The following is a 68,601-nucleotide window of genomic DNA, read 5'->3' on the forward strand; positions in this document are numbered from 1 at the left end:
TGGCTCCTGGATCCCCACCAGTCCTGAAAGCAACAGAGTAGCATTTGCCCACTGCTATGGCTAAGATTAGGGAACTGGACAACAGCCAACCTTACCAATAGCCCACCAAAGATGTCCAACAATGGTCCCGAGAAGGAGTCCAAAAGGATGCTTCTTTCTGTGGACCCTTAAATGTGAACCCAGCCCCTGCATTAATCTGAGAACACATTTTTCAGGGGTTGGTCAGGTGGAGAGCACAGGCTACATCTCAACTCACCCTTTGGCTCCCACTTCAGCTCCCCTTCCTACTTCTGCTTCCCAGTCTCTGGTATGCCCTGTTCAAGCAGACACCACCTGATGGTGCAGGCCACCATGCCCTCCTGATTCTAATTGTTCCTAAATACTTCTCTTAGGCAAAGACAGAAACTAGTCTTGTTATTGAATGTGTCCAAAGCATCCATAATTCATCATTTATCTCTCCTACTCTATTAGTTGTGAATCCATTTTGTAGACCCCCAGTATCACCGAGCCAGGGATCGAGTCTTGATCCTGGGGAACTGGGAAAGGCAGAAATAGGAGGAAAGAGAGCATAAGCAATACAGGACTAAGATTTTCATGTTCTCATTTTAATGATGACAGACCAGATTAACACCACAGGAGGAATAAGGGTGAAGGACCATTTCCCAAACATACTGCAGATATTCTGTGAAATAAATTAACCTTCTTTTGAAAAAAAAGAAACTATTTCAATATTTAAATCAGTTGCTTGAAATTAAAAGGGAGGAGAGATTCTTGATGAACATCAGCTTTTTCCTGGAAAAGGACCAAGGAACAGATACTGTATGAAAGGATTGCTGAAGGCCTCTCTTAGCATTCATACAAAGTTGCGGGCAATGGCCAATACTTTGGAGAACTCGCCTTCTCTTCTTCGCAGTGTATACGGTATTGGTGTTTTTATTCTAGTCCCTATTGGATTTCCATTATCTTCTATGAGTACCACATTGTTGGAATCAAATCTAGGTGTCATGGTGGGGCCAGGCATCTTGTGCCCTACAATTAAAGCCTTCTTCTTTTCTCCTTTGATAGCCAGAAGGATCTTGTCTCCGACTTTGCCAACTCCAGTCTTGTTATATACATGGATACATTTTGGTGGACGGTGGTACGGCGTGTTCCCCAAGGTGCTGTTGTCCACCACTCGCACGCGGGTTAGTTTTTGTATTGCTTGGCATGCTCCAGTGATGCTACCAAAAGACAGGAGAGAGAGACAGATCTCATCAATAATCCTTGGGGAGCAAAGGCAAACCCAGCACAGAATCTTGTCATTACACAAGCCACTCAGAAAGCACCAGCAAAAAATATATACCATATGGGTGACACACTGACTGCATTCAGTGTGCTCTTTGAAAGCCAGATGCTACTCTGGGCTTTGCACTGTTTACTAAATGTCAAATATAAAATGACCTTTCTACTCCAAAACACAACTAAAGATTGCATGAAGAGTGGCTTGCATATCATGCGCTTTTTAGCAACTGCTGATGATCCAGCTTCAATCTACGAGCAAAAAAAAAAATGTGCTCACTTCTGTTTCAAACTGCCTGCAGGAAGCTAAGACTCAAGTCGGGCTCTTCCGATCTTGCACATAGTCTCCAGCACTAAGGACTTTTATGACCAACCTTCCTTTCAGTGAAGTCTGTGAGTCTCACAGCTTGTTTCGCTCTCAGTAACACCTCTGAGGTCCAGCTACAGCTGTGCTAAACTGGTTACAATCTAAGAGATCACCACCTTCCCTATGTGGAAGGAATCCAGAGCGACACAGTCTCTTCTGTATGCTTGTTTTGTGGGAGTAGGAAACAACATAAATAACCTGCACAATACTAAGCTGTTATGTCTGACTCCAAATATGCTTCGGAACATCAGGAACATACTCCCTTTACAGAAACCATTATTCTCTTCAAAGGACACCCAAACACAGACCATTGGAAAAGCAGGAAGATCTCTCTGCTGCTAAACAACTGCTTTGCAGTGAGGAACTGGAAACATGCTGGCCAGAGCTGCAGGAATGGCAACCTGCTGCCAGCTGAACTACTCAGTGACAGCATATCAAAGCAACCTAACCATTCGTCTGGATTTTAGAGCAGAAGTGTAAGAAGTCAATAGGGACCATCATCCCTTCTTGAAGAGGAAGGGTCTCTATTTGCAAAGCTACCTAAATGATGACTATGTACACCAAACGTGGTGTGAATGGACATCAGTTGAAGCAGGTATTTTTACACAGGGTGAAGAAGGCCAGTGGAGTCAGTCTGCATTAGTCCAACTGCTCCAAAGGTCAAGCACTGCCTTTCAAGATCTGTTTCCCATGGCTTTCTCAAGGCTTACTTGAGCTTTCCTCTCTCAGAAGTCACTAACTTCTGCGAGCAGCCATCCCATCCCATCCTATCCCATCCCATCCCATCCCATCCCATCCCATCCCATCCCATCCCATCCCATCCCATCCCATCCCATCCCATCCCATCCCATCCCATCCCATCCCATCCCATCCCCTGGCAGGGACTGTGGTACACTACACTCTCTCTCCTCTGCCCACCATCTGTGGCTGCACAACAGGGAAAGCAGAAGGGAGGAGGCTGAAAAAAGAGAAGTGTTGTCACAGGAAGAAGCAGGGAAAAACTCTGTGGCACCTAGTGTACAACATAGCAGCAGCAAACAGATATAAATGTAACTGACCAGGAACCACTAGACAAGAATAATTGCACTGGGAGAACTTTTCCTTTCCCTTTTTTCTTCATTTCTGCAACAGTCTTGGAGGAATACCCTTACGAAGATCTTCCCATTAAGTTTTTTGAAGTCCTGTTCACCTCTATGGACTGGACTTCACCTCCCTGTCATTGTCACTTACATATACTTTAAATGTATACTGGCCAATGCTCTCATGCAGCTCACTTACAGAGAAAGCCAGGAAGACCTGGATACCTCCTTGAGATAGCTCCCAGGACTATCACCTGTGGTTGTGTTTATGCCACATCTCCTTAACCAGCCCTGAGCATTGTATTAATTCCCCCTCCAGACCTGGGAACGACTGTCCTCATCCTTTAAACTGAAGCCCTGACCCTTCCAAGAGTTATAAATTGGCAGAGTGTAGTGTGGGATTACGTTTTGCACAAGTCATTGTAAAATATGAAGTCCATAAATTTAAAACTTTAAGTGCCTAGAGCCTGGAAAAAGAAACAAAAGAAAAATAACAAAATAAACACTGTTGAAGTGTGAGAAAGTATTTTCAGATTATTTTTATTCTAAATAACTTAAATGATAAAGCAGGGGCTCATTGTTGGATTTTTTTCCACTTGCATGAGAAACACAGACACTTTCAACTTTGACTTGCAGGCCCATGGTATTGCTGTCAAAGGCCTAAAAGCCTCCTTACACACGTATGAAAATGCAGAGTTTAGACTGTCAGGAACCCGCAAGTGGAGTGTCTGGGCTCACTTTTCAACCTGTTAAAGGACAATTGTGAGATTTTTCTTTTATTATATTATCCTTTGGAATTACAAATGCTGTATCTTATTCTTGATCTATTTAACAGCATCTCTTTCAACCACGAAACATTCTGAAGAAAACAAAAGCAAAATTTGAAAGTTACCTGAACTGTCGTTGGATCACAGCACTGCTTACATGGGTTAAAGATAAACCAAATCGTCTATTCAAGAGAGCCATTTGGTAGCCAATGCTGCATAAGAAACAAAAGAATTATGAACTCTGGAAAATAAGACAGAATTTGGTTTGTTTTCTTTTCTTTACATGAATCACACATTAGGGCCTGAGCAGCTATTTAGATGCTGCAATCCACAGGACACACAGTGGTAGCAGCACCTACAGCACACTACAAAGCAGATCTACAACCCCTGCCTGAATTCAGGAAACAATGTATTTCAGACATATATACTACAAAGCTGGATTCAGTATCACTGCATTGCAGTTTCCTACACACAGAGGTAAGAGTCTTCTGCGTGTACTGTGAATCACGTAACAAGAAGCAGGTTTGAGAATTTCAGATGTGAACTGGTTTAGAGGCTGCAGTGCCCAGTAAAAGCCATCACGGTTACTTGTAAAAGTTACCAAGGTTACCTACAAAACCAAGCAAAAGGCCAAATAACCTACAGACTGGCATCACAGATTCAGGAAACAATTTGCCAGACAAGAAACAAGTCAGAGCTGCATTGGTGAGGGCATTCTCTCTCTTAGCATAAAAAGGTGTTAAGCAGCCAGTTTAGAGACCTCAGTTACACTGCTGCCAGTCTGTTCAGGCTGCCCAGAGAAAAGCGTTCCCTGTACCTTTACAGTACTTGCTCAGTGCTGCTGTACACTGCACACCACCCCGACTGCAGCAGAGCTGGGTTACGAGGGTGACCTCCGACTGAGAACCACACCCTCTTCCGTGCCCACGTCTATGGCGGTTCCCTAACCTCATTCTGTCACACTGATGGCTCCACATTGCAGGCACAGTCTCAAAGGCATATCTGAAGCCAGATCACTTTCCCAAACATCATTAGGGAGTGATGACCCAGGTGGTTATGCCGGCAGATCCAAGTGAAGGGAGGAAAAAACACAGACCTAGAGTCAGTTCTCTTTCTGGACAGCTCAGGTACAGCTAAGACTTTCCACCTGACTGCAACTACTACCATGTGACACTGCTTGCTGTGACCTTGGCAGTGTAACCAACATGTGCTCTGCTTCTCCCCTTTCTAAAGCAAACACTAAAAATCCATTGACCTCATCTCTCTCTCTGACAGTTCTGATGAGCTTTGGGCCAAATTATAGTAATACATTGTAATGGCATTTTTTTAAACTTTTATTTTAAAAACAAAGCAGAGTTAACTTCTCTAGGGAGAAAAAAAATACCCACAGAGGCTTCCAAACAGACTCTTATTACAACCAAGTTGAATTACAGCCTAAATCTTCACTCCCTATAACTTTTTTTTTTACTCCAATGTGTTTGCTTACTTGGGGACATGTATAAGTTTTAGGGTTTTCAGTTGTTCTACACAGCAAGTGTTACCTGAGAGCACAATGAGAAGCACAGGACACGTGGACTGCAGCAGTTTTGAGTGGTGCTACCTTACCAAAGTACAGGTGGAAAACCAACTCTGTCATACAGGCAGGTTTGGAAGAGAACATTAATAACCAAAGTTTATATTTATTTACTAAGAAAAAAAACCCAAAACACTCTTCTCTGGGTAGATGATTATCAATTGAGTCAAGGACTTGCCTGCACTGTTTCCTCTCTGAAATGAGACTCCAAAAAGGCTGTGTTTATGCCACATCTCCTTACCTAGCTGTGTGATCCTAATGACAGCAAGACGTTGTTGCATTTACAGTGCTGCTGGCAATCAAAGTCTAATACCTGGCCTTGTTGCTGCTCAGATTTCTAAGCAAGTTCAACTATGCTGACTTGTTTTAAGCCCACTGTCTGCCTGTGAGTGTGCTGTTTCCCCAAGTGAAATTCAAACTTGGTGGGTAATAACGCTCCTACTTCCTCCAGAATCACAACGAACCTTTGCATCCCTCTACAAAACCCAAACAAGCAAGCAGCAAGTTGGCCTCTCTGTTGTTTTTCAGGGACACTTCTTGTGGAGTTCAGACACCACTATCACCCCATCTGTATTTCCTAGTAGGCACGGTAGCCCTGGTGGTGGGAGAAGGTGTGTCTGCTCATCCTCACTGCTATATAAGACTAATAGGAGAGGTCTGCAGGCTCATGACAAGGCAGGCACAGGTGCAGGCTCTGCCTGCTGTCAAAGGGACAGCAGTGTCAAAGACCAGCATAGCCAGATGCGCTTAAAACACATCTAAAATGTGCTGAAGTGCTGCCCACACTCTGAACTCACTCATCACTCCTGGGAGAAGTCATTGTTTATTTCTACCCCGTGGCAGCAGTGAAGGTTTGAAGTTACAAAACTACCAGTGGAAGCATCAACAGCATTAAGTGTCCAAGGACTGTTTATTTTTCCAGATGACTCAATATCCCCTTCTTAGCTAAGAATTATTCCTCAGCACATTAAGATGTGTCACAAGCTAAGAAATTTTGCATGATTGATTATTTGGTATGAAGCATCCTGTTAGCAACTGAGTAAACAGGGGGGATGCCTCCCATTAGCAGGAGGGTTCAGGGTGGAAGGAAAAGAAGAATGCATCTATGGCATGAAGAACAGCATTCAAGGGTGCAAGTGTGTTCACAACGAATGAATCACAACTTCAGCTATTGTAATGTGCCAGTTTCCTTTCTAGAAAGGAACAGATAATAGTCTGGTTCTGTCTCCGGGTGTCCCTCAACCGGACAGTTCAAGTTGGATCCCCCTGTGGTTCTGAACTTCATCTCTCCTGCCCTCAGTTTCCCCCTGGGGAGTTGCTAATTACTAAACAACTGAACTCTGAAGGGCACAGAAGCCATTCACTCTGCCACATGAACACTCCGAGTTGGTGCCAAAATTGAAGAGCTGCTATAAATCAATGACAGCCATCATCACCAGTGCCCTCAGCACTTTTCTCCTCCACAGCACAGGTTACCTCACACCAGTGGGCCTTAAAAAGGCTCAGAGGAAGCTGCACTTAGGCACAGGGAATGCACATGATCCAAGTTTGCTTCTGAAGGTGGCTCCCCCCAGGTCACCAGGTTTGAGTGCTCATAGGTGTATGGGAAGAGTAACCCCATAACCTTCAAGTACATGAAAACCTGTAGGAATTCCCAGAAGAACACCATCAGTACTGCCCAACTGAAACAGGCAGGAGAGCACTCCAAAATACCCTGGACAGGCAAAACACAACCACTTGCTAAGTACTTAGTCACTAATACACTCCTGAACAAGGATTTATCTTTGAAGGGACTTCTGGAGGTCATCTAGTCCAATCTCCTGCTCAAGCAGGATTAATTTACAAGTTTTTCATGCTAGGCAAGAGCACTATTTAAACAGACAATATCCTAAAATGAGAGGCCTAACACAAAGGCAACTATTGATATAACATTGACCACTCAGAGCTGCGCCAAAGCAGCAATAAGGAACCATGCAGAGGAATCTCTTACTGTTTCTATCCTGCAGCCCCTCATTTCTAGTAGAGGCTCTTTCTCATGAAAATCACAGTCACAGAGACACTTTTCCACTCTCCATATACCTGTTTTAAGTTATCACAGACCTCAGACAAGAGCTCAAAGTAACATTCCGAAAAGGGCAAGGAATTTGTTAATCAAATATTCACTAAAATGACCCTATTTCTACTTCATTGAATTACTTTTGAGCATGTAATAACTTCCTACTGCAAATATTCTTCTCAAGGGCCCTTCTGCCTTACCCCAGTCAATGCAAAATACCGACATAAAATTCCAACAGTGCTCAACAAAGAAACTCTTCACCAGTTATAAACATCTGGAAGTTATTTACCCACTGCACCATTTTCAAGTTCTCTACCTATCACCTTCAGTGGTTTTCCTTGATATTAATGAACTAACTTTACTTGCAGTATTTACTGCAATCTTGAGTGGCTTTTAAATGGAAAAATTCTGGGAAGTTGCATCCCAGCTAATAAAATTGGAAAATACAAAAAATACTTGTACAGTGTTTTCATCAAATGCATGCAAACACATGAGTAGACCACATCAGGGAACGGGTACAGAACAATGACATATGCCAGACAAGGAAGACAGGACTGCACACTCACTTTGAATGAATGTCAAGGCACACAGCACAAAAAGAAGCCCTGTGCCCCCCCAACACACATTTCCATCACCTTCCTTATGCAGGCTTTAGCACTTATGTAAATCAGTAACAGCTTTCAGCTAGCTCAGTTTCTTGATCCAGCTCAACCTGAAGGCACATGAACACTGCTGCAACAGAAGGTGGCACAACACAAGACTGGGACTTCTTCCACTGTCAACCCAGACTTACGTGGTGACAGTACCTCCAAAGAAACGCTGGGAGATTTGGACAAGGATCTCTTGTCATTTCAGCAAAAACATCAGTGTGCTTCACAACAAGGGTCTGCATGAATCTGCTCTACTAATACACCATGGGAGCACTGAAAAGGTCTGCATCTGAACACGACAGGAAACAGTCCAACAGCTCTGACCAAGTTCTTATCAGTGGTGGATACCGTAAAAAACAGTCAAGACACCATTCTTACCTTGTCTGCATCCTAGAGTAAATGTAATTTTAGAGAGTTCTGTTAACTGGCAATCCAATACTACTTTCCTTTTTAATAACAAGTTTCGGAATTTACCCCTCTTCCCTATATTCCCAAGATCTGTAATTCCATAATCATTCAGCTATTCCTTTTCCTTCTTTCTGTTGGCAACTCATCCACACAGGCCCCATGGAAAACCAATGGACAGTGCAAAGCAAACGCTGAGGCCAGCCACCCAAAACCTGCTGTCAAAGCCAAAGAAACCAGGTAAAAATATTCTTCACTTTTATAACAGTGACCTGATCTGCACAGTCAAACAGTGGGGACCAACATCACCTTTATTCTGTTAAAAGATCAAAACAGACATGCTCCAGGCACCATAAAGATTTGAACTGCCTCTGTCATCTATCACTTAAACACAGGAAATAAACCCAAGACAGTACATGCAACACAAATGCCTAAACCCCTACTCTGCTACTGCAGGTCTATTTATAGACAGTCTGCCACAGTGAGCTGCAGGAGCCAACTGTGAACTACGGGACTCAATCCATTCACAGCTCTCCTCATAAAGGAAACAATGTGATTAAGGGCCGTGCGTGTTAAAAATACACAAGATATTCATTGCCAATATATAATTTGCTTTACATTAATGACAGACAAAAAGGCCAGGATCCACTAAGAGGAATTCAATCTTTTTAAAATCTGTTTATGAACAGGATTAGCTATTAAACAGGATATTTACTGACCCAAGTTACCAACAGAAACTCATTACAGGTACATCTGTTAAAAATTTTGAAGCAAAATATACTAACCTCATTTTCCAGACCATGATCAGGAATGGCAGGTAACAAAAGAGCTCTTTTGCATACCTTTAAAATAAAACTTACTTCTGACTTTTTAAGTATCCAGAAGTCACAACTGTGAAGTACTTGTGGTATTTATTGTTCTATTATCCAAACACCTAAAATCATCCTATATATTCATATTCACAGCACTGTACTAAAATAGGGAGGGGTTATTCCCAGTGCACCAGCAGAAAACTAAGTCAGAGAGAGGACAACTATCTGTGTGAAGTCAAAGGAAATGAGCAGTACAGCTACTGGATTAGGCCCAGAAGTTCTCTCTGGTGGGCCTTTGGGGTTTGAGGTGAAGCCAAGAAAGGTCCCTACCCATCTCTGCCTTTTGGGAATTACATGTGAATTCAGAGAATTGCCCACACTATCAAAATTTTACACTGCTATCACCTATCAAACATCTCTTTACTGGTTTTAGAAGTATTGAGGTCTCAAGAGCAGGACAGTGGTGGAAAACCACAAGACCAGATTTGGATCCCAGCAGCGACCTGGGTGGCCAGGCCCCAACCAGTAAGATGCAATCACAACCCACAAAGCAGGAACCACACTGGGGGGAGCTGTAGCAAGAACACAAACAAAACGGAAGAGGTGTGTTGTCTGGACCGGGAAAAACTCAGGAAGAACTGATCTAGGCTAGTTGCTCACAGAATAAAAAACTGTAGTTTAGGCTCTAGGTCTTCCTGATAAAGCTGTACCAGAAAAGGATGCCTAATGCTATCAGAACTCAGGCTTAAGAGAAACACGATTTGGAGACAAAGGCATGCTTGCATTGCAAGGCAGTACAGAGCTACCTGCAGCTTTGGTGGCATAAGCCTCATTTCTTGCTCAGAAACTTCCTTTAACTCAGTCTCTCTCCTTGCAAACAAGACCCTCTCAGGCAAGCATGGAGAGCACTGGAACCAGACAAGCCAACAGAGCTCAGATGAGCATCTGTGTCCTGCTGTTAAAAAGGCTGGCTAGCCCACCTGTTTTTACTACGAAGACTAAACTATTCATGCTTTTAAGAAGTATGTCATACTGTCTTCTCCCCTAGCTGCATCCCCTTACTCATTGAACCCCCAAAAGAGTTTTCTGGAGAATAACCAGGAAAGCTCAGACTAGCACCCACACTTCCCGAGTCCCCATGACACACACGAGTAAATGCCACATTTGTCAGGACACAGGAATTTCAGTCTAACTTTGCGCCATGACTACTCATACCCAAAACAGCCTAAATCCAGCATCGCAGCCCCACACGAATTTTGAGCAAATTAACTCTCTGAACATGCAGGAACTCCAGAAGAGCGTTTTCCCTCCTTCCCAGGACACACTGCGGAGGCCCGGACTGCAGTCCAGCGGGAGCACAGTGTGCAAGCGACACAAAAGCTCCAGCTCCCAGCTGCTTCCGCGCCGTATCACCACTCCCTGCCGCGCTGCGAGCCGCTCAAACTCGCGCCTCCCATCTTCCCGGACAGCGTTTCTCCGTCCCTCTAGAGCAGCAGCTCATGCTCAGGGCTGACACGTTCCTCGTCCCGTGCACAGAGCACCAGGGGCTCCTGCAAGCAGCTCCCTACAAGGCACGGGCGGCAGGGCCGGGACCCTGGGGCAGGGAGGGCCCGGCCAGCCCCGGGGCCCACAGGCGAGCACGGCCGCAGCACAGCGCCAGCGCCCGAGAGCTGAGAGGGACTGTCCGCGCCCCGAGTCACTCGACCACAGGGCCGTGTGAGCGCCCGGCTCCGGGAAAAGGCCAGCACGCAGCGAGCAGGCTAGCTCGGCGGCGGGGCAAGGCCGGGTGCCGGGTACCCCCCTACCTACGCTACGCTGCATTCCCAACGCCCTGTCCCCATCCCTGTCCCTCCCCAGGCCCCACCGCGCACCTCCGCGTGGATCGCGCGCGCCCTACCGCCCAGCGTTGCACCCGTGCGCACGCGCGGATCTGCGGCCCCGCCCCACGGCCAGTGCAGACCCGGCGGCTGCGCGCCCCGCCCACCGCCGGGGCCCCGCCCCTTGCCGAGATCAGCCGAACCGAGCCGGACTCAGTCGAGCCCAGCGGTCGCCGTTCGCTGCTGAGGGCGGCGGAGAGCAGCGCGGTACCGCAGCGCTTGGCCCGGCCCGGCCCGAGCCCGTCCGCGCTTGACACGGGGTAAGGAGCTGCCGGTAAGCGGCGGGAGCTGGGGCACGGCGGGGTACTGTGGGGTTCGGCGGCCGCGACTCCTCTAGGCCCGGAGGGTTTTTGCCGGTGGGGGTGGGGGGTCCGTGGTGGCTGCTGAGGCCGGGCCGGGCACGCGGCCGTTGCGCCGAGCCCGCGGTGGGGTCGGCCGGGGCCGGGGGCGCCGCTGCCATCTTGGGGCGGAGCGGGGCTGGGGGCGCGCCCCGCGCGGCGCCCGGGGAGCGGCTTGGGCCGCCCGCGGTTTCCTTCTGTCCCCCGGAGGGGTCCCTTGCCGTCTCTCGCCTCGGCTGCTGTTGGGTAGCGGGGTTTGTGCACCTCGGGGGTCGCCGGACCCCTGCCCGCGGTCGCTCCTCTCTTCTGCGGTCGGCGCTTTTGTGCGTGTTAGGATTCGGAGAGCTGCCTGCCCCCCCGCCGCTCCTGCGGGCACCTCTGTAAAGAAGAGCAGCAGGGAAGCAGGAGGGATGTTCCAAGGGTGGTGGGAGTAGGGAGCAGGTTTCTGATATTGCCCTGCTTCTTCTCCTCTGAATTACTTGACAGAGGGCTGTCGGATGTGGCTCATGTCCGTGGCCAGATAGCCAAGCAGACCCCTTTTTGCTCTTGTCTCAGTCGCCAGCCTCTCCATATCAGCAAACCCTATTTTTTCTTCCTGCCGTAGAGTGCACTCTTTATGTAGCTACCTGCTGGAGGGAGCATCACTCCAAAAAATCTGCAATGTGGCTGCAGCCAGCCCGGTGTTCTCAGCAGGTTTGGTAGCTCTCAGCTGGATGGAGAGCAGGTGTTATGGCAATTTGAGATTCTGGGCACCTCCCTCCATTGCTCCTCTCGATAGTAGAAGTTAGAAACAAAAAAACCTATCAGTGTGTGCTCAGGGTGACTAATTTAGTTGGGCATACTCCTAGAGGAGTCCCTTTTCTCCTGTATTTGTCTGTTACTGTGAAAGTGTCATTCTCTGGAGGAAGCACACGGCGGAAGACCATGGGCTGTGGGGCAGGGGCAGCCGATTAGCAGCGGTCACAAAGCTCCCGAAGGGTTACATGGCTCAGGTGCCTTTTGGGTGGTGCTGCCGATGCCCCACCTGAGTGTGGGACAGAGCCTTTGCAAGTGCATGACAAGGGACCAGTACCCCTCCTCTGCAAACAACCACACTGTAGAGTCCCTAATGGATTTTATTACTCTTAATGCTTCTGAGAGAGCGTAGAGCCAACCACTCAGCTCCTAACAGACTCCAGGAGGACTCCATTCAACCAGAAATAGCAAAGCATTACTTCTAATGACTGCAATTAGCTGGTATCTACCGAGGAAGGCCTTTCCATCTTGAGCCTTTTAGTAGTAGGAATACGCTATCTTTATGGGGAGAGAAGTCCATTTTGCAGTCTTCACCTGGATGCCATAAGAGCAATATAAACATGAAAAAAGATGCCTTTCAGGGGGTTGGGAAGAGGCTCTGGTTTGACTCATAAGTATGTTTTGTTGCACTAAGTTTGCTCTATTTTTGTCTGTTCCTGTCTTTGGTAACCTTGGAAGGAACTGAAGCTACTGTATTTTCTGAGGGTGTCAGTTTTCATGTCAAGAAGGCATTGCCACGAGGCTTTGCAATGCTACATTTTCTTGCCCTTTGACCGGAGCGCAGTGAAACTATCCTGAATTGTTCTGAAGCCATGAGTTGAGCCAAGAAAAGAAAAATCTTGAGTGTGCTTTGCTTCTGGTTTGTGTGGGGGGTTTAATTTTTTTTTTTTTTTCTTTCTAGGCTTCAAATATCCCTGGTTATATTTTTCAGCTTTCTGCAGTAATAGAGTGGGCTAGGAACTTGCTTGGAGGGGTTTTTATATTGTTTACATGGAAAAAAATTCTTCAGGAAATCTCTTCGTTCTGTGAACTAGAACTTCCAGAAAATCCCAGCTAGCCTGAGGTTTGCAATAAAAGCCTGAGAGCCGGCAGTGCCCAGGCCCTGTTTTTTGTCTGTCGCTAATTACACTTTGGGTGAGTCTCTGGGAGCCCCACAGCATCCTGCCGGCAGCTCTTCTACCACCCGCCCATCCGCACCGAGGTGTAGCCCCAGCCTGCATCCTTTGTGTAAGCAACCCATCTTCATCCCGGTGGGCAGGGTGAGGCTGAGTGCTGAAAAATCCAAGGACTGCAGGCAGCACCTCCCGCTCCCACCGAAGGCAGTTGGGACCTGTGTCGTCTGACGTGAAGCCTGCGCAGCTGTGTGTTGCTTGGGGAGGGAGGAGGCCCTGCGTGTAGGATACTCCGTGTGCGCTGCTAATTGCAGACAGCGCTGGTTATGGATCCTGTGGCTGATTTGCATATCAAAGCATCTGAGAGCTCTGCCGTGGGTAGGGATGGGCAAGGATGATAAGGCTTGTTGGAGGCTGGGCCCGGATCTTCCCCAGGGCTTTTTGTGGTGCACAGATGAGACAAGATGATGGGAATATTTGGAAAATGGGGTTTGTCTCCCTGTCCTTGAATGACAGGGCCATAAAGGCTTTTTTAATCTAAGTAACTGCTTTCTAGAAGGTGGGAGCCAAGCAATTCTTGGTGACAGTCCCTTAGGCTGCTCCTTCCCTGCCTCCTCCTGCCACTGAGAGCTTGCTGTGTACCCCAGTGTCGAGCCCTGCAGATGCACACAAACTCCCCCTCCCATCATCCGGCAGCTCCTGCAGCAAATGGCCAGTGTGCCAGCATGATGGCTGTTCTCCACACTGCCTCTCAACACAAGGAGGCAGAGGCCCTGCTTGGAGCCTCAAAGCAAGGGGGCAGATTTCCTACTGCCTGAACTGGCTCTGCAGGGTCTCAGTTCTTTCCTGATGGCTCAGGAGGTGCTGGGGAGGGGGGACAGGGAACGGCAGAGCCTTGAATGGGCTGTGGTCTCTGGGATACTGAATGAGTCAGAGGAAGGTTTGGCTATGTCTGATCTCAATACAGCTGTCTGTTCTTCCTCCTGGCTCTGGAAATGAACCTGGGGAGCTTCAAGCTTATTTGCAGGCTGAGCTGGAAACTCAAATGCAGGTTTCCAGGAAGGGAGAAAGGTGGGGGTCCCTGTGTCCCTCTGCCACTTTGATCTTAGCAAGTGTGTTACTGGTCCTGATGCTCTAGCTGCAAAGGACCGCACTGTGGGTCAGCTAGCCTGTCTGAAGGTAGCTCTGTGTTCATTGTGGCAGTGCCCACTGCCTGGAACTGCAGTCCTCGTACTCTTTCCTGTGCTCTGTACAGCTCAGCCTCTTGCTGGGAAGGCTCCTCACCTTCCTGTCCATAGGGCAAATGGATGTCTGCAGGACCTGCCTTGAGATGGCCTTCTCAGGAGGTACCTCTCTGCCTGCAGCCTTCATCTGTCAGAAGCATTCTGGCTTGTCCAGTGTAGTGAATTGGGGGGCAGGCCTAATGCATTGCCTAGAAAGTTGGTTAAAAGGAGAAAAATAAAAATCAAGGATTGAGAAAAAGTTGCATATGTATGAATGCATTCTGCGATAGAGAGGGTGAGATTTGTGAAGTCGCTGCCAAGCTTGTAGAGCAAAGGCTTGTGGTATAAAATGGCTTTTCTCTGAGCCTGCAGGTCTGTGGTTGGCACTCCCTTCTCACTTCATGTCTTTCCAGTACGGAGCTGGGTGTCTGCCCTCTGCTCCAAATACAGATTAGGAAGGAAGCCTGAGGCTGGCTTGCTATGAGAGATGCAGAACCCTTTCCTCTATGTTTCTCTGCACAGTGCTCACTGCCCTTTTTACAAGGTTATGTTTGCATGCTACCTGTTCCTTGCACATGATTGCTGAGAGGTCCTGGAAAGGCTTCTCTCCTCCCCATGGCTCTTGCATGTTGGAATTACCTGCCCGTCATTCTCCCTCTTCTGTTTTCACCCCCCTTCCTTTATTCTTTCTTAAAGACAGGTTGGGGAATGGAAACATTTTCCCCATATCCCAATGCTCTTGTCAAGCCAAACTCTTGGAGTGGCTACAGAGTTTATATGGGCAAGATAGGCATCCTGCTGGTATAGCCCACTACATCTGAGCAAAGTCTCCTGTTCTTGATGTGCTTTGGTCTAACTGTTGATGGCAGCAGCGTCTGCCCACATGGTTATTGTGCTGGAAAGAGAAGAGGGCTCTTCTTTTATGCATGCTGTTTTTCCCCAGAGAATTTTGCTGTGGGTAGTATAGGTCTGCCTTAAAGCAAGGTTTTGAAGATTCCCATTTCTGTTGGATGTTTGTGCTGTTGCATTAAAGAAAGGGCTGGATTTCTTAAAGAACTGTGTATTAGAAAGGGGAGACATTGCATCAGCACAGGAGAAAACAGTCACGGGCAGGATTCATGCTGCCTGTTTTCAGTGTGTTCTGCTATTGCTTTTCTGAACTGCCACAGTCATGCAGCAAGCAAGCTGAAAAACCTCCCTGCCTTTCTCTGTCTGGAAGAGTGACTGTTATAGACCTTTCCTGTGTTCACTACCTGGAAGGTCTCTATGCCCCCAGAGCTACCCATATCCCTTCCCTGGGTGTAGTCATTGACTCTGCAGCCCTGTAATTTTTTGTACAGAGGAGATGCTTGCTTTGACATCCCCTTCCCAAGCAATGCTCTCTCAGGTTTCTGTGCAGGTCTCTGTTCCAGCTTAGTGCAGAGGATCACTGTGCAGACAGCTAGCTGCTACCAGTGATGTGACCTCTGGCTCTGTGGCCATGTGGTGTTGCTTGTAGGGATGTGTCATGCTTTCTCTTGTAAACCTGCATGGAAGAACTGCTCTGATGGGCTCCTTTAAATTGTCCACCTGTCTCCTGATTTATTGTTGACATGGGTCAGGGGGAGAGTGGTATTCTTAAAGATTTAAACTCAGGCCTTTTCTACTGCTTGAAGTAATTGTCACATCTGATGTTTTCTGCTGGAGGGCAGAGAGCACCTGGCAATGACACAGACTGGGGAGGGTCTCTGAAGATGGCCTCAGAATACCTGTGCTCTTGAGACAAAAATGTAGTGCCTTTGGGTCTCAAGGAAGGTATTGAAAGGGATTCATCCTTCATCTCTCCTGTTTATAGCCTACACTCCCTTTATGTGTAGCCATTGAGTTTTGGGGGCTCTCAGGTGATGCTGGTAAAGTTAATATCTTGAGGATGTCTGCATACACAAGTAGGTGGTTTGGTTTTCCTGGGCTCTAACTCCATGCTTGAGGCGTAGACCTGGAAATGAATTATTGTTGTGTGTCTGCTGAGCTGTGGTTGCTGCCCAAGGACTCACTATTACTCACAACACAGAAAAGGCAGCTTGAGTTGGCATTAGTCACAAAATTATAAATCTGAGAGGAAGGAACTGGGTTTGCGGTGGATGTGAAACTTGGTGAGAACCCCTAGCTAAGGCAGAAGGAGCTGATGCAGCTCTTGGATAGGACTTAGCTCTTGCAGGCAGGGAAAAGAGGAACAAATAAAATGTGACACTAAGAGCTCTGTCTTCACCTTGCTAAGAAGATAAGGGGTGATGAGTTAATTTTAAAAAGCAAATTCAAGCACAAATCAGAACAGGTGACAAGACTATTTTGGTAAATTAGATAGTAAATTAGTGGTTATATGGGCAAAGCCTTATGAAATTTTCCTGACAGTACTTCCGGATGAAGGCAACTTTTGCATGGTGAGCAGCCACCAGAGAAAACACCTGGTGAAGGGATGTCCAAGGAACAGTCCAAGGTTTGATCCTTTGAAATACAGGGGAAACGAATGAGACTACATCCAACCTGTCTTAATAAGGTAGAATAAACAGTTAGTACTTATTCTGTTAGGGAGGTGGGAGAATATGCCAGTTAAAAATCACCATCATCCATTTGTCTGGAACATAGTGCATCAAGTTGGTCAACACCCCTGCCTTAGAGGATGTCCTGCCTTGTAGCTGAATGGGGGTGACGGATGTAATAGATCTTAAGTCAGCCTGTGCCAGTGACCCAAGTGTAAGCCTTGTAAACAAATGAGGAAGAGATAGGAGATAGGAGACATGCCACATGTGGACCCTCAGCTAATGGCAAAGCTGTATTCTAAAGAGTTTCTATCTGATCGAGAAATCCTAGCTAGGCAGGCAGGAGAAGATAGTGGTATTGCCAGAATTTGGGGATTGAGGATTAGTGTTCTTCTGGGGAGCAGAAAAACACAAGGAAAGCCTTGTGCCAGGCTGTGTGAGGAGTGATGCCCCTAAGGTGCAGGAAGCAATTGGTGCTCTCCTGAGCAGAGATGAGGTCTGAAGAATGAGATGAGCTCAGAGATGAGCCCTGCTGAAGGGCCGGGCTCAGATAGAGATACAACTCTTGGAGAAGGATGTGCACAAATGAGAGACTATCCAGCAAAGCAATAGAAATTAAGGTCTTTAGAAATATGGTGTGGGAGGAAGGATGGGAAGAACTCTGAGAAGGGCTGTGTAGCCTGAGTAAGAAAAGGTGGAGGAGGAAACTTCGTGGTCTTTAAGAATATGTGCATTTTTAGAAGATTATAGTTGTGATGAAGACAGGGCAGGAAGTCACTTTACCTGTAATAAGGGAGTTCAGACTTTATGGTTCCCTGTAATATCAATTGGGATGGTGAAGCATAAATAGAAGCTGTTTTGAAGGGTCTTATGGAGGGTTGGGGTATATATGTTAATTTTGGAAGAAATTAGCTAAAAGTATGTAGATCTGTATGGCTTGCAACTGGCTGTGCCTCAAGTGAAGAATCTTGACAGATGGCAGTTAAGGGCCCTTCAAGCCTGGCCGTTGTATGAAACATTTTATACCTGGAAAGGCAGCAATGAATAGCCCTAAGAATGAGACTGTACTGCCATAGATGATGCTGGGGAGATTGATACAAAAATACCCTGTCTAAATCCAGTGTTGGTGCTCAGAAAAGGCTGATGAAAAATTGAGGAGAACGCAAAAAAGCTACAGTATTAGTCCGAGGCCTGAAGAGATAGATTTGTGGTGAGAAACATAAGGAGATCAATCTGCTTATCTAATCAAGGAAAAGATGAAGGTGAAGTTTGGTTATCCTGCATAAGCATAACATATCTCATGACTATGTATCATTAGCTTGATGGAGTAGAAATGCCAGGCTATGAAGAGTGGCAAAAAAACGTTTGGTGAGATGCTGGGACTGCAGTCACCTTCAGAGCTGTGCAGCCAGCTCTGCCTTGTACATGTGGAGGTCTTTGGCTGTTACTTTTTCAGTGTACCTGTGTTCTCTGGGTTTCTTGTTCCCCTTGCCTGTTGCTCCTTAGTATCTAAGGTCTTTTGTTGAGACTCTTCTACGTTATGAGGAGACAGCTCCAGTAAAACAAAGCATTCACCTGGCCCCAGCTTATGTAGGGTGATGCCCTGACAAACTTATGCCCATTCTCTGTGCCTGTGCTTCTGGAATTATTCCCTGCCTCTTCTTGTCCCATCCTGTCATCTGCCTCTGACTGATTTATAGCATCCCTTCTGCTGTGGTGCCCAGCTACTTTGCCAAACAGCTACTTTGGAGCAGCCAGAACCTAATACCTCTCCAAACTCAGCACCATAGCTGGTGCAAATGATTAATGAAACCAAAGCTCACCCTTGCCTTTGGTTCCTGCTAGTCTGTAATAAAGTGCTTTGTCACTTTGAGCTACTGGTTTATTTAGGGTCATTATGCCTGTTTTCAGTCCATGAGGTGATGTTTCTTCCTTAGTCCAGTGCACAAGCCTCGAAAGGGAGACCGGGTGAGATACCACAACAGATGGCTCTCTAAAATCTTGCTACATCCACAATTTCCCTTTCACTTGCTAACGCTGTAATGCTGTTAAAAATAAAAATGATCCGGTGTGCCTGACAGGATGTATCCCTTGTAAATCCCTGCTGCATAGTGCTCCTGGAATCTCATGCTCTCCATTTTCATATTTTATTACCGCCTGGGGTAGGAAGGGATTTTCAAAGCTAGTAGATAGCTCCTGACTATGGTTTCAAGTCAGGGAAGGCAAATGCTTTGATGTGCTTTAACCGAAAAGGGGGGAAAACCCCAAGCATTTCACTTCTTTATTTTGCTTTCTTTAAAGCTTTGTTCCATTTGATGAGGGCAGAGCTCTATTAGGGAATAATGCTAATAAGCCTTTGTGTTTTCATCTGGGGAGTTGACTGCTACAGGGTGGAACAGCCAAAGTTGCTCCAGGAGAATCTTGTGGAGTAGGAGCCATAGCTCAGCGTTCCTTTGGTGGATAGGAAGTGAGGGACACACCTTTGCCAGTTAAAGGTTTAAAGCCATAGTATGGTGGTAGTATTTGAGCATGGTCTGGGCCATGTCTCTTCGGAGTGTTAGGGGTCTCCTCCAAAACACGTTCAGCTCCTGACCTGCTTAATGTGTAGGACTGCCTGTTTTGATTACTCTGCCAAATACATTGTTTTAGCAAAAATGCTCCTGCCACTAAAGTCTGGTTTTATTCCACCACCTTAAAACACTGAGAAGCAGTTTTGCCAGTATAACTGCACCTCCATCAGCAGACTTATGCCTGTGAAGACATGTTGATTGCTTGGGTCTTTGCCTCTGTGTCTGACACAGCTGTGCTTGCAGACATCTCTGGGGGTTGCTGGATGTGAAAGATCAAATAGAATCTTTAGATGGAGATTGCAAATTTGGGGAAGAGATGGGGCAGTCTAAGTAGAGGAGGTGAACAGTTTTGTTGAGCTACTTTTCAGAATACATTGACAGTGTAAGCAGAGGTGGCTTTGCTGTTTGAACAGCAGCACATATATTCAGTCTTGTGTTGTTTGCGCTGCATTTCTTGGAGCAAGAAAAGGAATTTTTAAACCTGTTTGGTGAAAGTAGACTCCAGCCCTTCCAAGCAGTGGTACAGGTAGGGCTGCATATTGTGGCTGAATAGGTGTGTGGGCTGGAAACTCCCAGCCTAGTCCTGAAAAACTACTGCTGGATGGTGAGCCTGTCTGGCCTGGGGCAAAGATGCCCACTTGCTCTTTCCTCTGTTCCACTCTTCTTCCCTCTGGTTGTCTCCATCCTGTCAGTCATCCTGATCATCCTCTAATTGCCTCACAGCCCACTCCAGCATTTCAGAGGATCCTTTGACTTGCAATGAATATTTGTGATTGCAAAACCCATACTTTCTACCAGCTTCTCTTTACTGAGCTGGCTCTGGAGACTCCCAAGAGCTCTGGGCCAACACCCTCTCCTATCCCAGCAGCAGGGATAGGAGCCTTGTTATTCCTGCTCTGCTTTCCCACTTAGATAGGTGTACATTTTCATACCCTTTTTGCCTGAAAGAGTCTCATGGCAGGTGGTTTTCAGGATCAAGAAAGGTTTGAGACTCAAATGTGGCTGGAGAACAGTGGTTTGGTGTTGAGAATTTTGTTTCTTGGGTTGTTTTGTTGGGTTTTTTGTCTGCCTGTACTTCTTAAAGTATGTGTGTTGAAGATGGTGGGATGTGAACAGCTGTGCCATCGCTTGTTAAGTGAGTAGGCAAAAGAAGGTCCAGGAGGAAGACCTGCTGGTACATGTTGCTGCCTGCAGTGCTGGGGGAGGAAAACCTCCCGTTCCTTCCTGTACTGTGGTACCAAAGCAAATACCAGGGGAACAGTCAAGATGTGGTTTCCACTCTCCTAATTTGGTGAGTGTAAATTCCAGGGGGAAAGAAAAAAATGGCCAGGCATATGTGCTGTCCCTGTTGACATCCCCCACAGGTCTGGGGACTGGCCTTGCCCTAACATCAACTTGAACCCTACCTCTCCAGGTAGGAGAGAAATAAAGGAGAAAATGTGACAGTGCAGACAGGTGGCAGATAGCAGGAGGAGACACTTAATAGCTGCATGAGGTGTAGAATGAAGAGCCCATGGATGGGGAGCTGCAGCTGGGGACACAGAGCAGAGTAGCCTTATTCCAAACAAAGGTGGGTGCTGCCTGCAGACAGGAGAGGCTGTGCAGGGGCTGGGATGGGCTCCTATGACTCAGACTAGAGAGGGATGGGGAATGGTTTATTCCCCTTTTTTTTTTTTTTTTTTTTTTTGAGTGTGTGTGTGTGTTAAACTTGCAGCTTGGTGCCACTGCATCCTACCTGGAGAACAGGGAGCATACCTGGTCCTGGAGAGCCTAAGCACTGACCTTGGATGGAAAATTAAACTAGCAGTGACAAAAATTCATAAGGTGTGCTGCTGCCGACCTGGGCATCTCCCTGTCTGCTTGGAGCTGACCAGGCTGGCAGAGGGGCAGTGTGAAGCTTTTGCTCTTGCAGTTACTCTGTCAAGTAGCTGGGAAATTACCCAAAAACATCTTTGGTTTTAATACTGTGGCTAGTTCCAAGGCAGCTGTTGCTCATCCAGGAGAGGGGTAAATTCACAAGCCACGGCAGAATAGGGGACAGCAGGGCAGTGACAGTTCCCTGCTGCTTTCCTGGACCTTAACAATGGGAGCAGAGGTGTCCATCGTTTCAAGACATGCCCTTCACTCCTGGTAACTCAACAGGGTTTTCAGCTGACTGTAGGAGAGAGTGCAAGCAGCAACAAGTACTTGTGTGCTGCTAGTATGTATCATCTGGAAAGTGGATTGTCTTTTCAGTGGCTGGAAATAGGCTATGTTATCTCCCTGGGAGGAGTTGTGATTCTGATGAACAGAGGCATGGGGCATATCAGCATGCCTGTAGTCATGTAGCTGTTCAGGGTAGGATGCAGAGTGCAGCCAGGTTCTCCTGTGCTGTGGATCCATACTGCTTCACTTCTGCTATCTAAAGACATGCCCAGCCTGTGTCTCAGCGTGATGGGGATGTCAGAGGCAGACTGGATGCATGGTTGGGAGCAGCAGGGAGTGAGTCAGTGTGGGGGGCGGGGGAATGGGTGCTGGGTGGAGCAGGTGGGCAGGGGTGAGGATGGCCAGGAGCTGCTACATGGACATGTGAGAAGTGGGCATAGGGTGGGGACACAGGAGTGGGTTCAAGGGTGAACCAGGAGCATGAAGGGACCAAAGGATCATCCTAGGCATGGGCAAAGTTGCTGATGCCTTCATCTCTTATGCCTTCACCAGCGCATGGAGTGCAGAAGCCTGCACCCCTGTTAAGCCATGCTGAAGGGATAGTACACAAGGGTAAGCTGAGTAGATGGCTTATAGCCAAAACTTGTTATGCAGTTGTCCAGTAGTTCCTATGTGTGACAATGCCCTGTGTTTCAGTCATGTCTCTGGACTCCAAGCCTTGGCTGAACATGCACCAGAAGTCAGCTTAGGCTTTCTGGTAAAGCCCCTGACACCAACCTTCCCTTGCCTGTTAGGAAGGGTTAAAAATTCAGAAATTGATCCAGCCCCTTAATGTAAATATGCCTTCTAGTCAGCCCATTTGGGGCTGGTAAGTGCAGTGGCATAGAAGACAAATCTGGGGAAGGGAGCCAGGAGGTCCATTATGAATTTGGTAAGGTGGAAGAGGTGTTAGCTATTTGAGGGGCAGGAAAGCAATAACTTTCTCAGAGATGGAGAGGAAATTGTGAGACTCTGAAAATTAGCCTGACATCAGGAGATGGCTGGATGCAGCCGAGAGGGAAAAATGGAAATGTGGTGGCTCAAGAAAGACTCAGGGACTGGCACCAATTGTTTTACCTGGAGGGGCTTAAGGAATCTGATCTGCCTCCATATGGGTGTGCAGTTCAGTAACATCACATGGGATCTGTTTCCAGCCACACAGGATGGGATGTAGTTTAGCACTGGAGAAAGTCTGCAAAATTCAAGGAGCCCTAGAAGGCACTCATTTCTTGCCTTCTCTTGCTCAGGAACATATTCTTGGACAGTATTCCTGATGTGAAATGGTGCCTTGGGGAGTTTGGGTTGTAATCCCTTTCCTTCCCCTACCCTGCTTTGAGACCCATAGCAAACCTTGTTATGCTCATATCTGCCCTCAGCTGAAGGCTGGTGTCACTAGTCAGATGTCCTTGCAAATCTTCCTAGGGGCACTGAGCAAGTGGAATGGCCCAGTGACCATCCAGGGCAGGTTGGGCAAGGGCGAGCAGTGGGGGCTGCTTCCTCACCCACTGGCTGGAGGGGTTGTGGTTTCCCTGGAAATGGGCATTGCCTTAAGAGGCCCTGTCAAAGCACTGTAGCAACCAGCAGTGCTTTATTGAACTGCTTCAAGAGGGTCCCAGGAGCTGTCGGGAAGTTTTCAGAGCCTTCATTTTAAATTGGTGTTTCAACACCTGCTGGCACTTGGTGCTTCTCAGGCCTGGAGCAGGCTGCACTGGGATGTTGGCACACTCCTTTGTGCTGGATCTGATCTCACGCTTTCACAGGAAAATGTTCCCAGAGCTTAAAGGTCTGATGTGAAAAAATAAGTGTGCCCTTGAGTCTCCTTGCATTGATGAGGGAGTTGCAGGTGATCAGCCAATGCTGCAGCACCCATCCCTAAGGAACCCTCCCACGATCCCCTCATCTTCCCACTACAGAAGAAAGTTCCCTTGCTCATTCTCCCTTGACTCATCTCGTCCTCCATTTCCAACAGGGGTGTGTTTAGTGTTAGTAAACATCATGTTATAAATAGGCAACTGATGCTATATTGGGAAGAGTTTTCTGTAGTTAGCGCAGGATTAGTGAAACCTGGGCCTGGAAACTGTGAGTTCAGCTTAGGCATGCAGGGGCATTGGTGGTGCCCATCAAGGGGCAGCTGTGGGTGTGGCTGAGGGGATGCTTCCTGAGCTCCAGCTTTGTTTACCTGGCCCTGAGAAGCTATCTGAAGTCTCCCACCCCTCCCAGCCCTGGTGGGCTTTTCACTGCAAGGATGTTGAGCTGCTGGAGCCTGCTGGAGAGAAGGGCAGTGGAACTGGTGAAGGATCCAGAGCACAAATCTAATGAAGGGTGGCTGAGGGAGCTGGAGGGGATGTTTAACCTGGAGAAAAGGAGGCTAAGGGGTGGACACATGTACCTACCTAAAAGAAGGTTGTAGCCAGGTGGGGGACAGTGTCTTCTCCCACCTGACAAGTGACAGGACTTAAGGACATGCCTTTAAGTTGTACCAGAGGAAGTTTAAGTTAGGTATTAGGAAGGACTTCTTCACTGAAAAGTGGTCAGGCATTGGAAGAAGATGTCCAGAGGTACAGTGGAATCCCCATCCCTGTAAGCATTCAAAAACCAAGCAAGGGATCTCTCTTTGATTGTTTAGGAGTCACATGTACACACATCCCTGTGTGTGTGTCACTTGGAGAGCAAGTGTTGACCCTAAAACACTGCTGGGGCTGTGGATTTCTGATGAGCTGCAGTAAATGAGTCACACGCACATTCCCAGTGTGAGTGCATGAGGTGAAGCCCAGCAGAGATGCATATGGCAGAGCTGATCCCAGAGCTCCCAGTGTTGACTCTGACAGGACATGTCCCTGCCACCCCAATCTGGCAGTAAGTCCCTGGCAGGCCTGGCTGGCACCACAGCCTCAGTAGAGACCTGATTTCCATATGTGGGGATTCTTGAAGACTTTGACTGGGATGCCAGTCAAGTGGCATAAGTAGAGGGCAGGGCACCAGTTGTGAAATTCCAGCCTCCTCACTCACAGAGCTGTGGCAGGATTAGTGTGGCAAGTCTTGGGCATAAACAGATGGGCAGTGCAGCAGCAGCAGTGGAGCTAGCACCCAGGATGGGAGGCTGGAGGAGTTGCTGTTCTCCTGCACCCTTGTGCTTTCCTGTTTCAGGCCATGGAGGACTAAGTGTGGCTGTCAGGTTTGCTCTGGGAGGCAGCTGGGCACTGTCCCCTCTGGAGGCTGGCCTGGGATGTGTTCCCAGGACTAGCAGTGCAAGGAGGAGATGTGATGTACCCTCCTCGGGAGGTTGTGATTCAAGGAGAAGCTGCAAGTTAGCATGCCTGGATAGTCTTAGGCAGGGGACAGCTGACTTTGCAGCCTTTCCCCATACTGAATGTGAGGGTGGCAGGGAAAGGAGCAGAAGGCTTCCCTGGGAGCTCTGGGGAGGGTGGTGGTGGTGGAGGATTGTGAAGTGCAAACTGCATCTGAAAGCTCTCCAGTCTGGGGGAAGGAGGCTTTGCTTGGTCTGCTGCTCAAGTAAGCAGTGTTGTCCGGCCTTACTCTATGTTGTCCGGGTTGTGCTTTAAGCCACCTAAACCTGATGCTGCCTAGGGCCTTCCTGGGCATGCTCCTCCGATCCTATTGGAGTGTGTTGGAAGAGGCATCCCGGAAAAGCCGGATTGGCATGCGGAATGCGGCAGTGTGGCTACATTTTATCCATTGATAAAAAGCAAAATGTGCTGTAGGAGGCTCTGGCCTCATCTGTAGTGTGTGGCACATGTCTTTCCATGCCGTAATCTAAAAAAGTGTTAGGAAGCCTTTGCCCTTGATATTTGTATGTTGCCTGCCCCAGTAAGAGTGCAGGAAATTCTAGATGATACGGCTTCTTAGGATTACTCTGAGGGAGCTTGAGTGCTTCAGTGCAGGAGACCTTTTCAAAATACCCTGTAAGATCAGTGGAGGTAACAAAGGTTGTGTTGTGTGTTTGCATTTGCCAAGAGCCAATTGGCAAGCCCTGATGCTGATGATCCACAGCAAGTCTGGTAACAAGGTTTGGGTGTTTCCCACTATTTAAAAACGGCACAGCTAGGATGTTTTAATGTTTGTTGATATAAATGGGAAAACTGAAGTTCTCCTTGTAACAGTTGACACTTATCAAAATATTGTGTTTATTTAAACATTTTTTTTAATTGAAAGATAAAAACAAAACAAACTTTACTTTCCCCTCCCTCTGTGAACAGTTTGGACACCATGGGAGGCAGCTGTGCTGGAAGGAAACAGGAAGTAAGAAAACAAGGTAGAATGACAGAGTACTGGGATATATGTATCTTTGGCCGTGATGTGACTGAAAGAGAATCTTTTGGCCTCTCAGGCTAAGAATGCAAAGGAGTTGTGCTGCAGAGCAAGGAGGCTGCAGAACCATTCTCCCTCTGGCTAGAAGCCATGTCTATGCTTGGAGTGTTTGGGCACAATACATTTAGAAAGATGCTGACCACACAGAGAGACATCAGCTGTGGAAACAGTCACACTGGACAGGTGTGCTTGGAAAATGACAGGTGTACAGACTTTAGCTTGAGGAAAGTGGAGGCAGATAAGAGATGGCTTCTGTTAGCAAGGGATCTTCGATCCCATTGCTGAGAAGGGAGAACAGTATTTTTGAAGAAGCAGAAGTAATGAAATTTGGAAGTAGAATCGGGAGAAATTACATGCCTTTCAGGCCTGCCAAAACCGTTTCTTCAGGAAGAGAAAAAAAGCTTTCTGGTCTAGGATCATTTACTTAACTGTTTGCTATGAAGTGTACTGCAGAAACCTATTTGTCATAATTAAAGAAAAATTCTACTTAAGCTTCTTGGTCTTTGCTGCCCCTACCCTGAGGCACCCAACTGCGGCTAGGTTGGTAATTTCTGCACATAGCCAGAGTCCAGAGAATGGTCTTGGAAAACATCTGGTGCTTGAAGCAGAGCACAGTACTCAAGTCTGTCCCTTTTTGGGTAAACACTTTAATTTAGCCATGTACTTATGATGACTTCAGTAAAAGTGTTTCAAGATAAGTATGTACTTGGGAGCTTTCCTGAGCAGGGGTCATTTCTTTTGCATGAAGAGCGTTGAAGAAATATCTTAATGAGCATTATCCCTTACAGTTGCCAAAGATTTGCATTAGGAGAAATACTAAGCGGTAATCTCATCTGGGTTATTAATTAGTAATTTATCTCAGATTTCCATAGTCTACTAATTGTTTTTTTTTTCTCTCATGCTCTTGTGATGTGTTTGGGAAGGCCAAGCAACTTTATGCCGATAAAGAAAATGCCTCAGCCACTGCTTTGGATGGTTTCTTTTCATGCAATACATGTGGTGTGCTGTCCCCATTCAGAAATGAGGTGTGAAGCAGCATGTTCACTCCAGTGAACAAGCAAAGAATAGGGTTTTTGTCTGTAGGTACCCTGATTCTTTGGAGTCTACTGGCTCCTTTTTATTTGGGTGACAGCCCCTCCTGCACCCCTCTGTGATGCTGCACTTCACATCAGTCCAGCCAGGCAGATGCCCCTTCCATAGAAGATGAACAGTCAGGAATGTGATTTCTTGGTAGAAGCCCATGGTGTGTGTCAGTCCATCCTGGTAGTGTTATGCTGTGTGCTGTTAACTGTGTCCAGCAGAGGGTTAGGATTCTGTGGGGTGACCGTCAAACTTAAAGACTTCACACAAGGATGGAGACATGAGATTAGAGATAAGTGTTACCTTGGGTTTGGGGCACCTGGATCCACCACACTGTTTTCTTTTGACATTAGAAGTCATCTGTGGGAGCACAGAGATTGAAAGGCTTTAGGAGAGAAAGGTGATCTCAGGAAATAATGGCCAGAATAAGGATTAAGGTGGAAGAGGCTTGGCAGGGTAGCAGACATGGTGGGATGAGAATAGCTCTTCTGAGCAGGTTTCTTTCTGAGCTAATTGCTACAGGTCCCACCAGTGTTCACTGGTGCTCTGCACTCTTCTTAAGTCAGTGTGTTCCATGGAAAGCAGCCTCCAGGTGTGCCAGCTTCCATACACCAGCTCCAGGCTGCGATGCTTAGCTGCTCCTGGGTGTTCTCCAAACTCAAGCCCATGGAATGCAGCCATGTGTGTTTGTGTGTTTTCCTTTCAGTAGCAGAGCCCAGGAAAGTCTGACCACCTGGCTGGCATGCCTGAGGGGGCTGTCAGGTGTCTGTTCTTAGTTCTTCTGTCTAATGCTGGTCTGTCTGGGCTGGAGGGGCATGCTTGCTTTCACCTCCAGCAGAGAGGTTAAGGCAGGAATGCCTTACTCCAGTGTTTGGTGTGCTCCACATTGTTTTTTGAGGTGACCTCCAAGCCATTTCCTTCATATCAAGTTAGGATTTTGGTGGTCTTTGTAGATGTGAGCACCCTGGCTTGAGCTGGGGCTGTGGGCAAGAGGAACCAAGGTTGCTAAACTGCAGTCCTTAGTGGACTCTCATAGGCCTTATATTTGCTTGTGTGGAGCTGTGCTCCATGGATAAACAGTGACTCACAGCAGCTTCACAGCAGCTTCATCCAGTTAAAGTACTATTTCTTTGTTTGCCCTAACATTGAGAGAAAGCCTGGATGACATGAGGCTCATACTGCCACATCTTACCAAAATTCAGTGCCTTCCTCCAAGCCCAAACAGCTGCTTTATCTCGCACACCTTTATCAGTGGGTCTAGGAGCCAGGCTGCTTACCTTGAAGTACCACTTCAGTGTTCCTTGGTCTTGGTTCCCAAGCCAGGCCCAGCTCCTCTTGCCAAGCCCAATGGGGTAGAGCAAAATCATTGAAAAGAAGAGCTCGATCAGCATCTCTCAAGTGCTAGTGGCTGGCTGAGAGCCCAGCCTGGTGCATGCTGATGACTCCTGCCTGCAGACCCCAGTCCCAGCAGTCAAAAACAGGCAGAGCTGCCCAGAAAACTTGAGAAAAGGCAGGTGTTCAACCCTCATTTTTCCCAGCAAGTAAAGGTTATTGGGCACCTGTCTCCAGATTAGCTCTCTCTGGCAGCATCAGAGCAAATAACATGTAGAAGAGGAGCAAATAACATGTGGAGGAGGAATTGGGACATCTCTGGGTCCTGATGTCCTAAGTGAGGTTCAGCAGATCTCTCAGCCTTTAGAGCAAGGACAGTCTCAATGCTCTGTTTAATGTCCATCTACCTCTGCTGTGACCTTTGTTATTTGTTCAGGGCCCAGTAGGAGCTCATAATTGGTCTCTCATAACATCTGTCTGGCTTACTGGAGTTCAGTAGCTGCTGGGACAGAGTGCACAAGGGGAACAGTGTGCTGTAGGGCTTCAAGGTTTTTCCAGTGGCACAGTTGTCCTAGTTTGGACATGTTTCTGGCCAAGATTGCCCTGCTGCATTTGGTTGTACTGGGTGCCATGCCAACCCTGTGTGTAGTGCCCTGGTGCAGTGGGTTTGGCTGTGCTGCTGTTGCTGGAACTTGGACTGTTGAGATTTCCCCAGTAGATGCAAAAAGAAAATTCCTAGATGGTCTCCTGTAACTGTCTTGGCGTGCTGGCCACATCCAGACCTCCTGCTGTGAGAGGCCTGTGCTGATAATCTGCTGTTGTTGAGGAACAATTGAAGACTTTCCTCCTTCTGCTGTTGCTGCTGCCAAATCTCTTTACAACTCTGCACGCAGTTGAAAAGGGAGCTCAATTTTGCTTGCTGCAGGACTGTGATTACCTTGATCTTTGGTGTTCAGCTGTGCTGTGGGTCCTGTAGACCAGCTCTGCAAAGCAAGCACTATCTTAGGAATGCTTCAAGGAAGGTGGAAAAAGGTGAGAACATCCCCAGCCTGCAAATTGTAAACACTTGAATCTGCTTAAGGACCTTGGAAAAGAATCGGCCTTTATCTGTTACAGGAAGGGTGCCAGTGACAGGATTTGAAGTAGATGTTCCTGTTTTAGGAGCAATACTGAGGCTGTTCCTATGGAAGCTCATGCAGTACCCTGGCAGCTTGTCCCTCAGTGCCCACGAGGGAAGGGGCTTCCCTCTAGGCATCCTGGTTTGCATTCTGAGTGTCTGCTGCTGGATGAGAGAGCCAGGCTGGTGGGGCCCTTCCCTGCTAATGCTAAGCTTCTTCACCAGTATGTGAAAGAGGGTTTTTCTATGTGCCACTATCTCCAGGGATGCTGCTCTAAGGACAGAATGGACCCATTCTGTCACTATTCTTGAATTGGTGTGTGGTTTCAATTTTCACGTGTCCTATGGAGCCATTGCTCAAGAAGGGTGTTGTGGGTTAACACTGGCAGAATGCTAGGTGCCCACCAAAGCCACTCTCTCACTCCCACAGCTGGACAGGCGAGAGAGAGAGACTGTAACAAAGGGATCCTACGTTGAGGACTGGGAGAGAGAACTCATCAAATACCATCACAGGCAAACAGGCTCGAATTAGAGATAGTACTTGATTTTCTTGCTAACGAAATCAGAGCAGAATAATGAGAAGTAAATTAAAACCTTAAAAACACCTCCCATCCAGCTCTACCTCCTATCCCAGTAATGCAGGGAGATGGGGAGTGGGGGTTTAGGGTCAGTTCATCACCTGTTGTTTCTCCTGCTGCTTAGGGAGAGGAGTCATTCCCCTGCTCCACTGTGGGGTCCCTCCCACAGGAGACAGTTCACGTGAGTCCATCTCGTGAACAGCAGCTCTTTGTGAGCTGCTGCAATCCTACAGGCAGCAGCACTCCTCGGACTCCTACAGCATGGGTCACTCTTCCACAGGATGCAGTCCTTCAAGGACAGTCTGCTCCAGCATGGTTCCTGTCTCCGCAGGTCTCATGCAGGTTCTCAGCCTCCTCTCAGGCATTCACCTGCTTCAGTGTGGGTCACCTCGATAGACTGGAAGGTAATCTCTGCATCCCTATGGTCCTTCATGGACTGCAGGGGCACAATTGGTTCACCATGGTCTTTACCACAGCTACAGAGAAATCCTAACCCTGTTGCCTGGAGCATCTCCCCTCCCTCCTTCTCCACTGGCCTTGGTGTGAGAGGAACTAGTATGCAGACATGTTCTCACCTCACTCTTCTCTGGCTGCAATTGCAACTGCACAATAACTTTTACTTTCTTGTCTTTCTTTCCCTTTCCTGTTGTTACAGAGAATTACCACCATTTCTAATTAGCCCAGCCTTGACCAGCTTTGGAGCTGCCAGGGATTGGCTCTGCTGTAAATGGAGGAAACTTCTAGCAGCTTCTCACAGAAGCCACTCCTGTAGCAATCCTTCCCTGCACCACCCCCCACTTCCTACCAAAGCTTGGCCATGTAAACCCAATAGAATGGGGCATGAAGCTATTCTGAAGTAGTATCTGGGAGAGGTAATGCCTCAATCCTGTGCTTGCTGAGTTTGGTGGTGTCAGCTTAGGGCAGGAGGATAGAAGAAGCTTACACACCCCCCCCCCCCCCCCAATAACTCCTGGCTGCTCAAGCAGCTTTCATGCTGCAGAATAAAGGATAGAGATGCTCTCAGGGCTGATGCAATAGTGTTCTGCAAGCCTCTGGTGAGGAACCAGCTGTGAAGCCCTGAGAGGTGGCTTGGACTCCTCAGGAAATGCTCCTTGCCACTATTTGGTGACTTACATCACCAAGGAGTTTCCTTGGTGGGAAGTGCTGGTCATAATTCATAGGCAAGTGATTGTAATTGTGCTCAGTGAACAAAATTCTTCTGTCTTTGAATACTGTGCTGCAAGGAGGTAAAGACTTCTGTCATGCAGAAGAGAGGAGGAGGAAACAGTCAATGTGACCTTGAGAGACTAGATAAAAACCCAGTTTTTTGAGAGACGCACGTTTCACTCAAGAGGAAAAGCTGGGTGTAGATGAGAATACCCAGTCTGTGACTGGCAGGAAATTGATATGAGGCCTGAGGAAAGATAAATATGTGCTACTCCCCTGTACACAAGGGGATTAAGATCAGAAGTTTTAGGATGAGGTGAGGTTGCTGATAAACAAAGGAAAAAGGAATGAGAGCTTCAAGAGTGCAGAGCACCTGCTGAAAACATGCCCCTGTGCAAAAGGGACAAGATGGTATTTAGTCACTTGAGAAATGGGGAAACGTGGAGAAATTCAGAGTAAACATGAAATCACCAGGGAGATTGGTTTGTGTTTATGCCAAACCAGATGTCATGCACCTGAACAGCTCTCCTTAACAGTACTTGAAAACCAAAGTGGTATTTGTACAGTAAAGATCCTGTGTGAATAGTCACTCTCACTTATGATGGGAGAGCTAACCTGGGGCAGGCCCACAGATGTGGGCACAAAGTGCAGACCATGTTCAGGTAGTATAAATGATGGTAATAGACATGGAGGAGATAATCAATGAAGGCAACCCATGAAGAACAGCAATTGTGCCACTGGAATCTATAAACTAGAAGCTGAAAACTACTGGTATTGTGAGATTGTGAAGTCTCCATCCTTGTCTTTGCTGAAAGTCAACTGGGAATTGGTGAAGTTGCTACTGCTGGGGTGTTGAGTTATAGGTGAGGAAGCCCTTTTATCTGGGACTTGGTCCCAACCATATGACTTGGTTGCCATATGGCCACTGCTCTGCAGAATATACCGTGGGAGGTCCACCACTTCATCAGTCTTGCAACCCTAATGGTTTATTGTGTTTACTGGATCACTGTCAGCGTATGTCTACAGGAAACAAGGGAAGCCAAAACGGAAGTGGTATTCCTTTATAAAGTACAAGCTGGCAGACAAACTTGGTATCTTTCTGAGATTTATAGCCCAGGAACTTGAAGGGAAAGTGACAGATATATTTGTAACATAAGTGTTTGATTTGGCAACTAATTAAAACACTCAAAATTTACTGTAAATCAGGGTGAGTGTGATTCTGCCATGCAAAAAAGAGAGGTAGGTGACTGATGTGAAGAACTGTTTGATAGATTTGGCTTTCTCTTGATGGCAGAGGACAAGTTCCTTGCCATGGACTGGGACACATGGAGAGGTGCCTGTGAGACATCATTGAGGGTGTCCATGTGGCATTGAGACTCCATAGTGTTTGTCAGTGAGCAAACAGATGGGATTGGGGACCTCTCCTTCATGGAGAAGAAATGCCAGGTTCCATGGCTGTGTTGTTGCTTGTAGCCAGGTTGAGGCAGTCATGTTGCCTTGGCAGCAGTACTGCATCATGGTGGTGTGTGGGAGTCACTGTTTGCCAAACCTCTTTGGAGGGGAATGGGCCATCATCATGTCTTCCCTGATGGCCAGGCAGGAACAGACACTCCTTGCCTAGGAGCACCCAGTCCAAAGGGATGTGAAAATTGAGGCAAGAAGACAGTAGTGTGGGACGTGCAGCGTGGGAGCAAAATGCAGAGCCAGAGAGACCAAATTGCCCTTAGGCTGAGGACAGGTTATCCAGCTCTGATGTGGAGAGCATGAACCACAGCATACTGGGTTTCAAGCTGTGGTACAGCCCTTCTTGGCATGGTACATTATGTTCAGGGCATCATACAACTCAAAAGCACTACCATCACACTGGAGGGAGTTCCTGTAGAAAAGAGGCATGAAAAAGACCTAGCTGTTTGGAGCGACATCCATATCACTTGGCAAGGTAGAGTGTTTCCAGTGGGTGAAGGCAGCATGAAGTATTTTGCTGATGTTCAGAGGCAAGGCTTTTGTGATTACCCTGGGTGATTTTGCAAGGTACTGAGTTGTGAAGTGGACAGGTTCCTGACCTTCATGAAACTCAAACCTAGGTTTTGCATGGATCCATGCTCCCCACTGTTATGGTCTACTGCCATCTGTGCCAGACACTGTCCCAGCTCAGGGTTACTTGTGTGGTTTGCAGCACTTACGGTTGTGCTGGGAGCAGGACTGGGGTTCCTAAGCACTGGGATGTACGCAGTCAGCAGTGTGCAGGTCGCTGCAAAACAGTGCTCTGAGCAATGTGGGGTTGGGGCTGTGACAGTGACAGTACTTGCTAACACCAGGACTGGGAGCTGAGGCACACTGCTCAAAGGTGTGTGATGATAAAGAAAGGTGTGATGCCCTTTAGCAGTAGATATTTGAGACCTAGTGCAAAGCCAGTTGGGAGCACTTCTGACCCAGGGCAAGGGTGCACTTAGTTTTTGTTGTGAAGAAGCCAAGCCTGCCAGACCAAAGCTTTGTAGGCCTGGTGTCTAGTTGGCTAGTTCAGGGGTGAAGAGTGCAGGGAGCTTTGTATTGACTGGAGTAGATGGAAAGGAGACAAAGGGATGTAGGGCTTTGGCAGGCCCTCTTCCTTTCTGCTGATACAGGACTGATCCCTGTTGTATGCTTGTCGGTACTCTGCCCAGGCTTGTTGGAAATGCACCGGTAGCACATTTGCTTCTTGATGCTTTTTTCCTTGGCCTGCAGATCACGTTTCTCCTCACTGCACCCAGCACGTCAGCACTTCTCCAGCCCTCAGCTGCCTGAATGCTCTGTGCCAGGTCTGAGGCATGGTGCAGGACAGTTTTCGCACTGCTGCATCTGCACCAAGAATGGTATTTTCCCTATTTAACTGTTGTACTCTGGAAAAAGCTTTGAGCTGGCTTGTAAGCCTCCTTGTCCCTGTCTGTCCTGAGGCTATTCCCTACTTACTTACCAGAGTCAGACTATTCTTCCTGTGGTCTGCTTGTGGCTGCAAGCAGTTTGCTCAGAGCTCTGCTGGACTTTGCCACTTAGGTGCAGGTAACCTAGGTGGCTGTTTGAGGGGGTGAGAAGGCTCCCTCAACCTTGGGTGTCAACTGCTGCATGAGGGTCCTCAAGTGCCCAGTGCAGGCAGGTCTATACTGCCCTGGCAGGCAGAGGCTCAGGGTGGCACATCCTCTGGGCTCAGGTTCCTGGGTACACACTGTGGGCTGCCTATGGTACTTAGGAGACCAAAGGAACGCCAGAGGAGCAGGTCTGAAAGGTACAGGTCATGTCCACAGCACCCTCCCTGTCTGAGAACCAAAACATACCTCACCTCCCTGGATGCCATTCCCCAGAGATTTAACAAGGTTTGGGTTGCTTTATTTTTAGTCTGGAAATTTGGTATTCTAGCTGCAGACCTGCTAGTTTCTGGTTGCGTGTCTCTGGACCTCCAGCCTGCTGTGAGACTGTCACATTTCCATAAACAAGATGCGTCTCTACTAGAGCACAGTCTTGCTGTTCTAATTACAGATGGAGTTATTAACATTTACTGGTGAGAAAACAAATGCACGTAGCTTGTGTGCTTACGTCATTCCGTCTGTGAGCTCAAGCATCCGCTTTGATTTCTATTTTTCTGCAGGCATTTCTCAGGTCACCTCCTCATATCTGGCTGGCATTAGTGGTGTGGCTGGAAGAACACAGTCACTTGCCCGTGTCAGTGCATCTGTCTTCCAGTTAGCTGGCTGTCCAGCTCGTGCGTCACTCCTGCCTGAGTCCTAGCACAGTGCTTCCTCTTTCTTCTTTCCCCCGATGCCAGGGGTTTGGCAGAGGATGTGAGTGCTGAGTGTGAGGGGCAGAGACTTCAGGATGAGCTGGTGAGAATGAGAAATGCTCTATTTGGGAAGAACTGAAGTGCTGTTTCTGTTGTCTGCCCTGGCCTTACAGTCCTGCATCAGAGTTCAGTGCGGGACTGGCAGCCTCCTCAACAGACACCACCTAATCCCCTGCCTGCAAGAGCCCCTCAGACGTCTGCTGCATGTCACCCCCTGCCAGGCTGTGGGATACACACTTTGCAGCCAGAGTCATAGCAGTAAAGGACCAAAGCATGTAATTTTGGCCTTACCAGCCTCGTTCTGCCTTCCTTCTTCTTTCTCTTTGCAATGGATGGCAGTGTGGAGGCTTGCTTGGCTGCTGTTTTGGTCCTCATTTAGGTGCTGGCCTGCAGGCCAGGGACAAAGACAAGGAGGAAGAGAAGCCCTGCCCAGGCCACCAAGCTCTCAAGAGCAGCAGTTCTCAGGGCTGTGTTTGCATAGGGCTTCACAGGCAGAAGCTGGGGCTGCAGCAGCAGGTGGGATGTGCTTTAAGGACTTCAGGTAGGAATCTGTATCCCTCTGCTCCTGGCACGTTGTTGGTGAAAACATGGGACGCTATGGACATTCTGGTCCTGCTGGGGATGTAAGGGGCTATGCTGTGGGACAGGGAGCAGGCTTCTCTGTGGATGGGAGAAGCTTCCTCTCTTCCTTCTTCCTTCTGCTAATAGAGAAGGGGATGGAGTCCAATATTGCTGAATAAGAGTGGAAAATGCCTTTTGGCAAGTTTTCTTTGCTGTTTCGAGGAAGTCAGCAGTAATTATGCAGAGTGCAGGAGGGGAAGCCTCTGGGGCTTGCATGGAACTTGGTTTGATGTCCTGCTCTTACTGTGTCTTTGGCCCCAATATATTCTGTGGTGACAAGCCATGCTTGTGGTGAGGAAAGGGCTTGGATACCTTGAGCTGGTTCCCACCATTCCAGCCTCACAGCAGCTTCCCATGAACTCCCTGCACCTTGTCTCTTGATGCTCAGGAGCTCATGCTGATGTTAGCATCTCAGCCCAGGCTGAGCCAAGCTTGCCCGGACCTACAGCCTTTAAGGGAAAGGAGGGACCAGGAAAGACACCTTTAACCATGTTCTGGTACAGCACAGTGTGTGGTCAAAGATGCTCCTTTACCTGTGGTGGCAGTATAAGGTGTAAGGAAATAATGCAGGATCCTCCTCTAGAGGGAGACACTGGGATCAAAACAGAAAGCTTTGCAAAACCACCTCTGCCTTCAGTGTGTATTTGAGTTGGGCAGAGCAGCTGTTGCTAGAAAAATCCCCTTATCCCTCCTACACTGCTGGAAGGGATTTCCTTCATAACTGAGAACTGTGCTTCTGTACCGTAAGACTGTGCGTGCTGCAGGCACCACCTTTCCTCCCTGTGCTTTGACTAAAACACTGTACCTACCATCAGCTGCCTGCAGTGCAAGTCCTGCACCTTGCAGCACAGGACACATTGGTGCGTGCCTTGCCGGGCTGAGGGTGGGGACAGAGAGTCCCCTGGAGTGACCATCTGATACCAAGCTACAAACCAAATGCAAGAAAAGAGGAATTGCCAGACACAGGAGTTGCACTCTGCCTGGGAAAACCAGCCAGTCTCCTGCTCAGCTGGAAGACTCCTGGGAAAGGCCTTTGGTGAAGGATACTAGGTAGGCACTAATGATGAAGACTGCGGAGTTGGTTGCCGAATCATTTTTCTTAGTTGCCTAATTGGTGTTGTAATCCCAGAAGATCAGCTCTAGCCTGCTGCCAGATGTTCCTGCAGCTGGGGGAACTAGAAGGGCATGAGTGCTCTGAACATTCCTGTGAGCTTTTCCCAGTTTCCCACACACCTGAAGCACCTCTGTCTCCATGGGGAGCCCCTTGTGCTTATCAGCTGGGTGGGAGGTTGCATAACTAAGAATGGTGTGGACTGCTTCTGTGCCTTCTGACTCAACTCATGAAAAGGCAGTGTGATCCTTGGGCATATGCCACATCTTTTCCATTGCTGGGTGTTCTGGCTGGGTTACTGAAGAGGCTAGGAGGGTTTATATCCAGTCCATCCTCTGGGGTTCAGAGAAAAAGTTTATCTTTGGGACCTGTCTCTCTGAAATGTATCTTAAATTACCCATAGGCTTGCATGTTATGGTTTGTATAAATAATGTTTAGATAGAGTTATGGGGCAATGTGAGCATACGAGCCTTATTTCTTTGAAGAAAGACAACTGGAACAATGAGGCTGTCAAACATGCAAGAATGAGGTAAATAGTTTGGTGTCTGCAGAGGAAAATCATAGTTCCCTGATCTTTTGCAAGTCTTTCAATACTGTGGTAAAATAACAGCATTTGACAAACTTGTCTAACTTGGTTGGATGTTCAGAAAACGTCTGAAATTTCTCACAGTAAACTGTCTGCTGGAGGAGATGTAGAGTTCTGGCTCAAAAATTGGCTGAGGTTCCACCAACCAAGTCAAGGAGTGAACTAGCAATTTTAATGTGACAAGAGCAGAGGGATGAGGTTCTTTGCTCTTAATGACCAAGAAAAGGTGATGTGCAGCAAGGTACCTAAAATCTGCCAATACCCTGGTGTCATTCAGGTTTGTCAAAAGGAAGTGACTCCAAAGTGGCACCACGTGTAGTGAAGTGATATGAGAAGATGAGAAGCATGCAGCCAAATATATTGGAAGGAGTGATTTGCTCTGGAACATGGCTGGCTTCTGATTTACATTGGCTACTCTGGGCAGTGGGATTGCAGGCTGATGACAGAGATACTTTTCCTCAATATGCAAAGATGCCATCAGAGAAGTAAATTGTGGTCAGCCACATGAGGAGTAGTGTAAGGAGAGATGCTGAGAGCATCAGGGTGCTGTTCTGGCAGTCAAGGTAATTTCCTTACCCAGGATGTTGCATGTGGTTCTGGTCATCTTTCCATAGGGTCAAAAGAGAGAATGTATTAGGGATGTGTGGGTGCGTGGTTAGAGCTAGAAAACGTCTTGTGTCCTGGGAAGGAGAGTGTACTTAGTAGGTCTAGAAAAAGCAAACACTTTTCTTTGCCTTTTTTAACTATACAAGGAGAACTCAAGGCTGTGGTGTTACAGTAGGATTGAAGTCTTTACTCAAAATCTGCAACTCATTGCTAAAAGTTTACAAGGTTCCCAAAAAGGATTGAGAGATACTTCTTTTTTCATTCGGTTCATTTAGATTGCACTTACAGAGGGGTGTAACCATTTGTGCTCCGAAATGTGTGATATTCCTTTGAGTCTCATCCCATCATTTTTTCCCCATCACTCCCCTAGAGCTTCTGAGTCTCTAGTTAATTCAGCTAGGGTGAGTTATCCTGTCTCTCTGATTTATTCTGAATGGTGATCTCATGTTTTGGCTTGTTTTTCTCCTGCTTTTCTGCTCCCTTGTTCTGCTCTAGGCAGCCCTACTCCATCTCTGTACCTGTGAATCATGTCTTAACAGGCTGTTTTGTGGCTTTTCCAATTTGGCTGACCCCTTCTCAATGCCTGTACCTAGCTGGGCTGTAGCTTCTCGGGCTGCCCTTTGTCATCAGTGCTTCAGCTGGTTTGTAGCTGTGCACTCGTTGGAGCTGAGCTAGGAGGGATCACTTAGGGAAACAGAGCTGTCTAGGTCACCTCAGTGAATCGTTTTATGGTCATTATCTATCCAGTGTTGTGCTGCGATGCTGATAAATCTCTGCAGCCAGGCAGGAGATGGCCAGGATACCCGTGAGCTGGAGGTCAGATTCCTGCATTCCCTCTGCTAATGTCACCAAACGATGCAGAGCTTGAAGGGCAGTGGTGGTAGAAGCTTTTTCATCCTTTGGGCAAGGGGTGCTCTTTTGCCCAGCCCTGAGGGGTGGCATTTCTAGGTCAAAAAACCCCAGGCATTGCCCAGAAGTGATACTCTGCTATCCAGCCTTTCTGTGTGGTTCATGGTAGTAGTGAAGGATTTGGGGTAGTTTTGGATGCTGGATTAAGAGGAATGGTTTAGAGATCAAAAGCCTGTATAGATCTTCCTGTTATCACTGTTTCTTCTGCAACTGATGGGATTTTCTCAGCCTGTTCCAAAAAGTGGTTGTGTTTCTGTTATCAGCATGTCATTCTCTGAGTTACTCAGTTTGTATTTATCCATTGCTACCATAACCATCTCTATGTTTCTTACTGTGCTACTCTGCACAGGAGGAGGACTTTCCCATGCCCATGTGATGCTGACCTGAATGCCACTGTGGGTCTTGTAACAGTTTGGGGAAGGCACTGAAATAAATAATATATTTGACCAGCTAAATAGTAGAACCTAAGCCTCCTTTCTACCTTGTGTGCTTGTGTCTAAAGGGCCTTCAAGTCAGAGGAAGGAGAGAAAACAGGCAGGGGGTGTGACCAGCCCCTGATGGGTTCCCTGGGAGCTGGAGACTGAGGCCCGCAGTGAAGGAAGGGTGATGATTCAGCCTAATAAAGCTAATAGCTTTATGCAGCCAGGCAAAGGAAATTGTGGGATCATGATGCAGCAACTGTCCTTTAGCAATTTGTTTCTATCATCCAGACGTGACTTCATGCCCCAACCCCACCCTTTCACTTTTTCTGGTACCTAAATGCTTTCACTGCATAGGAGGGGGAACTGAGACACCATGTTCTCAGGAAGAAAAGTAGTCTGTGAGACAGCTGCACCTAAGCGGTGTGAGAGTGGACAAACAAGGAAGGGAGTTCTGGGACTCAATGGTGGGACCATAGGTGCTGAAGCATATGGGTTTTTCTGACACCACTGAATTCAATAGGCTTCTCACATGACCTTGTCCCTGGATACTGGTCCCAGGAGAATTCTGTAGCACAGAGAAGCCCGAGATGGCAGACAAGGTTGGCCTCCAATTCCAGTAGGGCTACGTGATCATCAAACTGGCACATGTGTAACCAGCTCTTTCTCTCCTTTCCCCAGGGAAGACGATGAAGCTGTAGAGATGCTTCCCTACGTCATCGCCACCCTGGGCTCAGTAGGGGCCCCCTGCAAAACTCCCACATGCAACAACAACAACAGCACTACCAAGGATTACTGTTACAGTGCTCGCATCCGCAGCACTGTGCTGCAGGGGCTGCCCTTTGGTGGGGTGCCGACCGTCCTAGCCCTTGACTTTATGTGCTTTCTTGTAAGTCTACATACTGTTGCTTGAACACCTTCTCCCCTAATGAACCAGGAAATGAGGATGATTAGGATTGAGGGCCCCAGGTACCATCTCTGACTTTGCTACTGGCTGGTATTCTGGCCCTGATCATGTCTCCTAGATGCTGTGGGCTTAGCCACTATTGACTTATCTCCAATACCACCACACTGAGCCCTGTGGAAGAGTGTTGCAGCCATAAGGATGGGGGTGATGTTGAGTCCCAAAACTCCCACTTATGTTACCAAGTCCCTGCAACTTTATCCACTCAATGGCTTTGCATGTTCCTCCTTGGAAGCTGTGGGACCACAAATGATATAGCCATAATTTTGACCTCTAGGAGCCTTGGGGCCTTTTGAGGCTACCTTAGCTATTGTGTGTTGCATCCTGGACCTCTCCTCCCACAGCTATCCAGGTAGTCTGATTTAGCAGTCCTTGGGAACTTGTGCTCCCCTGTGCTCTCAGTGTGCTGTTAACTGAGGACTCTGTCCCCTCCTACCCTCCTTATTCCTGTGGCTCTGCATGCAGAGGACAAGGTCAGAGTTGGGCAATGCCTTTTCTCACAGCTTCTATTTTGGTCTCTTTCAGGCACTGTTGTTTGTCTTTTCAATTTTGCGTAAAGTTGCTTGGGACTATGGACGCCTGGCCCTGGTGACTGATGCTGACAGGTAAGCATGGAGGAGTGGCAAGGGAATAAGGTATGAGTAGTTCCCTTCTTTGCTGTGAGGCAGAAGGGATAAATGCCATTTTGTGTACCTGAGCAGCTGGAGAGGCAAATGTGCCAGTTGCATGCCCTGAGCACCAGGAATAGGAAGAAATCCCTGTTTACTGGCTTTTGTTACAGCATCCTTCTCCCAACACATGGTGTGGTCCCCCCAGATACATGTCACTTATGGTCCCTTCAGTGACACAGATGTGCAGGGGCCCTTGCAGAGGAACAGCAAATGGAGGGAGGAGAGGATCAAGAGGTCACAGGAAGGGTGAGGGCTGCCACAGTAAAGGCTTTGTTAAGCCTCTGAAGGTGTCTTTGTGACTCTGCTGTATGCAGTTCTTGTTAAGAGCACTTGACAGTAGTATGCTGCTTTTCCAAGTGTGGTAGTGCTGTGCTTATCTGAGCTTAGCTCACATCCCAAGTGCTGATGAATTGGTCTGGGTGGATCCTTCCTGCCTAACGCATTGTGGGCTACAGTGTCTGTCAGAAAAAGCTGGGGCCCATTGGGGATGGCACCTCCACAGCAGAAGGAGCATTCCATGGACAACAGTGGAAAGAGTTGTTTTTTTCCAGCATCAAACCAGGAATTCTTCTGTTGTAAATAAGTGGTCCTGGGTAGGGTTAGATAAGCAGCTGTGTCCCTGTGGTTCCTCTGCCCATCTTTTCCTGGTCTGCCAGGGGAAATCAACTGTACAGAGGTAGTGGAAAGGAAACCAGAAAGGAATAATCACAGGATACCTCAATGGAGAGAGGGCAGCAGGGTTAAGCAGGATCCAGGTGCTTGCAGGAAACCATCGGGGCTGCACAGCTCTGGCCTCCAGTGAGGAAAGAAAGCTGGATTTTCTCTGAGGCAGTGCTTGAACACCTTGGGTGCAAGGGAGTACAAGCAGTGGCTGTAGGCAGAAAGGCAGAGGGATGCCAGCTGTTTGGAGAGGGAGAGCTGGTAAGCACAGGGAGAAGGACAGGGTGGCTGTGGATCAAGCTGTAGTTCAACAGGACTGTCACAGGGTCACAGGGAGGAGCCCATGCTGCTTGGCTCATCCATGGGGTAGGATGAGATTTTTCAAGAGGTGGTTGCATGTGTGTTTGTTGCCTGGATGGGGAGGAGGTATATGGAAGGGGAGCTTAGATGACAGGCAGGCAGTCCCTACAGTCTCTGCTACCTGATTCCATCACTCAGGAGCTTCCTGCAATGGCCATGGGATGGAGCCTGGTGACCTTCCCAGTGAAGCCAGTTTCCCTTCAGCTAGCAGCAAAGCATTCTGCCCCTGGACCAGTGGCTATTCCAGGTTGTGGAACTGTGACTTGAGGCATTACTGGGCTCTGGAAAGAAGGTTTTCTCCAGCCTGAGCATTGGCAGGTTTCTCTTCTTCAGGATGATGTGGAGCCATGTTGCATAGTTCCCTGCAAAAGAGGAAAATTCAGCGCCTACTCCTGTAGTTGTAACCTGTCCCTTTCTGTTTCTGTGTCCCCAGGCGCCGACGCTGGGAGACGGAAAGAGAGGAGCGGGAATAGTATGTTGTTTTTTCAGGGTCTCATTTCTTGTCTCTTTCTTGCTCACAATCTCTCTCTCCGTTTTTTCTTGTAGCTGTCTTGCTTCCAAACTAATCTTAAATGGCTGGGAGTTTGGGCATGAATTTGTGTCTCTTGGTGGATTTGTGCTCTTCTTTCCCTCCCCTTTGTGTCATCCACTACCACAGCTGAATGCACCCTGGTTTTTCCTTAGTAACCCTTAAATGCTCCTTGAGAGCAGCAGTGCCAGGGAGCTCTCAGTCCTGACCAAGGCAGAGGGTGCTGTATCACATGCCCTGCTCCATCTGCTTGTGTCCAGCTAGCCTGCCTTATGATGGAAGTAAACAAACCTGTTTGCCTGAGCTCAGAATATGCTCAGTCACCCAGGTGCAGGGGAGGCTACTTTGCCTGGTCCTTCTTGTGCCAGGTTGCCACAAGAGTTGTTCCCTCACCATCTGCAAAGGTAGACAGATGCACAAAGAGGATCTGGCTAGAGTACTCTCTTTCCTTTTTACCCCATGAGGCTGCTGGGACCAGGGCAACCTTTGGCCCTTGTCCCTTGCCACCTAAACCACACCCAGCAAGGCATTACTCTTGATTTTTCTCTCTTCCCATGTGGAAGAAACCTTTTGCCTCAGCTCTGCTGAAAACATCCTTCATCACTTTGGCCTGGTGGTACCCATTAAGCCCTACCATAGACTGCCCTCCCTGTTCTTACCTCTTTCTTGTTGCTTTTATGCCTGAGAAAAGACCACTGCCTGTGCCTTGCTGATTGTTTGGGTGGTATGTGCTGCAGAGGGGATGATCAGCTAGCAGTGCACAGCCTGCCAGGGTTGCTCTAGCCACACCAATTTGTGTCTGAGACCAGGGCAGCAAGCTGCAGCCTCCTTTTCCCACTTGCAAAACAGGGGCCTACTACTGCCTTAAAGGAGGTACAAGTACATGCCTGTTTTTGCAGCTGATCCTTGCCCTCAGGAGCACAGCAGTTGAAGTTGTTAGAACTGATGGTCACTGTGGTACATGGCACAGAGGGGACCTCTCGCTCATGCTTGACTGCTTCACTAGTGGTTGGTCCTGCTTCAGGTGTGTCTGGCAACTTTTCACTGCTAACATCTTGTGGGGGGAGTAAGGCTGAGGTAGTAGAGCTATCATGCTCTGAGGATTTTTTAGGGGGCCACTTCATTTATCCTCACAAGTGCTTGTCTCTCTCTAGGGGGCCACTTCTTCCTGCTCTTGTTTTTCTCTTGAGTTTGCTGGAGCCATCTGTTCCACACATACCACCACTAAAGCTACTGCATGAGCTGGGACAGTGTTAGCAGCCAGAAGCCTCCAAACACCTGCAGAACTCAGTGAGGAAGTCTCATTCTGTCTGTGCTCCTTCAGGGCTAATGGCACATTCCTGTCCCAGCTGTTCTCTGCTGGGGAGTGCAGTGACAAGTGGCAGATTAGGAACATTTATATGTCACCTGGTGCTGCCAGCCCCTGAATGTACATTGTTCTTTGTGGGAGAGGGCATCCTCCTCTGATGTGTTCCCTTTCCCTGAGAGTCAGAAAGTGTCCTTGTCCTGTGACTTGTCAGAGCTTGCATCAGCAATCAGAGTAGCCATCAACAATCTCAGTTGGCAACTCAGTCTGCACTGGGAGGTCATAGCAAACCACTTGCACCTCTGCATATGAGGGAAGTGATCACAGAGCTCTGTGGGGCTTTGCCATCTGTGCAGCCACCTCCAACTTCACACTGAGCAAGCCCTTTCCATGGCATGCCTGGCCTGCCCTCTTGGAGCCTGTGATTCCTTTGGCCTGAGGCTAGCTGTACCTCAGACCCTGTCCTTCTCCTTTCCGGGCAAGGCCTGCACCAAACCTGCATCACGCCTTAATCCTGTGATTTAGGGCAGTCTTGCTTTTACCCACTTAACACTGCTTTCACCTTTTACACAGTGCTTTGCTTTAAAACGTCTCCATCAAGGTGCAGGTGCTGTTGGAGCTCCCTATTCAGCTTTCTGCCTTTGGCAAGGTTTTGCATCTTCTGTTTTCTAAACATTTTGGGTCATCCTGATTATTGTCACTGCATCCCCCTGCACGGAGCCGAGTTATCCTGGTTATTCAAAAACTCATGGCATCATCATGCTGGGCTTTCCTCAGGGCAGAAATTTCTCTTCAGCAGAATTTTACCCTTGCTCCCTGTCCCCAGCTGCAAGGCCTCTGTGATTATAAAGAGCTGAAGGTCTGAGAACTGGGTTGAAGCTGTCTCTCTCCATCCAGCAGAGCAGGGTGTTGGGCTGTGCAGTGTCAAGGTTGCACACCACTGTCTAAGAAGCACTGCTGTAGTCCCCTGACCTTCAGCTAATCTCCTTTCCCCTGTTTCTGTTACTTCCAGCTAGGAACTGGGGACTTAGCAGGTGCTACTCTGCTCTGAGAGAGGCCATGTGTCTCATCCACTTACCTTCAGAATGTTCATGAGGGTCTCTGCTTGTTCTCCTTCCCATAGTGTCATCTTCCTCCTCTCTGGCACTTCTCTCAGCAGCTGTTTGTCTGTGTTCTTGCCCACCTTACCCTCCTTGAGCCTGAACTGACTAAAGGAAGACCATATTTTCTTTCTTTTTTTCCTTTATTTCTAGCCTTCAGATCATCTCTCTTCTTGCACCTCCAAGATCCCAGCCTGCTGTTGTCACCTCGCAAGTGCTATTTAATTTAGATCTCTGGACCATTTTCTTGCCTCCTTTTCCAGCTGCCCTCTGTCTCTATTTGTAGTGGGCACTCTTGGATGCCTCTGCTGCAGGTTCTTCATCTAGGTCTCTGCCTCCGGCTGGAGTAAAGCGGTTTCGTGATATTCACCCCTTTTGCTTTCCTGTCCTTTAGTATGGAGACATTCAGTTCTAACTGTCTGTCCTGCTCAAGGGATTTCCAGGCTGGAGGCTCAGCTGAGACTGGGAAGCAGGTTGTACAGAGCCTGGCTCCAGGCAGCTCTATTCTTCCTCTTCCACTTAAGCACTAGAGGTGGGGAGGACTGGTGTAGCAGGATGCAGCCCACCAGACTCCTTCCTTCCTGAAGGTGACTGAGGTCGTCCAGGACAGGAACTGCTCCCTGTACCTCTCCAGCTATGCCAGAGCCAGAGGGGCTGTGGTAGCCTCCAGTTCTTGCTTCCTTTCTGCTGTCTAAACCCTGTGCTAAACAGACTTCACCTCTCCTCTGTGGTAGTCTCTGCCAGCCTTTCCTTGCAGGGACTGCCACATAATACTAGGTGCCTTTCAGAAGGTGCCAAACAAGTAACATCCATGGGCCAAGCCCATGGGCTTTGCCAGGCTCACCATGCCATCTGAGAAGGGTTCTCTCTTTACTGCTATCTCTGATCTTACCTCTCTCCATCTCACCGGGTGCAAACTGACCTGAATTAACCTCTCGTCTCCTGGGTGCTCTTGGTTCCTGGCCAGGCTGCCTCTTTACATCTTCTAACTTTCTCCCTCACCTCCCACTTGTCATTTTAGCGTAGCCTCCGCCCTGCATTCTGACAACCATGACCGCTACGAGCGCCTCACCTCCGTCTCCAGCTCTGTGGACTTCGACCAGAGGGACAATGTGAGTAGCCACAAGAGTCAATCACTTTGTGGGGCCAAGAACGCACAGCTTGGCTGAACCAATGGCTCTTCAGAAGAAACACTTGTGCCTGTTCCTGGGCTTTAAGTCCCATGTCTTGTAGCATGTCAGTGCGGTGTAGAGCTCAAGGAACTATGCAGCTCTTAGACAAGTGCATAAATAAATAAACAGTACATTACTGTGGCTTAACAGACATCTGTCCAGTCTATAATCTCAGCATTACAAACAGTACTTACTTGCCAGCTCTTCCTCACACTGTGGTCTGCCTCTACTGGCTTTTTCCTCACTGAGGGGGAGGATAATGGGTGTGATGGATGGGGGGCAAAGCTCCCCCAGATGTCCTTTGAGGAGCACTCTCTTGGCCCAGCCTACCTTCCCAGTCCTTAAAGAGCTTTACTTGTCCAGCCTGATGGCTGAAGTACCTGTATGCTGACTTTCTGGGTCTGCCATGGCTTTGGAGAGTTTCCATATTAGACAGGAGCCCATGGGTTGCCTGGAAGGTTGAGCTGTGAGTTGGTAGGGGAGAGCCACACAGCAGAGTCCAACCTGTGTTGTGCTCCATGGAGTAGCATTGCCACCTCCTTCAACTTGGCCCATCAGTGGCTCTGCATATCTGGGTTCTTGTGGCCTGCCCCCCCAAGCCAAGTAGGTGGAGGTGCAAGGCCACCAGCCTGGTCCCTGGAACCTTTGAAGGGAGCTGGGATGAAGGATGTGAAACTGTCCTGTTTTCTTTTTGCACAGGGTTTCTGCTCCTGGCTGACAGCCATCTTCAGGATAAAGTAAGTGCCTCAGGACCTGTATGGGGGACTCACATGGGGAAGGAGGGGCAGTGCAGGGTTGTTGAGACACCCTGTGCAGTACAGCTTCATGAAGTCACTGCCCTTGCTGCAGCCTCCTCTCTGAAGAGCACAAGTGAAGTTTGTCCTCTGGAGAGGACAAGCAAAGATAGGACTACGTGAGGAGTCTGAAAGCCAAAATAAGGTCACAAAGTGAGTCTGTGATGGAGAGAACGCAGGCCCATGGCTGCTCCACTTCAGTCCTATCTCAGAAACACTGTCCACTGCTCTGCAAAGATGCTCATCTCCCTGGTGCTCTTGCTAGGGGTGCTGCTATCTTAGGGATGGCTATGAGGAGGGCACTAGAGCATGCAGGGTGACACCCTCAGCTTGATAATGCACAGAAGTAGTCTCCCAAGCACTTATATTCAGAATGCTGTGGGATAGCATCAACATCTGTATCTTGGTAGGGAAGGCAAGGCCCACCTGAAGGGTATAAGGTGTGTCCAGTTGCCTCTCTTGGGGGACACAGCAGGGCCGTGGTGAGCAAGGCTGGGTAATTATTGCACAGGCAGGTTTCTGCCCAGGCTGCTTCAAGGCTGAGTGCTGGACTCCCAAATCTGGAGTCTGGCTACAACTCTATAGGGCAGAACAAAGGATGCTATGTGTACTCGAATCGGGAGGACAGCTGTGATCCTGTACTTTTCCCCAGCACCTGAGGAAATGTAGAAAATTGCCTGACAGCTTTTCTCTCCCTGGCAGGGATGATGAGATCCGGGACAAATGCGGGGTTGATGCAGTGCACTACCTGTCCTTCCAGAGGCACATCATTGGGCTACTAGTGGTCGTGGGTGTGCTTTCCGTGGGCATCGTGTTACCTGTGAACTTCTCAGGGGACCTGCTAGGTGAGAACAAGCAGCCTTTGGCTGGGCTGGGGCATCTGCTTTCAACATCATGTTCCAGACCACTGTGTAGCAGTGGAGGGCAGGACAGGACTAGCACAAACCCTAACTGCTGTTTCACTTTGACTGAGGTGCATCCACAGGGTCATCCTGTGTAATTTGGGTTTTTAGGTATTCTGCTGGTGATACTCTTGCTGTATCTCAGTCTAGTGGTGCTCTGTCCCACTCAATATAACTGAACATGTCTGTGTCTGCCTCTTTTCTCTCTAGAAAACAATGCCTACAGCTTTGGGAGGACAACTATTGCTAACCTGAAGTCTGGGTATGTGTGGGCAGGGTGGAACTGAGGCCCTCAAGGGATGTTTTGCAAATGTTCACTTACTGCAGAGCCTCGTCTTCTTTAAGAGGTTGTGTTTCTGCTCTTGCTGTGAGGCTACTGTCCCTGCTTCAATTTCCAGGCTGAGCTCCTGGAATTTGGTTGTAGGGCTTCTGTGTGCTATGCTGAATACACTTATGTCGCCAGTGCCTTCAGGGCCTGGCCAGCCATACACAGACTTGTAGTGGCAACCTTGCGTTGACCTTTGTGCTCTCCCTTGTGACAGGAATAACCTGCTGTGGCTGCACACTACCTTTGCTTTCCTGTACCTGCTGCTGACAGTGTACAGCATGCGCCGGCACACTTCCAAGATGCGATACAAAGAGGATGACTTGGTGAGCGGGATCGAGCCACTCCCCCAGGCACATTTCCCCATGCCCTGTGGTCAAGTCAGGTAGCCTTGGAGAGAATGCTGAGCACCTCAATTTCCACGGCACTTTAGTGCTGTCATGTTTTTTATTCTGCCTGGCCAAAAGCAGATCACCTCCAGAGCAGCAGCCATGACTGCCTGTGGGGAAACAGGAGGGGCCTGCACTGGGTAAACATGTGGAAGGACCCCATTCTTCCTTAGGGGTTGTTCCAGTTGCTTTTGCCTCCTTCATTTCTGAAGGAGAGCTGTGTTTCTGTTCCGGCATCTACAGTGTAAGTCCCTAGCCTGTCAATCTGCAGCACATCTGGGTGCAGGATGACAGCAGTTGGCAGAAGCACAGGAGAGCGGGGAGCCCTGGTAGCTAGAACTGATGGGGCTGCTCTTTTTTATTACTGACGTAGGTCTTGGGAGGGGGGCTTGCTGCAATCTGGTCTTTTACACCATCCATACCTATCTGTCCTCTCCATTCTCTCTTCTTTACAGGTGAAGCGAACTCTATTCATCAATGGGATCTCAAAATATGCTGAGCCAGAGAAGATCAAGAAGCATTTTGAGTAAGTCTCACTGTGTCCCTAAAGACTGCTCTGTAACATGGATGTTTTTACTAGGGTAGTAACTAGTGTTGTCTGGAATGGCAATAATAGATTGAGAACAGAGAGCTAGGCAAAATTGGTGAATACCTTTGTTTTGGGCCTCTCACTGTTCTTTTTCTGTTTTTTATCTGAATTTGAAGTATCCTTTGTTTTGTGCCTTGAGACAGGCCTAGTTATCTCTTGCAGAGCCATTGGGGGTCAGTGTGGTAAGTGAGGGACCGGGCATGTCTTGAGTTGTCACTAAGTTCACAGATGAGATACAGGCAGGAGGTGCTCAAGCAGTGGCTGTGGGACGCTGCTGCCCTTACCACAATCCTTGTAGAAAATATAGTTGTTTAACAAGAAAATTGAATTCCTCATCTGTCAGAACCTCACTATCAGGACAATGTTTAGAAGTACCACAGGTAGAAAATAAACTCTTTATACCCTTTGGGAGCCCTTCTGCCTCTTTCTGACCTCTAGTCTATGAAGGTAGAGAGGGGAGTATGGGTTCAGAGAGGCTCCTAGCTGCTACAGGGCAAAAGTCCAGAAAGGCTCCTTCTGCCAAAGCCTAAAGGATGTAGCATTTGCCCTGTATTTTGTGTCCACTGTGATGGACAGAGCCTGCAGGCTTCCCTGAAAACTCTTGGTATGCATCACTGTACTCAGCCCAGGACACTCTTCTCAGGGCCAGAGAGAATTCCTGAACACTTGGAGTTTCCTTGAGGGGTACCTTTGGTGCAGTTGTGATGAACTGATCCTTCTCATCCACAGGGAGGCCTATGCCAATTGCACTGTCCTAGAGGCCCGTCCCTGCTATGATGTTGCCCGGCTGATGTTCCTTGATGCAGAGAGGTAACCTCTGTTTTGGGAGAAAAGACAGAGTGGGCTGATGCTGCTGATACCCCCTCAAGTCTAGTGCCACAGAGCTTTTATGAGTCACCCTCTTTCTTTCCCTTCTTCCTTTTCTTCTGCTCTCGTGTTTCAGGAAGAAAGCTGAGCGTGGACGAATCTACTTTACCAACCTTCAGAGCAAGGACAACACCCCATCCATGATCAACCCCAAGCCCTGTGGCCACCTGTGCTGCTGTGTCATCAGGGGCTGTGAGGAGGTAATGGGGAGAGCTGGAGGTGTTGGGCAGCAGTTGGGTGTCCTGTGGCTTGGGTCCCCAGATCATCTCTCCTCTGATCTGTCTTCCTGCTTAGGTGGAGGCCATTGAGTATTATACCAAGCTGGAGGAGAAGCTCAAAGACGACTACAAGCGGGAGAAGGAGAAGGTTAATGAAAAACCTCTGGGGATGGCCTTTGTCACCTTCCACAATGAGACCATCACAGCCATGTGAGTGCAGATGGTTCTGCCCTCTCCAAGAAGGTGACTTGTCCCAGCCTTTGCCTTAAATCAGAGGAACAGCGGTGCTGAGGCATCCCCTTGGCTTGTGCCTGCCTGCCTTTTGTGTCAGCATGTCCCTCTTTCTCTTGTCCAGAATCCTCAAAGATTTCAACGCTTGTAAGTGCCAGGGCTGTGCGTGCCGTGGAGAGCCCAGAGCCTCCTCCTGCAGTGAGTCCCTCCATGTCTCCAACTGGACCGTCAGTTATGCTCCTGACCCACAGAACATTTACTGGTGAGCAGCTCTGTAGGGTTCAGTGGCCCTGCCAGTGGGAAAGGGGTGCACCCTCCCTTTTTCCCTCTCCATCTGCTCTTCCAGTTACTGAGTGAGTTGTTCTTGCTGAAGCCCAGCCTAGCTGAGCTTAGAGGTCTGATCTGACTGGGAGGGTGAAAGCCTTGGGCTGGCGCTCCAAGTGCTGTTCACCAGACTGGGCTGTGGTGTGCATGCAAAGCCCCACACCTGTTATTCTACCTTGTGCAGCCATCCTGATGCCTTCTTTCTCCATCCCAGGGAGCACCTCTCCATCCGCGGCTTTATATGGTGGATCCGCTGCTTTGTGATTAACGTGGTCCTCTTCATCCTTCTCTTCTTTCTCACCACTCCTGCTATCATCATCACCACTATGGACAAGTTCAATGTCACCAAGCCTGTGGAGTACCTCAATGTAAGGACTTTGGAGACAGGTGCAGGCTGGGTAACACACGAACCACCCCAAGTCACAACATCCCCTTAAAGGATGGGGATAGGGAGAGAGATTGTCATTGTTCCCTGGCTTCTGTCAGCCTGACCATGAGAGAGGTGCTGAGCCCGGACAGGGTGCAGTAGCAGTCGCCGTGCTGGGGCCTTGGTATCAGCAAAGGCAACTGTACTTGTGGCTGGCACAGGAGCTGGTGCACCATGTAACATGCAATTTCTTCTCTGCCTTGTTGCAGAACCCAATCATCACCCAGTTCTTCCCCACACTGCTGCTGTGGTGCTTCTCTGCTCTTCTGCCCACCATTGTATACTACTCTGCCTTCTTTGAAGCACACTGGACCAGGTAAGGACAGCCATCACCTGTTCTTACCTTCATAGTGAGCTGATTGGCTGCTAGACACTTCTCACTGACATAAAGCTACGGGATGGATCTTTCTGCTTGAACTTCTGTCTTCCACTTCAAGCATGGTGTTATGTTGCACCTCTTGGGTACCTGGGGACTGCTGTGGACAGATATTCTGCCAGTCTTTAGCTACTGTTGTGCAGCTGGGTTGTCTGAGCAGAGCTTGACACGTCTACAAGAAGAAAGCTGGGAGAAGTTTGGGCTGGTCACTATGAGAAATGCTAGTAGAGAGGGAGGTCTTGGCTCAGGTGAGCAGGCAGGGGTGGTGTGCCTGTACCATGTGTAAGATGTAGCGGTTCCAAGGGAAAACCATTTTAGGTTCTCTGGCTTCTGGTCACTGGGGGAAGGCACTTGAAATGCAGAGCACTAGAAGCATGCTGCTTGTGAGGCACATTCCCCACAGTTTACACAATGTAAACTTTGTTTTCTGGTCTGCATTGCAGAGACTGGTGGGGAGGGTGTCACCAGCTCTCGGGATTGCAGATCGGAGAAGATAATTGCAGAGCCCATGAGACAAGGGGAAAGGAACAGAGACTCAACTCGGATTTCAGATGTGCTGGAGGGAAAGGGGATGTATTAATGTACTAGGAACAGAAGGGGTGGGATTTAGATTAGACACTGGGAAGTGCTTACTGATGGGAAGCCATTGGGAGCACAGCTTGTGTGGCTGGTGGGGTGAAAGCTTAACAGCCTCTCTGTCCTCAGGTCTGGAGAGAATAGGACAACTATGCACAAGTGTTACACCTTCCTCATCTTCATGGTCTTGCTGCTGCCATCGCTGGGCCTGAGCAGGTAGGGGTTATGGGAAGGGAAGGCAAGTACAGAGATGTGGAACACAGGGAGGGTGGAGGTGCACACCTGATTTTTTTTTTTTCTTTTTACAACATCCTTTCCTCACTGCACTAGTGCCCTGGCCACCATCTGCTTGGGAGACTGGTTTAATTTTAGTTGAGGGAGAGCAGGCCAGATCATACATGACTGGGTCTCCAGGACTTCAACTTAATCTGCAGACATATTGACATGTGGTCATGCAAAAGTTGGTGTGGTACATGAGTAAAAAGTCTGCTTGACATCTGCTGGTGAAAGAGGCATTCTCCACCTCTGTCCTCAGTGTGCAGTCCAAATTTTGCACAAAACTAGTGAATACCCCCTTTAAATCAGAACATGCATTGCTTGGCTGGATGGGATAGTGTGGGTACAGAAGTGCTCATCTGTTTAGGTGTATGCCTCAAATCTTCTTGCAGAGTTTATATAATTGCCCTGTGGGAAACACTGATGCATCACCTGCCAGCTCATTGGTGTGAACAGGGGCCAAATAGGGGAACAGTGTGAGAAAGAAAGAAAAAACTGGGGAGTGGGTGGAGGACAGGGAACTCTTAACTGTGCTAGTTCATTCTTTCCACGTTGTGGGGTCAGGGATTTTGAAGATCCCTACCAACCCAAGCCATTCTATGATAGTATTGTCTATACCCCACCTAAATTCTGTATTTGAGATACAACCCCTTAGTGGTGATGTCAGGCAGCTCCTGAGAATAGACAAACCCTCCGATAGTGGCAGAAGAATAGTCCTTCATCCCACTGGTCGACTACATGTTTGCAACAGATTAAAAAAGCTTTGTTGCATGTGAACTTGCATCTTATGCAGGTGAATGCTCTCAGGTTTGCATTTTGACCACAAAACAGACCGCGCTTCCTTCTGAGGAGTCAGTCCACCTGCTGTTGCCTGTTGAGCTCTGTATTCCACCAGTGCCAGAGGATTGGATAGCTTTTTATTAAAAAAAAAATCAAAATAGAGGAAAATGGGATTATTTCTTCTAAGGGATTTTTTTAAATCTCTTGTTGGAGGGTACCTTGTGCCTAACCAATTTCTTCAGTAGAATCAGTCATCTGTTCCTTATATGGGTATTGTGCCCAAACAGAGGAGAGAAGAAAAATATTGATAGGATCAGGGTAAAGGAATAAGAACACACATGAATGGGAAGCTTTACATCCCTTTTTGAGTGTTGCATTGTTTTGTTATGTTTTATTTTTTTTCCAATGTCCAGTTTACATAACTGCTGGTGACACACTCCAACTGGGAACAAAACACTCTATGGTCAGAGCTTTGGATCCTTCTGGAGCGGCTTCTACATATTTGCCATGTGCATTTGTCTGTCATTGCTTCTGATGGTTCATCTTTTCTTCTTGCCTTCTTTCCCCACAGCTTGGATGTATTTTTCCGCTGGTTGTTTGACAAAAAATTCCTTGCTGAAGCTGCTGTGCGATTTGAGTAAGTGGAGTTGAGCAGAAAAGCTTTGTTTACAATGGGAGGTGGTTCTTGTTGTCATCCAAAGGTTATGGGGGCTCCAGCTGCTGCCCTGCAAAAAGGGAGCACCCTTTGCAGTCTGCTCTTGCTGCATCTTCCCAGGTGTGTGTTCCTGCCAGACAATGGGGCTTTCTTTGTGAACTACGTTATCGCCTCTGCCTTCATCGGGAATGCCATGGACCTGCTGCGCATCCCTGGTTTGCTCATGTACATGATCCGCCTCTGCCTGGCCCGCTCGGCGGCCGAGCGGAGGAACGTCAAACGAGTATGTAGCAGGGCTGAGGGATGGGTGAGGTTGCCTGCACCCAGGGAGGGGTGTGCTGCAATGGGACCCTGATGGGACTTGTCCGGTGCTGTGTGTAGAGCTGGGTGTGCTGCATATGCCCGCTCAGCTCTCAGGGTCCTCCTGCTGATGGGTCTCCATTCCCTCCTGCAGCACCAGGCCTATGAGTTCCAGTTTGGGGCTGCTTACGCCTGGATGATGTGTGTCTTCACTGTAGTCATGACATACAGCATCACCTGCCCCATCATAGTCCCTTTCGGTAAGCAAAACCCCTCTGCCTCCCTGTGCCAGAGATGGAGGGGAGGCAAGAAGGCTGATGTAGAGGAGATAATCCCTCTCAGTCTAGCAAAGAGGCTGTTGCCCCACTCATCTAGCTGCTTTCCTCTTCTCCCAGGGCTCATGTACATGCTACTTAAGCACCTGGTGGACCGATACAACCTGTATTACGCTTACCTGCCTGCCAAGCTGGACAAGAAGATCCATTCAGGGGCTGTGAATCAGGTAGTGGCAGCCCCCATCCTCTGCCTCTTCTGGCTTCTCTTCTTCTCCACAGTGCGCACAGGTGAGCACTGGACTGGGATGCCAGCCCTTAGCATCCTACTGAGTCACTTCCCTTGCCAGGCTCTGATCCTGGCAGCCTTCAGCCACAGAGCACAGTCCTTTTGACACTGCCACTTTGATTTCCTTTGCCCCAGGGTTCCTGGCCCCAACTTCCATGTTTACCTTTGTGGTCCTCGTGATCACCATTGTGATCTGCCTGTGTCATGTCTGCTTTGGGCACTTCAAATACCTCAGCGCTCACAACTACAAGGTGAGGCAGAATGGTTGGGTGCAGGACCCTTCTCCTTGGTAGCACAGCTCAACCACAAAACAGCAGGGGCTCTGGAGGTCCCAGCCTGCTTTTTGGCAGAGCCTGTCAACCCTCACAGAGGGGATAGTCCTGAGGCTGTCTCTGCTGCCTGTATACAGCTCCTAAGGTGGGACCACAAGTATGTTGTCCTGACAGTCTCAATTTCTCTTTTTTTTTCTCCAGATTGACCACACAGAAGTGGATGCCATGGACAACAGGCAGAATGGGAGACCTGCCACCAATCTTCCAGCTCCCAAGTCAGCTGTGAGTCACTATCCCCACCTCTGTGCCCTGGCACACTCCTTACCTCAGTTTGGAAAGGGGGAGGTAACTCCCTGTCTGAGTACCTCACTTCTCACTTCTCATTTTTCTGAGTCAGCACCTGGATCCTCCCAATGAGGGTGGGAGGCAACTGTTGGGCACTGTGCCCCTCACCTGCTCTGGGTGATGAAGTGTAACCCCCACACACACACCTCTATCCCGCTGCTCCTCAGATGCTGTGCATTTACTTTCCGTCTCTCTTTCGGCTGGGATGGTGAATCCAGCCGGGTCAGTCTCCCTTCTCATTCTGCATCTTTGCACGCTTGCACGCCAGCAGAGGCTGTCACCTTCCAGGCTTGTCCTAGTGCCAGCACAAAGGGGTCTCAATGGACATTGCCCTGAAGTCCACGGAAGTGCTTTGGGGAATCTTCTCTCCCCTGTCCAGCATTCTGAGACCCCCAGAGGTGGTTTTTGGAACTTCGCCTTGGCTCAACTGGCTTACTCCAACTGCTTCTTCCTTCGACAAGGTTTTTGTAGTGGGGATCTACACAGGGCTGGCTGTAGAGATGGGGTAAAGCAGAGCTTCCTGCTTCCTCAGGAGAGCAGGGCAGGGGTGTGCACATGTGATCCAGGCTCCTGTCTCCAGACACCTAAGAACAGCAACATTTAGCCAAAAGGAGAATCCCTATAAAAAGCAGGCAGAGCTTCAGGGACACATCCACTAGCAAAAAAGGGAGTGCAGTCTTCAGGTCACATGGGCTCCAAAGAGCCGGAGAAGCCACATTCTTTCCCAGCCAAGGTGCTTTATCCCAGAATGCTGGGGTTTGAAACACATCCAGTGTTTCAGGGCCAAGCCCCACTCTTAAATCTTTCCTGGTACATTCCATGGAGTCTGGACACTTCCTTGCCCTCCCAGCATATCCCCATGCTCAGCCTTATGCATGGTGCTTAGTGTGTTGTGCTCTGCTGCCTGGAGAAGTTCCCTAGACTCACGTGTGTTTCTGCTCTCTCCCTGCCCCGTGCCTGGCCGTGACAGAAGTATATCGCCCAAGTGCTTCAGGACTCCTCGCCGGAGGGCGAAGCAACAGAGTCGGAGGAGCAGGGATCACAGGATGAGGAGCTCATCAACGCAGATGGCATGAATGACACAGATTTCCAGTCGTGTGAGGACAGCCTGATAGAGAATGAGATCCACCAGTAGGGACCTCAAAGGGTGGGAGGGGAAGGAGGCCCAGGAGCAGAGCAGGCTGTGTGCACGGGACCTGGGAAGAGGCACCTGAGGGTGCTGGCTACTGCCCTCACCCTCCTGCCGCCCAGGGCCGCTGCCTTCAGTGAGGGCAGGGACCCTGCTGCAAGCTCTCCATCTCCCTGCTCCTCCACCCCTGCACCAGCCTGGCTGCTCAGCAGGCATGCTCTTTACTAGCTACCTTTTTCAATGCATCCCTGGACCCCAGACCCCCAGAGGCTGGGGAGGAGGGGGACTGTAACCCCTGCAGTGCTGCCCTGGACCTGCAGGGAGGAGGAAAGCTGGCTGCTTTGTGGGAAGGGGCATAAGGGGAACATTTGGGGTCTTCTGAGCAGGCAACTGTATCCCCTGTCTTGCCGGTGAGAAACACTAATAATTTATTAGATTTACAGGAAGGTGATAAATGAAAAACTTTAGTCAGTCTATTGGAAACCCTACACAGGGTGGGGTTGGCTTTTATTGCACCTTCTTCGTGTGCCCTTTCTCAACTGCTTCCAGCATGCAGTTGGTGCAGCATCCCAGGAGCTAGTCCAGGCCCAGGGGTGGTGACAGGCTTCCCCCTCACCACAGGGATGGTGATGGTGACAGCCTGGCTTCATGGTGAAGGGGTACTGGGTTGGCATGAGCTAGACAAGCCCTTGCAGGGTGAGGGGTGCTGAGGGCATTTCTTATGAGCAGGAGGAGGCGCAGGCAGCCTCTCCCCCAGGTCCTGTTTCTTCCTCCCCCAGGGCAGGGGTTTGCAGCATCATTTAAAGTGGCATTTTTCTTTGCACATTTTACTCCCCTTACAAACAAATCAACCTGACCCCCATGTGGTACTGCAGTCCCCCTTTTGCTGCCCTGTGTCTGCACAGCAGGGTCAAGCTTGGGGGTGGGGGGGGATTGTATGGGGGGTTCTCCTGGGTGCTAGGGAGAGGGGAGAAAAGGGTCTCAGGCTATAGGCCCTCAACACCCTGCAAGATCAGCACTGCCTAGTTGCAATGAGGCCCTATGGGCTTCCTTCCCTGAGCTGCTGCAGGGTCTTCCCCCAGCTGAGGTGATCAAGAGAGGAAGGGAGCCCTGGGAGAGCAGCCCCTAGGAACTGTCTCCAACCAAGACCACCCTCTTCAGGAGCACAAAAGCCTCATGGGGCTATGCTGACTTTCTTCACCTGCCCTGACTGGTGTAGGCTCCCCTGCCACCACCCAGCCTGAGAGGGGGGTTGTTCCTCTCCTACCTCCTTCCCCCTCCCTGTTGATAGCTGTGTCCCAGAGGCAGGCAGGGAACAAGATGGATGGGAGAGGTGGACTGGAGCCCCTGGCACACAGAAGAAGGACTGACCCTGTTTAAAGATACTTTGTGAGGTTGTTTCTGGTCAGTATCAGTTGCCCTCAATTGCTTCCACCCTCCACTTGTGTAAAATGTAAAAGAAAATAATAAATCCCCCTGCTATTTAGCTATATTTATTTCACTCAAACCCTGCCACCATCCTGTTTGGTGCTCATTGCGGACACTATCACCCTCCCTTTGCCTGTCATCTGTGGGTGCTGCACCAGCTCCCTGAGGCTGTGCCCTCCAGGGTCTGAGGGGCTGAGTGAAAGGGGACAGTCATTTACCTTTTCAATCACCTATGCTAGCCCTGGAGCTCCAAGCACTTTAATCGACCAGAACAAGTGAAGTGTCAGCCCTGCCCACCTCAGCTGCCAGGAACGGTGGTCACATCTTACAGCTTTTCTCCCATGTCTCCCACTAGAGGAATGGAGCCAGACCCACTGAGAGTAAGTGGGGGGGCTGCTCCAGGGAGGTCATAGCTACCTTTCCTGTACAAGACCTCTGTAGGAATCCCAGGCCCAGAGAAACAGGCTGGATGGAACAGAAGAGATGTGGGTCTTCAGTGCATGCAGAGGGCAAGCCAAGCCAGCTTCCACTGCTTAGCTGGGGCTGGATCACACACGGGTGTGAATGGGCATGGTGAGAGTCACTTGTCCCCTCCAGGCAGTGGCCAGAAATGAAACAAGCATGTGAGATGAGAGTTCCAGGTCCACTCACAGGCTGGGGCAAGGGGGCTGTTGATCCTGCTTCCCTGTTCTCACACCCACCTACTGCCCTTGCTCCTGGTCCAGGAGGGGGGTGGAGATGCTGTGGTCTCTGTAGGTATGGCCATGCTCTGGGGCTGCCTCTGCAGCTGTCAGGGCCCTGCCCACAGAAAGCTGTGTGTTCTGAGTGGCACTGCCTGTGTAGAGATGTGTATAATACCCTGTATATATTTGTGTAAAAAAGAAAAAAGGAAAAAAAGGAGCTATTGTTTGTGCAGTCTTTTCTTTGTGGAGTGGGTTGGGGGCTGGGATCTGGGAGGAGAGGACCCCAGCGGCTGCAGGAGCATGCGTGGTGCAAAAGGAGGAAGGGGGAGTAGTGTGAGCACAAGCCCAGCCCTGCTGCCAGGAACACAGCCCTGGCTCATAGGCTCTCCAGCATGAATGGCTTTCCTCTGACTTGTAGAGGCATCAGAGACTTTGCTGCTAAAAGCAGGTACAGAGGGAGCTGTGTGCACTGAGTCTGCGATGTCAAAAGATGGTTTGGGAATGATGGGGTAAGGAAGTTTCTGTGGTAGCCTCATGCTACATGTCAGCCCACCTGTACAGTTCCAAGAGCAAGTTATGTAGCCACTCCTGCCATATCCGTTCAAAACCTGGACACCTGATTTGGGTGGACAGCCAACGCTTTTGGGAAACTGTGAGGGATGCTAGATGCCTCGAGCAGAGGAGCGCTTTCCCAAAATATGCTGCACGTATGTCAGCCATCCCCTGAGTGCTGGGGCAGGCAGCAAGCAGCCAGCCCCCAGGATGCTCCCTGCTGCTCTCTGTGCAGGCTGGATCTGGCGTGCTTCCCAGGAGCCTGCTGTGTGCTCTAATGTGTACAGTGGCCGTTGCTTGGAGGATGGCACAATGGAGGAGGCAAGGCCTGGCGTGGGCTGCTGAGAGATGGACAAGTGACCCCACCACCGTCCCCACCTCACTGTGATCAAGCCCTGTGGCTTCGTGTGCCAGCAGTGCAGCACTGGCAGGGGACAAAAGACCCTCCTGCCCACAGCCAAAGGACAAGGGAAGAGGCAATGCCAGAGAACAAAGAATTGCAGACAGAAAGAACTGCTTGCTGCCAAGTCCCTGCAGCCATTACTGCAAAGGAAAGTTGAGGGAAGGGAACAAGGAAATTGCAAAGGGATTTTGCAGGTGTTTTAGGGAAACTGCTTCCAAGCATAGGGAGAAGGACATGGGACAGCCTTTGTGACCGGATTATTGAGCAGCTGTCTCCTGCCCCACGACAGGGATCTATGAAAGCAGCTTTGGAGGCCACTGAAGGGTAATAAGGCAGGAGCTGAACAGGACAACAGGGTCACAAGGATAGGCACAAACCCAAAGCAGGAACAAGCACTGGCACTACAGGCCTCTTGCTCTTTGAAAGTACAGTACTCCCTGCAGTTCTGTGCAGAGCTAATGTCCCCAGCAGGGACCCCTTTACATTTCCAGCAGCCCTTGGAACAACCCAGAGCAGGGCAACCCAAGGCTGCCTTTCTACTAGGGTGGGCAGAACAAGATACCTCTTTCCTCCGTACAGGGATAGGGCAGCTCTAGTGGGTGCTGGCCAGGACCGGACTGCTCTCTTGTGCGTGCACAAGCAGGACTACACTACAGCTGGTTTTAAATGTTTGGGTTGCCCTTCCCTCAGGCAAGGGACATGGCTCCTTGCCCCATGTGCAACCTGCTCCCTGCTTAGGAAGGATTTACCCCCTGAGGCAAGGTGGGATGAGGGAGAAAGCAGGTGCCCTGTGAGGCCTGGGCTCCTGCAGGCTCAATTCCAGCTACTGCAGTGAGTCTGGATGGGCACAGTCTCCCCAGCCTCAAACAGGCCCCAGGGAAAGGAGAGGGAGCTCCAGGCTTGGTGACACCCTTTAGCATCACCCTTTTCAGCCCTGGCACCAAAAGAATGGCAATACAGAGCTTCTTTCCTGGGACGGGACTGGACTGAACTGCACTGCTTGTGCCAGGCCAGGCCAGGCCGTGTCGTATATGCTGGGCCAAGCCACACCAGGCCAAGCTGTGCCAATCCATGCTGAGCCATGCCATGCCAGGCAAAGCCACACTGAACCACACAGGGCACCACGGTAAGGTGCCAAGCCCTGTGTAGCCATGCCCGCCGGTAACAGCACCACCCAGCATAGCTGCACCGTGAGTCACGGAGGGCACGCAGGGGCAGCCCTGATGTGGCTGTGGAAAACCCCAGGGCAGGGGGAGCTGCCCGGAGAGGGCCCTGCTGGCACCCAGCCGCGAGGGGCAGCTGGTGGTGGGGGGTGCGCCAGCCGGGGCACGCAGGGAGGCTGGGGCAGCTTTTGGTGGCATTGTTGACCGTGACTACCTGGACTTGAACGACTGACGTGGTTTGGGCACAGTACAGCCAGGCATGAGGGAAGGAAGAAGGGACACTACAGTCTGGGGTACGCGGTGGGACTACCGTACTAAGCCGTGGCACCAGAAGGTCAAGTCCCGGGGACAACGTGCAGTACAGAGCTTCAGCCAGCTACGCTGGGGTGCCGGCAGCGTGGAGCTGTCACCCGCAAATACATTCCCAGGGGAAAGTTGCTTCCTCTTTTCCTTCCAGCCCCGGTTTCCGTACGCACCCAACCCTTCCCTCAGAACAATGGTGGAAGCAGCACGCCCATCCCGGCGCCACCCTTTCATCCCTGGGAGCTGGGAGAGGGTGACAGCAGACAGAACCTCACCATCACCCATGATCCATAATCCCCTCCCAGCGTCTGTAAACTGTCACTGCTCCTTTAATTCCCCCTCCCGGCTTTGCTCGTACGTCCTGCCCGCCGAAACTCCACCTTCTGCGGGGCTGTACTGAGCCGGGTTGGGCTGGGCTGGGCTGGGCCGAGCCGAGCCGAAGCGGGCAGGGCGGTGGCGGCAGCGGCTTCCGTAAGTCCATCCCCCCATTCTCACCCTTATCCGACCCCCAGCATGGGGTTAAGCACTGGGGGGCACCCGGGTCCGTCCGTCTCCCGCTCCCTGGCTGCTTCTTCTGTTTTCTAAGCTTATCTAGGCATGCCTACCCCTCCCATCCCCTTTCTGTCTGCCGGGATTTTTGCATTAGGTAACGCACCCGCAGAGACCCAGAGGCTTCCCAGTCGGGGCGGCGAGTGAACTGGATGCCGCAGCCTCCCGGGATGCGCTGCCGACCCCAAAGCCAAGCCAGCATCCCGTAAATAAAGGGAACCCTGTGGGAAACGAGGATCTTTGTTATCCGGAGGGCTGGAAAGGGCCTGAGAGCTGCTTGAGCACTGTGGGATGCCATGGGCGGCTGTGACGCCTTGCCCCGAGATGAGTATGCGGCAGGATGCCTTGTGTCAGGGCTGGTTTTGAGGAAAGGAACTCCCCACTTCCGTTTACTTGCAAGAGCAGCTGGCAAACCAGAGGTCTGCAAAGATTTTTGGCTGGACTTCAACAGTGATGCTGTCCAAGGGTTTTGCAGTATGCGCTAACGTGCACAAGGTGTCAGGGATCCTGCAGGAACCAGTGTGTCTTTTTGCTCCACCTGGGAGGCATCAGAGGTGCCTCGAGTACCAGAAAGCATCATATTGTAGTTGGATGTCACCTGTGGTGGAAAACTGCCCTGGGGGCTTGGCTTGTCTCATGACACCCATTCCTCCTCCGTGGAGAACCTGCAGTCTGTCAGCATAAGCCTGGGTAGGTGTCAGCAGCTGACCCCATTGCTTTAAAGAACCATGTGGTTCCTCTCCCATTCTGGGGTCTGAAATGCTTTTCTTTGCTCTGCGCTTGCGTGACCTCCGTCTGCCACTGAGCACAGCCTTCCCAAGTATTTTGAGCCACAGAGCTAAGAATAACTCATACGGTGCCCGTGTCTGCACAGAGCTCCCCATGTCCGCAGCCATGTCCTCTCCTGGTAGGTAGGGTGGGAAAGGGTGCAGGGAACCTGTCAGGAGCTATGGGTAGGGGAAGTCTCCTGGTCACTGGCAGGTTGTGGTGTGAGTGCCGGGGAGGTGGTGAGGTGGGATCTGGAGGCAGTGTGGGCAGCTGGACTTGGGATCCCTCCTTCCTCAGGCCTCCTGTGTTCTGGGCAGTGTCTGGGACTGCAGAAGCCATTGTGCCAGCTCTGCAGGCACCAAGTGCCTTTCCACTGGGAGAGATTTCCAGGGTGCTGGCTGTGGGGTAGGAGTCATAGGAGGAGCTCTGTAGATTTGGGATCATCATAGAGCAGAGACGGGGTTGCTGCCCTGGAGAAGGGTAGTGGGTTTAGAACATCCCAGAAGAGGTGGAGTGATGGGGAAGAGTAGATTTTTTTCTTCCGAAAAGCTTCTGGCTAGGACAGCCACATGGGTTAGCAGCCAAGTTTATGCTCTATGTGTGTGCCAAGAGCTTGCACCCTATTCACTGTTGCCTGCTTTCCCACTAGCTGTCACAGCACTTCAGGACAAGGAAAGCCACCTCTTTGGAGCCAGGCTGTACCTTGCTTTCCCGGGATAGGGTACTGGGGGGGAGCAGGCCAGCACTGGCATTCAAGTTTGCTGCTCTGAGTGGGTTGCTGGCTCCAGGATTATTTACCCAAGGACTATGCCACTTTCTCACATCGAGAAACCTCTGAAGTATTCGGCACCAGCCCAGACAAGTGGGATCTGAGATGGCTGGGGAGTGGGGCAGGATGAGCCACAGAAGCCAGCGGGCTGGTGGTGGTGGCATCTGCCCCATGGCCCTGCTGCATGTGACATTGCTTGCATGGAGGCTTGGACCAGACGGTGCCAGAGACCCCTTCCAGCCTGGGCAGTGCAGTGAGTGTGAGCGCTGGCTGCTGTGAGCCTGGACAGGAGCTGGGACTTGCCCACGGCAGCGGGCGCGGTGGGGCAGGGCTGCGGGGGCAGACATGCCTGGCAGCTGTGTCAACCTGGTTGGAAGCTCCTGGTCGTGAGCTACTGGTCAAAGCCCCGGCAGGATGGCCAGGGCAGGAGAGGTGCGGGGAGGGGTCTCTGAGGTGTCTGTCCTGCCCCGCTAAACTCCGTAATCCTTCCCGGTGTCTCCCAGCAGGCTGCTCCGCTGGCGGTCGACGAGCCTTGAGTCATCCTCCCTGTGTGTGCGTGTTGTCCTGCCTCTTCCTTCCCTGTCCTGTGGCCCCATAGCTACAGCTATAGCTGGGCTCCTCCCTACCCGGCCTTATTGACTCAGTGCTCAGGCAGCCGGGCTGGCTTTCGGAGGAGAGGGAAAAGGAGAGGGAGAGGCCCCTGGGGGTGGGAGAAGCTGCGGGCGGCCGCCTCCCGGCCGTGAGGAGGAGCCGGGACGAGGGAAGAACCCGGAAAGCTGCGCCGGGAGGAGAGGCTGACGAGGTTGGAAAGCGTCTGAAATTCCTCCGGGCTCAGCCTTTTGGCGTAGCGGGGACAGGACAGGACCCATGACCTAGGTGCGGCGGGGCTGCCTCCTCCCAGCCAGCCCTCGGAGCTGCTTTGCAATGTCGGTGTCCCCTACAGACAGCAGGGCTGCAGCGGCCAGGCTGGAGGACAAGGCTCAGAACGGGGCTGCTACTGGGGATGGGGTGTGGGAGGTTCTCCTGGTGCGTGTGTGCCCACCCTGGGGTGCTCTGCGTGCCACTGGGCTCACTGCACCCGAACAGTGCTGCTGGAGAAGGTCCCAGCTGTGGCAGTGGTGGGGAATTGGGGATCCAGCCTCCAAGCCTGGCTCTGTGTGATGGCTGATGTCCCCAGGGGAGGGCAAGGTAGCGGGCTCTGCTTCAGCGTGGCCGTGCCTGTTGTGTTGCAGGGAGCGGAGCGGAAGGTAGCGGTGCTGGTGCCCAGCTATGATGCCCTTTGGCGGGATGGCTGCTCGCGTGGAGAGAGACCGCCTGAGAGCCGAGGGGCTTGGCCAGCACAACAACGCCATCAAATACCTCAACCAGGACTATGAGGCCCTCAAGCAGCAGTGCATTGAGAGCGGCACCCTCTTCAGAGATCCCCAGTTCCCAGCTGGCCCGTCTGCCCTTGGATTCAAGGAGCTAGGGCCGCACTCCAGCAAGACGCGGGGAGTGGAGTGGAAGCGTCCGTCGGTATGTGCTGGGCTTGCTTCTCAGGCTGGGCTGGCATCCCTCCCCTGCACGTCTGCACTGATGTGTGCTGAGCTGCAGACGGGCCCTTGCTGGCACCCCTCAGTGCTCAAAGTCCCTGGAACGCTGCAGAGCCACTTTCCCAAGGGCCCAGGACCATTGCCCATGAGTGTCTGCTCAGAAAAGCATTGTGTCTAGCAGGCACTGCTTCCTCTGGGCTTCAAAACAGGTAGGTTGTGTTGTTGCTTCTGGGTGTCATGGCATGGATGTGTCACCCTCAGCAGCTGGGGCTTTTGAGAATGCATATTCCCTGGTGCCATGAGGGCAAGGGGTATGTCATCCAGCCTTGTCCTCCCATGGATACAACAGATCTTGCCTTGCCTTACCGTGATAGCCTTGGGCTTGCAGTCAAGCAGCCTTCCCTAGCAGAGGGCAGGTGGAGCACATCTCACAGGGACCATATATAATTTCTCTCGAGTCAGAGCTGCAGTGGGTGCCAGCCCTGCTAAAGACCAGGCCCTGACAGGATTTAGCACCAGCATCTGATTCTGTCCTTCTGCAGGAATTAGTGAATGACCCTCAGTTCATCGTTGGCGGTGCCACCCGGACGGACATCTGCCAGGGGGCTCTGGGTGAGTGTTGAAGCTTTGTCCCTGGAAGCTTTGTCCCTGATCCAGACAGCAGTGACTGGGGGGGGGTTGGGTGGCCCTTTCCATTCCATGAGGTGGGAAATGCAAGTCAGGGGGCAGCCTGTGCCTCCTGGTGGCTCTGGGTTAAAGCTCCACGAAAATGAGTTGATGCGTGCACAGCTTGACCATGTGACCCAGATTCTGGGTGCATCCATGCCTGACACATGCTGACAACCATGCAGATCCAAAGAGCTCCTTGCTTTGGTAAATGGTGAGGAATGGCAGCTGCATGACAGTAACAAACTGAGGTGGTGGTGGTGGTGGTGGTGACAAAGTGCTTGCAAAGCAATGTGGCATGGCAGAAAGGAATTGAGAGGTGTACAAGTGATGATTTGTCTTTTCTCCAGGGGTGTCTCCCAAGGCAAAGGCACTGAGGCAGGGAGAGAAGTGTTAATGGGCTGGGTAGGCTAGCAGAGTTGAACCACAACTGGGATTTTGTGATCATCAGAAACAGATCTTGGTATCACAGATAGTGTTGTCCTGATTGGAAGCAAACAGGGCACTTGACTGGCAGTACTGTATACCTTAGCACATTTAGCATGCTGTTTTCAGGGCTGACTGCATTTAATATATCCAATAATTAGGACAAACTTGAGATGGCAATTGGAGTGCGTAACAGCCCAAAGCACTGTGGTAGTGTTCACTTGGTCATTAAAAACTCAGAAAAGGCATTTTGTCAAACCACAGCCTAGTTACAGATTATCCAGGCTCAAGGCTAAGGTGTGAAAGACTTCAAAGGCAAAAGAGAAAAGAGGATCAAGACAAAGAATTTATAGCCCAGTGCTGGCCTGGAGCAGCACTTGTGGTTAAGATCACTCGGAAGGAAAAGGGCGGTGGCATTGCTTGTGATTTGAGAAGCTGGGGCAGCAGCATGAAACCACTTGCTTGCTAAGACGGCTTTTTACATGCAAAGTGTAATTCTGCTGCAGAACTTGCTGTCTGAGATAAGGAGGGCAGTTATATGAATGAGTTCCAGGAAGGTCCAGATAAATGGCTGCAGGAGGGGGCTGTTGGTGCTGACTGTGTGTTGTGGTCTGGATACAGGCTCCAGGTGAGGGAGGAATGTTCCATCTTGCCTTGAGATAATATCCTCTTTGTGGGCAGACTGAGCAAGCCTGGATCCCTGACTTCTCCTTGCTGGACCTTCTCTGGTTTTTCCATGGACTTTTTGAGCTGGGTAGCCCCAAACATTTGCAAGGAAAGCACACCATGGTCTCCTAAACATACATCACCTACCTTCCCAGCTAGGGGGGTGATGAGTACTCATGCCAGCTTCCTCTCCTTCCCCAGGTGACTGCTGGCTGCTGGCTGCCATTGGGTCCCTCACGCTCAACGAGGAGCTCCTGCACCGCGTGGTGCCCCATGGACAGAGCTTCCAGGAGGACTACGCTGGCATCTTTCACTTCCAGGTGGGCTGAGAGCTTTTGGCCCTCCACAGCTGGTGGGCTGTGGCAAAAGTGAGGGTGGTGGGTTAAGGAGATCTCTCTGGGGTAGGGATGAGCCATGTCATGTCCTGAGCTCATCCCACTCTCTCCTCACCCCCCAGATCTGGCAGTTCGGTGAATGGGTGGATGTGGTGGTGGATGACCAGCTGCCCACCAAGGATGGGGAACTTCTGTTTGTCCACTCAGCGGAGTGCACTGAGTTCTGGAGTGCTCTGCTGGAGAAGGCCTATGCCAAGTGGGTATCTCCATGGTGGCCATGCAGGCGGGTGGGCACCTATGGGAGGTAGGGCACCTCACTATGCAGGGGGGAGGCAAGGGAGTCTCTTCTGTCGCTGGCCCTGCTTGTGCTGGGTGGCTGGGCAGCTGCAGTGTGCTACCTCCTCGTCCCCTCACACACCCCTCAGGCTGAACGGCTGCTACGAGTCGCTCTCGGGGGGCAGCACGACCGAGGGCTTCGAGGACTTCACAGGAGGCGTGGCAGAGATGTACGACCTGAAGCGGCCACCGCGCAACATGGCCCACATCATCCGCAAGGCGCTGGAGAGGGGCTCCCTGCTGGGCTGCTCCATCGACGTGAGTGATGTGCTGGGATGAGCCACACGGGGCTCTGCCACAGCGCTGCCCAAAGTGAGGCCTCACAGCCCAAGGCTGTACCAGCAGTCCCCTCGCTGGGACACCGGGTGGGAGGTCATTTCTTTGCCCTCTTACCACAGCACTCTTTCCAGAGCCAGTGTGGCACAACACCTGTGGTACTGCAGCCCAGTTGCTGTGAATAGGCTCCTCTGGATGGAGCGGGATTGTTCATCTCAAGTGCAGGACAAGGGACTGCCTATAACGCTAGCCATGTTTTGCATCAGTAGATTACCTGGAGCAGGGTTTTTAACTTCTGAAGTGTGGGTGGTTTCTGGATAGATATTTGGGGTCCTCTGCTAAGGAAGCTATCTGTAAATTTTCCACAACCAGCACAGGGAGCTGCTACCTGCTGCTTCTCTTGGCTGGACCAGTGCAAAGCAAGGAGAATTCTCCACAGAGTGGAGGGGAGGGGTAGGGACAAGACTACATTAATTCAGTCCTATTGACTTGAGCATTGCATGTTCTCCTCAGATCACAAGTGCCTTTGATATGGAAGCAGTGACCTTCAAGAAGCTGGTGAAGGGCCATGCCTATTCTGTCACAGCCTTCAGAGATGTGAGTCACTTAGATTAGATTTAATGGCAATAGCAGCCTGGCAAGTGGCCTGGGCTCCACCTCCTGTGTCTGGTGTTTGGCAGGTGAACTACCGGGGTCAGCAGGAACAACTCATCCGCATCAGGAACCCCTGGGGTCAGGTGGAGTGGACTGGAGCCTGGAGTGATGGGTAAGCAGGACAGGATGGATGGCAGTCTTGCTGTCAGGCTGGACACAGCAGTCAGGCACTGGGCACTGCTGAGGGGAAGCTCACAGTGTGCAGAGCCCTTCACATCAGAAAGAGGAGTTGAGGCCAGCTCTGAACTGCTCTCAGGAGTCTCTTCTAATTGTCTCTCTCCTCCTATTCCAGCTCCTCTGAGTGGAACAACATTGACCCTGATGAGAGGGAAGAGCTGCAGCTGAAGATGGAGGATGGAGAGTTCTGGTGAGTGCTGGAGCAAAGTGCTGCTCTATTTCAGCAGCCAGTCCGAAAAGTAGCAGAGGAGCCAGGGAGAGATCCTGCAGTCATGCTTCACCTGAAGCACATGATGTGCCTTTATGAGCTGGCTTTCCAGTACTGGAGAGCTTGCCAGCATTTTCTCATCTGATCTAGTTAATAATTTTCCTCCCTTGAAGGAAATTCAGGCCAACTAAATGCAAAATAAACATGTAGGAAGAGTAAATATCCATTTGTACCCAAACCCAGCATGAGGATTTAAATAAGCTGTAAGTGTTTAGGGTAAAAGATTTTACTGTCACTTAATTCTGAAATGTTAGCTGGGTCCAGAGCTGCTTGCA

At 49.8% G+C, this 68,601-nt stretch overlaps 3 protein-coding genes across 7 annotated transcripts in view; 2 read left to right on the top strand and 1 right to left on the bottom strand.

Annotated features, from left to right (window-relative positions):
* Positions 1-602: 602 nt before the first annotated feature.
* Positions 603-10,893, bottom strand: MRPL14 (mitochondrial ribosomal protein L14). Of its 2 annotated transcripts, none has more exons than XM_062489217.1 (3): positions 10,859-10,893; positions 3,617-3,703; positions 603-1,220 (listed from the first exon to the last, which is right to left on the bottom strand). In XM_062489217.1, exons 2-3 carry the CDS (start codon positions 3,688-3,690, stop codon positions 854-856), a joined length of 441 nt encoding a protein of 146 aa, XP_062345201.1. In that variant the 5' UTR covers positions 3,691-3,703; positions 10,859-10,893; the 3' UTR covers positions 603-853. The 2 variants fall into 2 exon arrangements, with proteins under 2 accessions (XP_062345201.1, XP_062345200.1); XM_062489216.1 differs by lacking the exon at positions 10,859-10,893 and adding an exon at positions 4,440-4,581.
* Positions 10,894-11,081: 188 nt separating this feature from the next.
* TMEM63B (transmembrane protein 63B) lies at positions 11,082-57,272 on the top strand. Of its 4 annotated transcripts, none has more exons than XM_062490300.1 (24): positions 11,082-11,138; positions 39,956-40,163; positions 40,764-40,843; positions 42,363-42,401; positions 45,886-45,976; positions 46,736-46,773; positions 47,533-47,675; positions 47,943-47,994; positions 48,275-48,383; positions 48,902-48,972; positions 49,765-49,845; positions 49,979-50,102; positions 50,197-50,330; positions 50,476-50,613; positions 50,890-51,043; positions 51,312-51,418; positions 52,184-52,270; positions 53,682-53,747; positions 53,886-54,048; positions 54,220-54,325; positions 54,461-54,628; positions 54,762-54,877; positions 55,100-55,180; positions 56,214-57,272. In XM_062490300.1, exons 2-24 carry the CDS (start codon positions 39,978-39,980, stop codon positions 56,376-56,378), a joined length of 2,499 nt encoding a protein of 832 aa, XP_062346284.1. In that variant the 5' UTR covers positions 11,082-11,138; positions 39,956-39,977; the 3' UTR covers positions 56,379-57,272. The 4 variants fall into 4 exon arrangements, with proteins under 4 accessions (XP_062346284.1, XP_062346286.1, XP_062346285.1 ...); XM_062490302.1 differs by having other exon boundaries at positions 56,217-57,272; XM_062490301.1 differs by having other exon boundaries at positions 11,082-11,124.
* A 6,987-nt stretch (positions 57,273-64,259) lies between these two features.
* The window catches only part of CAPN11 (calpain 11), a 9,874-nt gene continuing 5,532 nt past the window's right edge, over positions 64,260-68,601 (top strand). Inside the window, exons 1-8 of the mRNA XM_062489218.1 lie at positions 64,260-64,505; positions 65,065-65,134; positions 66,482-66,600; positions 66,738-66,871; positions 67,041-67,209; positions 67,741-67,824; positions 67,908-67,993; positions 68,174-68,248. Coding sequence (XP_062345202.1) covers positions 64,260-64,505; positions 65,065-65,134; positions 66,482-66,600; positions 66,738-66,871; positions 67,041-67,209; positions 67,741-67,824; positions 67,908-67,993; positions 68,174-68,248 — 983 coding nt within the window. The remainder of the gene's footprint in view (positions 64,506-65,064; positions 65,135-66,481; positions 66,601-66,737; positions 66,872-67,040; positions 67,210-67,740; positions 67,825-67,907; positions 67,994-68,173; positions 68,249-68,601) is intronic.

The sequence above is a fragment of the Cinclus cinclus genome, chromosome 3 (genome assembly GCF_963662255.1).
Source record: "Cinclus cinclus chromosome 3, bCinCin1.1, whole genome shotgun sequence".
Classification (NCBI taxonomy): Eukaryota; Metazoa; Chordata; class Aves; order Passeriformes; family Cinclidae; genus Cinclus; species Cinclus cinclus.

Excerpts from the sequence above, each read along its gene's own strand:
- MRPL14 (XM_062489216.1), bottom strand. The coding sequence starts at position 4,468 with ATGTGGAGCCATCAGTGTGACAGAATGAG. Across the intron at positions 3,704-4,439 it reads CATCAGTGTGACAGAATGAG|CATTGGCTACCAAATGGCTC; the intron begins GTTAGGGAACCG and ends TTTCTTATGCAG. Across the intron at positions 1,221-3,616 it reads GTGATCCAACGACAGTTCAG|CATCACTGGAGCATGCCAAG; the intron begins GTAACTTTCAAA and ends GTCTTTTGGTAG.
- TMEM63B (XM_062490300.1), top strand. The coding sequence starts at position 39,978 with ATGCTTCCCTACGTCATCGCCACCCTGGGCTCAGTAGGGGCCCCCTGC. Across the intron at positions 48,973-49,764 it reads AAGATCAAGAAGCATTTTGA|GGAGGCCTATGCCAATTGCA; the intron begins GTAAGTCTCACT and ends TCTCATCCACAG. Across the intron at positions 55,181-56,213 it reads TTCCAGCTCCCAAGTCAGCT|AAGTATATCGCCCAAGTGCT; the intron begins GTGAGTCACTAT and ends TGGCCGTGACAG.